Below are 68,773 nucleotides of genomic sequence, written 5' to 3' on the forward strand. Positions count from 1 at the left end.
AACTGTGGGCTATGCGCCGACAGTTCCCTGGGACCCAGGACCGGAAGGGTGAAGGGTGAAGGGCTGCAATTAACCCCAACCCATCAACTCGGAGCCGGGACTGAGACTGCCTCACCCAGAGAGTGTCTAGGGAGGCTGGACCCTGACCCTGAGGCAAGACTGGGGGGTGCCTGGGACCACTCCTGGGAGCACTGGCTTAACAATGCTTTCTGGAAAGACATAGTCAGGAGGCTATGCCCTGAGACATCCGTCCTGATTCTTCAAGAGAGGAGACTCCAGGAAAAGGAAAGAACGGCACTGTTCTTGGGACTTTTGCTAAAGAGCTTCGGTATCAGCAAGAAGAGAGCTGTTCCTCCTTCAGCCCTGCCAGGACATCTGCCCTGGCGGGAAGAGGTGGCCAGCACCAGCAGGAGAGCAAGCACCAATGGGTGTGAGACAGGATGGCCTCGCAGGGGTGCGTTTGGGATCTCTGTGTGATCTCTGTGATCTCTGCCCCAGCCTGGGATGTCCGCCCCTCTGCCAGGAGCCTCCCTCCGACAGTGACACACTCTCCCCCACCACGGTGGTGACCCTGACCTGGAACATGACCGTGACCTTGACAGTGAATGAGTGCCTCCTCTCTTAGGCCCCTCCCCCACCAGAAAAGGGGAATGACATCGCACTGTGCCTCCTGCCAGAAAAGCAGGAGATTTCCGAGCCCCTTATTCAGAGTCTGCATAGCACTGTCCCTTGTGTCCTCTGCCATCCACAGGGCGGGCACTGAGTGAGGGCCTCCGGGTGAGATTGGCTTTAGGGCTGAGATGCAGGGGTGCGGGGTGCAGGAAGGGCTGAAAGTCGGCCCAGGCAGGGGGAGCACCAGGCAGGCTGTTACCAGGTACCCCTCAGGCAGGCTGCCTGGGGCTCCCTGGGAAGAACTGTCACTCTCCATCTATTCAAGTGATCTGAAACTTGGAACAGGCCACAAGGCTCCTCCTCAAGGGCACCAGGCCCTCTGCGTCACCACCCCCCCTACCCCACCCCTGGATCCCACAGGAGGCCCGTTGCTTTGCCCCTTCCTGCCTTATCCCTCCACAACTCCCACTCATCCTTCAGAGCGAGCCTCCTGTATAAGTTCCCGAGCCCCAGGACGACGCACTGTGGCCGGTACTCTTTTACCCAACTGCTCCTTGCTTGTAATTACACATTTGTGTTTGGGATGACTTGATTTCCGAGTTCTCCCCCTACCGCTCAAGTGTGTAAACATTCGCCAGCACATAACGTCGGGGTGGGGGACAGGTGGGGCTATAGTCCCTCAACAGCCATTTATGGGTCCAAGGCCACACGACAAAACTCCCTGTTCTCACGGAGTTTACATTCTAGTAAAAAGAGACAGCCAATAAGTAATAAACCCAGGGGCGCCTGAGTGGCTCAGTCATTAAGCATCTACCTTCCGCTCAGGTCGTGATCCCAGGGTCCTGGGATCGAACTCTGCGTGTTGGACTCTCTGGTCCGCAGGGAGCCTGCTTCTCCCTGTCCCTCTGCCGTTCCCACTGCTTGTGCTCTCTTGCTCTCTCTGTCCAATAAATAAAATCTTTAAAAAAATAAAATAAAGTTAATAAATAGATACCTTAAAAAGCATGTTGGCAAATTAGGAGTAGGGTGGAAAGAAAGAAAAAGTAGAGCAGAGTGGGGTGCCCGGTGAGCGCACGAGGCACAGGATTAAGCAATTAAGCATGGGGGTGGGGGGGTCCGGGGAGGGTGCTCACAGAGAAGGAGCATACCCAGAGCCTTAGAGAAAGGAAGGACTTGGCAGCAGAGGGCTGCTGATCTCTGCCCCATCTTCAGCCCCTGGCCCCATGCTTGGCTCCCCGTCGTCATTCGAGAAATTACTGAGCAAGAGAATAGATGGGTGAATGCATACGCCAGTCTTTGTTTAGCAATGTTTAATGTCCAGCCAAGACACTGTTATCCGGCCCCAGGGGACTGTGGGAGTCCTTAGGTTTGACCCCTCCCCCCAGATCTCTTCCCCTCCCACTGCTCAGCCGTCATGTGATCTTGGCCAGCAGAGTTGCCCTGATGAGTCCAAGAGACTGGTGGTGTAAGGAGTTTCACTCAACCAAGCTTGGGTGGAGTTTTCCAAAAACTCAACACAAGCCCTTTCTTCCACCCCCACTGTGTGCCGCCCGGACCCCTCCCCTGACCCCTTTTCCCTTCTGGCCAAGGTCATGGAGGAGTTTCCCCAGTTTCGTGTCCTCTGTGTAGCGCCTAACATAGGCTCCTTGACCCTCAGAACCGCCCTGGGATGTATGTGTCACCTCCTTTTTAGAAACAAAGAATCAAGTCCTGCAGAAGTGAAGGAATTCGAGCTCAGTGTAGCTGTTGAAATACATCTCGTCCAAAAACTTACCTCTGAAGCGGTGACCAGCTGCTGGTCACAGAAGGGAGAGGATGGAACCTTCCCCTGAAGGGAGATGGAGAGAGGGTCCTGAGGTACCCCCACTCCCCGGGCTGTGGAAGAGGCCACAGGTCCCAGCGTCTCAGCCCCTCCCACCCGGGCCCTCAAGGGCCCGCTCTCCCTCCGCCGGCAGCCTGGCCTCTTCTCATTTCTTAGGTGGGTCCTGCCTCAGGCAGGAAATACCTCTTTTTTTAATTTTAAATTCTAAATTATTAAAGAGGTAATATATGGCCCAGGGTTTTAAGAAACAAACAGCACAAAAGGTTACCTAGTAGAAAGTAAGTCTGCCATCATCTGGGGGCAGGCTGGCTGCGGTGGGTATACAGGTGGGGACATCTCCATTACTCACGTGCACAGATTTCCTCTGATGACCCTGGGATGCCAGCCCGGTCCTCTGGCTGGATGCTGCTGCAAAACCAGCCCTTCCATCTCACCTCCTGCAGAGTCGCTCTCATACAGAATTCTGGGCTGCTTCTGTTACCTGTTTTGTTTATGTCCTTCCAGAGGTAGCCTCTGTCTGCCTGTGTGTGTGTATAATTAGATACATTTCATCCCACAGGGTTTGACACATTGTTCTGCCCCTCGCCTTGCTGTAACTTAGTATCTCTGCTGTAACTTAGTATCTCTGCTAGGTTATTGTTCCTCATAAGAACACACATACTTCCTTCATTCTTTTTTGTCTTTTAAGCGGACTCCATATCCAACGTGGGGCTTGAATTCACAATCCTGAGATCAAGAGTCCCAAGTTCTACTGACTGAGCCATCCAGGGGCCCCTTCATTCTTTTTGATGTACATACATTCTTATGGATGTACATACCTTCTTATGGATGTGCTGAAAGGTATGTACCGAGGGGCTTCTGGGTGGCTCAGTCACTTAGGTGTCCAACTCTTGGTTTGGGCTCAGGTCACCATCTCAGGGTTGTGAGATCAAGCCCCACATTGGGCTCAGTGCTCAGTGTAGAGTCTGCTTGAGATTCACCTTCCCTTTTCCTTCCCACTGCTCCTTCCACTACTTGCATTCTCTCTCTCTTAAAAAAAAAAAAAAGTAAATTTTGGGGCCAACAATCATATTCATTTTCAATTTTTTTAAAAGATTTTATTTATTTATTTGACGGAGAGAGACAGAATGAGAAGAAGCAGGGGGAGTGGCAGAGGAAGAGGGAGACGCAGACTCCACGCTGAGCAAGGAGCCTGATGCAGGGCTCAATCCCAGGACCTTGGGATCATGACCTGGGCAGACACCCAACTGACTGAGCCACCCAGGCACCCCTCAATTTAACAGCTGCTGTCAAACTGTCTTCCAAAATGGTCAGACCAATCAACAGTCCCTCCCTTAGTGAATGAATGCCTCTTACTCCCACCCTGGAGAGGCAAGAAATGCATAGGCCCGCTTCGGAGAGCATTGAGGAGGGAGGACTGGCCTGTCTTATTACCCTCATCATTCACAAGATTGAGGATCAGAGTGGTAAGAGGAAGGACTTTGGGGTCAAACAGTACAAGACTTGAGTCTAGGTTCTATTACTTACCTGCTGTGTGTTTCAGGTAAGTGCCTTAACCCATGGACAACAGTTTGCCAACATATGAAGTAGAAATTAAAAATCAGGGGCACCTGGATGACTCAATTGGTTAAGTGTCCAACTCTTGATTTCAGCTTAGGTCCTGATCTCAGGGTCATGAGGTTGAGCCCCACGTCTGCTGTGCTGGGCATGGAGCCTGCTTAAGACTCTCTCTCCCTCTCCCTCTGCCCTGCCCCCTGCTTGCATGCTCTCTCTATTAAAAAAAAAAAAAAAGTTAAAATTTTAAAAATAAATTAAAAATCATATGAAATTCACAGAGTCATTATAGAGTCAATAATAGGGGCGCCTGGGTGGCTTACTTGGTTAAGCATCTGCCTTTGGCTCAGGTCATGATCCCACAATCCCAGGATCAAGTCCCACTTTGGGCTCCAAGCTCAGTGGGAGTCTCCTTCTCCCCTCCCTCTCCCTCTGCCTGCGGTTCCGCCTGCTTGTGCGTGCGGTCTCTCTCTCTCTGTCAAATAAATATATAAAATCTTTAAAAAGAAAAGAGTCAAGATAAATCAGTTGTGGAGATCTGCTGTACAACAGTGTCTATAGATAATATCACTGCACTACACCTTTAGAAATCTAAGAAGGGAAGTCTCATGTTAAATGCCCTTATCACAATAGAATGAACAGAATTGGTTAATGTAGACCCTTTGACCCCAAGATGGAAAAAAAGTAAAAGAGCCGATAGAAATTCCATATACATAAAGCTTCCTGTATAGCGCCTGGCACACAGTGGGAGCTTAATAAATGAGATTTAACTTTTTTAAAGGTTTTATTTATTTATTCGACAGAGACACAGCGAGAGAGGGAACAGAAGCAGGAGAGTGGGAGAGGGAGGAGCAGGTTTCCCCGCTGAGCAGGGAGCCTGAATGCAGGGCTTGATCCCATGACCCTGGGATCACAACCCGAGCCAAAGGCAGACGCTAAACGACGGAGCCACCCAGGAGCCCTGATAATTAATTTTTGTAGTAGACAGATTTCTGAATCTGAGTGTCCTCTTTGTCCACTAAGGGTTTTGATCTGCATTCGGCTCCTGCAAGCCGCAGAGAAACACTGAACACAGGAGCAGGGAGGGGAATAGGGTCCGTCACAAGGCACCCGGCTAGGAGGGGTCAGGGGAGTCCCGAGAAGCCATGGGGCTGGCACTGGTTCAGGTCTCGAGAAGGTGGTAGCTGATAGGGCAGGCGGTGTGGAGGAAGAAAAACGGACCAGGAGGTCGAGTTAGACTGTGGCATAAGATAATTCAGTTTCTCCTAAAGTGGGGAGGAGTATACAAGATGATCTTCAGGGGATTTTTATACTATTAATTCTTTTTTATTTTATTGTACATTGAAAAATATAACCAACACATTTAACAGATGATTCCACGGGGACTCTTACTTAGGATAATGCTAGAGTAGGCGTTTGAATGTTTAAAAAGTGAGTTGATTTAAATTTAAATTTAAAGATTAAGTAAATCACAGTACATGATGTGTGGGCCTCCGTTAGCCCCCAAATCATCACAGTGATACATTAATGACTGACGTTTTTGAAACACTGACACACAAAGCCAGTGATGGGATTTAGCACAAGTTCTGGAAGCAAACAGCCGGCAGTTCGAGCCCTGCCCTGTTATTTACCCTATAGGCACCAGGGCTAACCGCACCCTACCCTCTGGGGGGTGTTGGATTCCTAATCTGTAAAATGGAGATATGTTAGTTTTTACACAGAGGGTCCTCAGTGAAGATTCAGTGAAACTGCATAAATGACTCACCTAACAGCCTGAAATGCAGTAAACACCTAACAAACAGGGTCACGGTCATTATTAAACACCTAACAAAAGTGATCACTCTGATTATTACAGCGAATATAGGCTAGAGAGTTTTAACTTTATTTTAGAAGCAATAATGGAGGCTTTGTTTTTATAGAATTCATCCTGTTGTGAAAATAATATTTCAACATTAACAAAGAAGATGCTTAAACAAAAAGGAAAACCACTCATCTTCCCAACCTTAAATAATTTTCATTTTTGCATATTCCCTTCCAGACTTTGTCAACATGAATACTTACTGTTCATGGTCGCAATCACAGTGTTCATGCAAATTTCATATCCTGTTTTTTCTCAATAAACATGATGTTATAAACATTTTCCATGTTCCTGCATATTCTCTATAATTATCGTTTTTGTGGCTGCGTAATATTGCATTGACTGGATGAGCCATGGTTTTCTTAACCATCTCCTTGCCTGAAAAAAGGTGGGAGGATAAGGCCAGTGGCATGCCAGGAGCTTTCTTCATCTATTGAACGACGCTCTTAAGATCAGTTCCCAGAAGTGAGATTAATGGGTCAAAAGGTAATAATATTTTTGAGGCTCTTCTTACATTTTACGAGATTGTTTTGCAGAGTTTTGCATGCTGCTTCCAAGGATGTTGGAACACAGACTTCATCCAACCTTGCCAGCACTGGGTGATGGTGTTTATGAATTCTGCTAATTGATTAAGTATAAATCGCTATCCCGAGACTGCCTTCATTTCCATCTCTTTGATCACGAACAGGTTGAACTATTTTTCCGAGTATTTGTTTACGCTGCTTATCCTCTTGGGTGAAGTAGCTGTCCCCATCCTTCACCTGTTTATCTGTTGAAGTCTTAAGGCTTTTCTTATTCATTTGAGTGCTTCGGGATTCAGAGACATGAATCATCGGCTGGCCAGATTTGGCCACGGGAGGCTTCTGAGCAGCAGGTCATAGGATCAAAACTACACCTTGGGGGATTAACATTGAGATTAACTGAGGTGAGTGGGCTGAGAGACAGAGAAATCTGTTAGCAGGCTCCTGCAGAAGCCCAGACTGGGCCATGGTGGTGGGAATAGGCAGTAGGGGTCCATGTCCCCTGTAGTAGGACTTGGGGCTCTCTGCCCTGCCTCCCACTGTGCCCTTCACCCACACGCACTCTCCCTTGCCGATTCAGTGGTTTCAGCCCACAGAATTTAAGGGGAAGGGAATTGTTCTGTCCTGTCCATTCACAATATAAATGAGAAAAGTGCTGCCCGCAGAGAATCACAGAGGGAAGTCATGCCATAAACATCCTTTCTCCTCTGGTATCTCCTGGAGTGAGGGGAGGGGTTGGAGAAATCAGTGCAAGGGTGGAAGCAGGTCATCGTGGGAGCCTTTTAACCCCAAATCTGAATCCCCAGACTCATAGAGTCTTAGGCAACTCATCTACTACCAGGTGGGGCTTCCCACAGCTTCCCAAAGCCCACTCTCTGTCCCAGACTTGCTCCCTCTGCTGGACACCAACTGGACCAACACCACCTTGCGCCATGCTTATTTCCAAGACCAGGGTCTGGTAGGTCAGCACCATCTGCCGAGTGCCTGCACTGAGTCAAGGCAGTGCATGCCAGGTGCATGAAATAAAGTCAAAGAAAGTGTGGACCCTGCGCTCGGCACTTCGCAGTCTAGTGTGGAAGGGAGGCTTTCGTCACCAGGAAGGAAACTCTGGCAGACACAAGGGGACCCAAGTTTCTAACCGACAGGCCTTCAGGGAGCCAAAATTAGGACTGTTGGTCAAGACTGGCGTGGAGCTTTGTGAAACAAGGAAAGGGTCACACAGACTTGGATTCAGAGCTTGGTTCCACAACTTCCTAGTCATGTTGGCTAAGATGAAGTCACATGACATCTCACCATGGCTGCCCCTGAATCTGACATTTGCAATGTTAGATGGAAGCACAGGCCCTATAAGCTGGGAGGCTTCTCCTCACCCCACCGGTCCATGCCAGGCAACTCCTGTCTTTCCACACCAGCATTGTTCCTTTGCAACCTTCAAAGGAAACTGACATTGGAAAAACTAGGTTCAAATTTAGAATGATCTAACTCCACGGAGTTCTATACAGAAACACAGCCACGTTCTCTTGTCGTCCCAAACATAGCTCCATCCCAAACATGGGGCCTCATGTATATCCTACGTGGTGGCACTATCTCACCCACATGTCCAAGCTCCGACCCCCCCTCACAAACAGCTGCCCTTCAGCCATCCCTTGGTTAGGGGTGCCCACACTGGCAAAAAGGTAGAAGGGAGAAGATGCCCCCAGAGGCCCTGGCAGTGGACTAGGGCCATTTGAGAAAGGAGTCCAGAACTCTGGATATCTACAGTATGGTCTAGGAGGGGAATGCAGGCTCCCCGAGGGCATAACCCCTTGGTTGCAGGAACTTCATGCCCCCAAGGAGGGATGCTGGTTGGAGGAGGTTGCTAACAAAAAACACTCTATTTTTTTTTCTTCTTCCAGAACCCTCTAACGCAGGGGACCCAGGGCAAGAAAGATATAAGAGTAATATTACCTCTCTGAGTAATCTCCATCTGTAAAAAGGGGATATTAATAGGCCCTCCCCCATAAAGCTGCTCGGAATGTTAAATGAGCCAATACCCATAAGTTCATGACATGAAATAGTTCACAAATGCCAGTAACCATTATAAATAATATAAATGGACAGAGACCCTAGAAACCAAGCACAGAAGGAGAAAACAAGTTCTGACACCCCTGCCCTTTAAACTACTTTGGTTTCTGTCTTCTTCCCTTTTGGAAAGCAGCCCTGTCCCCTGTCCCCATTAGGGGGGTAGAGTTGGACTTGGACTTCAGTGTGGGAGGGTTCTGGGTGAAAAGTGCAGCCTCTCCTTCTCTGCCACCCCTCCCCCACCACTGCCAGCAGGCCCTGAAAGGCTCAGGGGGCTCTGGAAATCCCTAGAAGTTCTGACCGGCTCCTGGGGCCTCTCATCGCGCCCCCAGAGCTGGGAATGGGGGGGAGCAGCATGGAAAGGAATCTGGTTGAGGGCTGCATTTCCGTAGCCTCTGATTCTAGAGTCACCACGGAGAAGCAAGGACGGCACAAAAACATGGCTCTGCGGGACCTTCAAGAAAGAGGACGGAGTCCCAGCTGCTCCTTTCCGTGGTGGGGGTCCTGACGCCCAGGGAGGAGACAGGTCTGTCCCAGGTTACACAGTGGCCGTGTGGAGGCAGGCTCAGGGGAGAACTGGACTTCTAGTTCAGGCCCAGACAGCACTGACCACACAGGGCAGCCCTGGTCTGTGCCAGGGGAAGGCAGAGATGTGGTCGGAGACACACACACGGGATTACAGGAGGTTACAACTAAAAATCAACTCCCAGACCCAGCTCTGCTTCTCAGTACGCATGCACCCTCGGGTCCCCACTTTGCTGTCTCCGCTAGATGCGACATCTGTTTCTGCAGGCCGCTGTGAGGCTGAAAGAGAAAATCAATAGTAATATTATTAGGGTTTGTTGAGCACAGGGTCAGTACTCTGTTAGGTTCTTTCTCCTTTTATCTCATTGAATCCTCAGATCCCCCCGTGAGTTGGGAACCAGTATTGCCCTCCTCCTATCTTCTGGATGAGAAACCCAGGGCTTAGAACAGCTGAACACCTCTCCCAAGGTCATGGAGCTAGCCAGCCGAGGGAGCTGCAGAGCCAGGGCAGGAACCTGCCGACACCCGCACTCTTGACCACTGAGCCACCCCCACCTCACCTGCTGCCAAGTGTCCTACACGATGACTTTGCCAAGTAGATGTCAAAAAGGGTCAGGGAAATTTCACGGACTCCCTGGGTGGGGTCTCCCAGAGGAAAGAGGAGCCCTGGCGCCACAGTGAGAGTAAGAGTGATGTTAATAAGCGGGAAATCATAGAGGAAGCCACGCCTTGACTAATCTATGCCAATATCCTGTCTCTTCTCCATGACCTCCTTTCCAAAGCCCACTGTTTTCCACACAACGGATCCCTCCCCTTCTCAGGGGAAATCCATCCAGCCCACCAGCCCAGTTCCAAAGAGCCCTGGCTTCCCTTGGGGCTGCCGATCCGCCTATCGCCACCAGAGGGCAGGACAGCTCTGTGGCCAGTACTCTTGAGGACCCAGCAGCCCCAAAGACTGGCCAAGTGTCCAGCCTGGCAGGGATGGACCCAGATGCCCTATGACACAGCCATCCATTACATTTTGCCATCAGCTTACTGGCTGAGATGTCAAAACATCTAACTGCGGAAGAAAAACTCATGTTCACACGTGATGTCTGATTCTCCTGGGGCAAAGATCTTAAAGAACCTCCCTAAGGACAGTAAGAACAATAGTTAACCACCACAGAGAGGGGTCAGAACTTCATTTCCCTAAGCATTTTCTCAAATCTGGAGTGACTGGAGAGTTACTGAAGCCTGAGGAATATGTCCCCACTGTACAGATGAAAAGACTGAAGCAACGGACGGAACAGGGAATGATTTACTTAGGGTCACCTGGAGAACGCTGGTCTTCAGACCCCGGGGAGAGCTGCTTCCAATTCCCTGCCACCCCTGCGGGATGGGGGCAGGGGTTGATGCAGGTATGGATAGGGAGAGGAACAGGGGTCAGCATGCTCTACAGGGAAGACCAAGGCATTGTGGTATTTCCCGTAAAGCATCCACCCACCCTCCCACCACCCACCCCCCATCCATCTATGCATCCATCCACCCAAAAGGGTTCATTGAGCAATTGCTGGGGACACAAAGATGGATGAGAGGAGTTTCCTGCCCTCAAAAAGCTGGCAGTCTAGTAGGGGAAAGTAGTGAGTCAGCAGATAATTATAGGAAACCCCGTGCAAGCCTGTACAATGGGATAGGAGCAGAGGAGTCTGTGACCCTCTGGGGTACACTCAATTTGGAGCTGTCCTCTGGGGCTCCCAAGGCCTCGGATTATTGGCAGGGGCATCCCTTCTCTGCATCTCACCCCCGGATGGGGGATCCCGTCTCAGCTTTGGGAGCTGGCCTGTGTCCGGGGCCCGGGGTCCCCCCCACCACCCCTCTCAGAAGATCGCGGGCCCAGGGAACCGATGACAGCACACCTGAGTCAGCCCGCCGCCCACCCGCCCCTCAGCGTCTGTCTCCGCATCTTGTGATATTTCGCTCCCCGGGAGCCAGCCCCACTGCGCTCCGGAGGCAGCTCGGCAAACAAACCCAGCGACAGATTGTGCCGCGGCTCATTCCGGGGAAGGACGCCAAATCCCACCCTGCTACCCCCAACACTCCCTCCCCGCCGCCCCCTCCAGGCTCTCCTCCCAGGCGCGGGGCCTCGGCAGGGTGGGGTCCCAGTAAACGCTGGGGCCCGTTCCTGCCTTCGAGGGGTGGGAGGGGGGTCCTTCAGGAGCCCCAGGGACGCGGCTCTCCGCTCCGACCTCTCCCGAGCAGGAGAGGCGCGGCAGAGGACATTAGGGGCGGACCGAGCCCTGGAAGGGCAGACGATGCACCAGCAGGGGGCGCCTGAGCGTCAAGGGGCAAGAAGGCCGGGAGCCAGCGGGAGAAATGGGGTGGGGTGGGGTGGGGTGGGGGTGAGGCGGGGAGGGAGACACACACCGGGAAAGAGACAAGAGACGCAGAGATGTAGAGTCCGAGAGGCAGAGAGCCACAGGACGGAACGGAGGCGACAGGGACACGGAGGGACAGTGAGAGAGAGAGACAGGTGCATCAAGATAGGAAATGACAGGGAGAGGCGAGGGGAAGGAGGGGAGGGGGGGGGGAGAACGGGGCGGGAGGTGGAACGGATAGACGGAGACTACAAATATGAATAAGGGTGGGGGAAGAAAGTGAGAGAAATCGAACGAGAGCCAGAGAAGCATGAGCGACCACGAGTGCAGCAGAGAATGAATGGGAAACAGGAACCGGCATTTATACAGCGCCGACTGTCTGCGCGGTGCCGGGATGGACTCAGGCACCGACAGGGCAGGAGGAACCAGAGAGCGAGGCAACGGGGCTAGGGTTTGCTTCTCAGTGCTCCCGGGAGCGGCCGCCCGGGGCTCTCGCGCTTCCTCGGGTGAGGCCGCGCGCAGATGGCCCCGGCCTGGGCTGCACGCGCCGCTCCCGCAGCTCCAGCCCCGCGGGTGCCGCAAGGCCGCGGTCCCCCAGGGCTCTGCGCCTGTCCGGAGCCGCGGCGGCTCTGGGGGCCGGATGCCGGGCGCCCCGGGCTGGGTCTCGGCCGGGGTCACCGTCACCGCCGCCTTTGTAAGGAGACGCTTAGGTCACGAATCGTTTGGTATCGCCTCGAACGCGGCCGCGAGAGGCAGGAGGGACCCCGACGAGATCAGAATGCACCCCTCTTTTGGAGGAAGAAGAAGCTCGAGTGAAATCAACGGTCTCCTCCCCACGCGGGAGATGAGATAGTCCCTTCAGGACACATCACACATACAGATAAAAATGCACACACTCGCGCTCACACCCAAACTTGCACCCGCTCACCAGGGCGTTAAGGGGCACACGCACACACCCGGGCACATATCCCCGTGCCACCATCCCAAATTCACTCGCGCCAAACTCTCGAACACCTCACGGTTCCCACCCGTGCAGACGCGCACGCTGGTGGGCACTCAGCGGCTTACCCATTCCCACACTCGCGTGCCCTCCCCCCTTCCGCGGGCCCATTTAAAAGGTCGCGCGCAAGCACTCTAGAGTCACACCTGCACAAGGGTCCTTGTGCGCGCGTGCACGCTCATAGGCACTCAGCCTTGCACACGCAAACTCTTGCATATTCTATTCTTAGAGTCGCGCACACTCTGGGCTTGGGGTCTGGGAACGGAAGGAAAGGTGGAATCTAGGGGAGAGAAACGGTGGAGGCCCGGACATTGGCGCCGGGGACGCGGCAGGAGGGGGAGGTGACCCGGGAGCCCATCTCCTCCAGGAAAGTTGGGAGGGGGAACTGGCCAAGTCCGCGGAGCTCCCTCACACTACTGCACCGCCTCCCCCACCGCCCCCAGGAGAGGATTTCTCTCGAAGCGTGGCTCCGCGAAGGCGATCGAACAACGTCCTCCGGGTTCCCCAAGGAGGGGAGGGGGCCGGGATGGAGGGGGCTAGAGAGCCGCTCCCGCCTCCTAGTGGCCAGGAGAGGGTTAAGCCGGCTAGCTAGGAAGCGAGGGAGGAGCCAGCGAGTGCGGGAAGGAGTGGGGGTGGTTGGGAAGAGCATCCTCGCTGTCCCCACTCTCCCTCGGCGAGCAGCCGGGGCGCACGGACCGACGGACTGACGGACTCGCGCGCTGCCTGCACTGCTGGGGGGGCGCCGGCACCGGGCGTCGACGGCTAGCTCCAGCCCTCCCAGCCCCGTCGCGCCCCGCCCCGTCCCGTCGGGGCCGATGGCTCCTCCCGAGGCCCGCAGCCCGGGGGGCGCAGGATAGAGCGCCGCGGCCCGGCCACACAGCCTGGGGACTCCCGGGCCCTCCCGGAGACCCGCGGAGTCCCCGCCGTCCGTCCGGCGGGCTCAGGGAGCGAGTGGGAGCGCCCTCCCCCCGCCGCCCCCTCCCCCGAGCGTCGAGACAAGATGCTGCCCGGGCTCGGGCGCCTGCTGCAAGGTAGGGACCCCAGCCCGCTGGTGGGCGGAGGGCAACCAGGGGAGGGGAGCCGGGTGCCCCCTCCCCCAGGGCGCGAGGGTGGGGCCGCTGTGGGGGTGGGGGGTTGCCTGGGGAGGGGGGAGAGGTTAGCCTGGGGCCCCGCCCCCGCGCCCAGGGATGCGGGCTGGAGGAGCGCACCGGGCTCGGAGCCTGCTGGGAGGTGCGGGTAGCTCGTGACCGAGGGGGGGACGCTGGAGCAGGCGGACCCGGCCCGGGCTCCACCTGCTCCGGGGGACGCTGAGGACTCTGGCCGGCTGGGGAAGCGCCGACACAGCAACTCCTCGTGCCCCGTGCCTCAGCACTTTCCAGTCACCTGGGAAGGCAGAGGGTGTTGGTAGGGGGCTGGCTGAGAGGATAGGAGGCTCGGAGGGAAATCCAAACGGCCCTGCCTAGTAAGACAGATGGAGGGCGCTAGAAAGGGGGATAGTTCCATGGACTGAGTGACAGACTAGGGTGTGGACCAGAGATTGGGGGTGGGGTGAGGAAGGGGTCATAGAGAGGGGTGGGGAGCAAGAAGCAGTGGATGATGGAGAAAGTGGCTAGAGGAAGGAGAAAGACAGAGAAGGAAGAAAGTGAAGGTTAGACGGGGAAAAGCATGGAGGGAAACGGGACGCCCGTGAGGACAGACCAGATGCCCAGAGGGGTGGAGAGAAGGTGAGGGAGAGGAACCCAGAATCCGGAAGGCAGGGTGGGTAATGGGATAGAGGAGGGCTGGGGCTCTGGGGACTGGGGAGGAAAGGGCAGTGGGAAGAACGAAGCCTAAAAACCAGAGAGGGACGCGGCTGGCGGATAGAACTGGGGTGTCAGGAGCCAGGAAGGGGGTCAAGGATGAGCGCTAGGGTTGGCGACAGGGAACCGCAGAGGGGAGACAGGCTGGGGCGGATGAGGATGGGAGCTGGGAAGGAAGAGGAGGAGGAGGAAGAGGACAAGATGGGAGAGAGAGGCACCAGGGGGGTGCTGCCCAGGGATGAGACAAAGAGGCTTCTGGTAACCACTTCCACGTGGGAAGCCCTCCATTCCCAAAGCGCCTGCTTGTCACCTCCCTTCTCTCAGGGAGCGGTCGCTGGGCCAGCCTGGGGGGCTCTGAGCTCTGGGCCTTGGGGGCGGCTGTGAGGGGGGAAAGGGTGAGGACATTCGAGTGGGCTGGCAGCCTCCAAGGCTGGGCACCCCGGCTGGCTGCATGCTGCCATTTATATCTCTGGGCCCCGTCGTCGTCGGATCTTGCCACCGCTACCACGGTGGCTGCTTATTTTGGGGTGTTACATTCTGGCAGAGTGAGAAGCTGTTTGCAGCAGCTCTAAACCTCCGTCACCGCACCAGTGCTTCCCCAGGCCCCTGCGTCACCAGTGTCGCCACCACCTCCATTCTGCTCCAGGCTCCCACCTCCTCAGCCCCTGCCCCCTCAGCAGCTGCCTGCCAGGCCCTAGCCCTTCCCCAGCCTTTTGGGTGTGGAGCTGTTGCTGCTCATCTGGGACCCCGTGTCCTTCCTTCAGAGCCAGGGCCCTTGACTCCCCTTCCAGGGAGCACCTTTCCCAGGGGCCCCTCGGCCCAGCAGAGCAGCACCCTGGCACCTGCCCTCCGCCCGGAGTCCACCTGCCTCCTCCCCAAGCTCCTTCTTTCACCAGAGCCTGTGGACTAAAAGGTGGCTCCTGGAGTGAGAACCTTGCTTCTGAGCCTTGGGACTGCAGGCTGATTGTCCAGAGTCCTTGACAATGGTCCTTTGGTGAATGGATACTTTTTGGCTCTGGGCACCTCAGCCTTCCGGGATCGATACCTTATTCTGGCCTCTCTCCACTCCGTCCGTAGGTCAATCCTAGCCACATCTCCTGGACACTGGTCATTCCTTTTTGACTCCCAAACAGGCTGTCCCTTAGAGCAGCCACAAGCTGAAGCCCAGAAGAAAAAAGTTGCCCAGAGTCTGGGTCCCTTCTTTGCTCCTCCATCTCCACAACAGCCTCATGGATGGCCCAGCCCCGTGCACCTGCGTGCACTTTCTGTCTCCCTTTACCTCAAGGGCAGTGATTGTCACACTCAGTGTGGTTTCTGTGGATGATGTGAGGTCTCCCAGAGAAAGGTCAGAGAGTCTCTTCTGACATGGACTGGTCTGGTGCCACCGGATACTAGCTGCACGACCTGAGGCATCTCTATGCTTGAGCTTCCCTCGCCTGGGCTGCAGATTGGAGTCAATAATATTACTCCATGGGCTTACACTCTGTTATACTCTCTGCGGAAGGCCGTGGAGTAAGACAAAGTCTGGCACACAGTAGGTGCTTCGCGACAGAGGGCTTCGGCCCATGCTTGCTCTGCGCTCCCCTGCGGCTCTAGCCATCACCTGCTGACTTTAGAAAAAAGGAAGAGGAGGAAAGAGAGAGGATGGGGTGAGCCAAGAGCTGGGGGGAGGCTGTCACAGGGGCTCTCCTCAGCCTGTAGAAGGAGGAAGCAGCAAAATGAAGGCTTCGAGAAAGATGCTGAAGGCAGACTGTCAGAGATCCGGATCAGGAGGCCTGAGCTGCTTCCTTGGAAACTGACCCTTCCCCTCTCCAGCCCTTAGCGGTTCTGCCTGTGAAATAGGATGGGGGTTTGCCCTTGAAGGCCATGGATGTATCCCCCCACCCTTCCGGCTCCAACACTTTGCATCTTGCCCTGGTCTTTGCCAGGGAGTCACAAGATGGGGGCTGGGAGTGGACATGTGGTCCTCAGGGAGACAGAAAAGACAAGGCCTGGAGGGAAGGAGTGATGGTGAGGAGCCGTGGGCAGCAGGGGGCGGAGAAGGAAAAGGGCACACGCCGGGCAGGGACTAAGGGCGGAGGAGGGAGAGAGTGGCATGGCTCACCAGCCCCCACTGCCTCTGCCCAGCAGCGCTCCAGCCAGGCCTGGGGGCAGAGAAACCCAGAGCCCCCCATCTTCCCCTCCTCCTCGCCTCCAGTGAGAGCCGCAGCCTGAATTATGGATGAGGCTCCTTGGGTTACAGCTGCTTTGCACGGCAGAGAGGGCCAGAAATGGCAACAGAGTCACTGTTACGCAGCAGCTGTCACGGAGGGGCCCCCTGCTCAGGGCCCCTCCTCAAAGAGCCTGTAGGGAACACCATCTCGGACGTGGGGCAGTGGGCCCCGGTGGGCGTAGATGTGGGGACCAGCCAGAGGGGGCGTGGGGAAAGAGGAGAGGAGCCCGCTGCTGTGGGCAAGCAGAGAGCCAAAGAGTTGCAAGTCAACCCCCATAGGCTTGGTCCCCAGGCTGGAAGGGACCCGGGGGCCAGGGAGTGGCCCCAGAATCTGGAGAGCTCCGGAACCACACGTCCTTCCCGCTGTCCCTTCTGGGGTACCAGTCAGCCCTAGAGGCTGGGGCAAAGAGCTCCGTAATCCTCTGGAGGGCTGCTGGCCTTTAGAGCTCACACTCTCGTGAGCTTTGTGGATTAAGGATCAGAAAAGGATTTGACTTCCTCTGGTGTCAAGTCCTCAGAGAAGCAAGCTCAGAGGGTGACTGCTACAGAGAAGTGTCCTGGCCAGGCATCAGGAGAATCCTTTCTGGTCCTTGCCCAATCAATCAGTCACTTTGCTGTTTGACCTTGGGCAAGCTCCTTGCCCTCTCTGAGCCTCATGTCCCTTGCATAGAACAAGAACTGGAAACACATGGAGGACCTTTCCAGCTCTGAAATTTCCCGTTCTAAGGCCCAAACCTCAGGCCTCACGAAACCCACCCAGGGTTCCCTGCTGCACTCCCGCTCCCCACCTCTGCCTGGTTCAGAGGAAGGGGTGAGAGACGTGCCCCTCCACCCCACGTGGCTCTGAGAAAAACTCGGGAGGAGAAAGTAATCGTGAAACGCCGCACGGGGGAGGGGTGAGAAGGGCCGAGAAATGCGGAGGTGGTGTGAAGGAACGGAACAGCAGCCGCTGTGTCACTGAGTTATTACATCACACCCAGCCTACACACGCACGGGGCCGCACTCACACACACGCGGAGGACAGCCGGCACACGCTCGCGCCGCAGGGCACGAGGAGGGGCCCGGTCAGAGCTGGGGCGGCGCCCAGAGCAAGGAGTGGGAATACCACACACACCAGGCAAGGGGTGTCCCCCCCAACAACCCAGGGAGAAGGCACAGCAGGGTATCTGTGCTGTCCATGCCACACTCAGACCGGCGGTGCCATGAGCACCCAGCGGCTCAGCAGCACTCACACCCGTCCCTACAATCATACATTCGTGTATAAGCACACACACACATTCACACACAGCCACCTCTGGAGTGCAAGGACCACTCAGAGCCACAGACCCTCCGTCCTTCCTCTGGAGTCTCTGAAACCCACAGAGCCTCAGGATCTCGGGTCCGGGGTCCAAGGACCTGTCTCCCGCCCCTCCCCCTGCCCTCATGGGGCTAACACATTCCTTGAAGCAGAAGGTTCTCATCAGTGTGTGCCCAGGGAATCACTGCCCGGTTTATGGGGTGTCGGCTTCCCTTTCCCCAGGCAAATTTGCCAGGAGAAAATCCCAGGATTCATCTGGAAATCATGATAAAGGGCAGAGGGCAAGCTAGATCCAGCTCGGAAGCTCATCAGCTGCAGAAGGCCGGGGACAGGGATGGTTGGGGGGGTCCTGCACCCGTACCATAGCGCAGGGATACAGGGGCCTAGCCACAACCCTTTAGCCCCAGGCTCTTGGGGCTCCCTGGGCCTGCTTCTCCATCTGTATCATAAGGAAGCTGAACTATTTCCATCATCCAAAAGTTACTTTGAAAAACATATTATTTTTAAGTGACTTTGATGACTTTGAATGAGGAGAGCCTGTGGTGTGAAATGCAGATTCCCAGGCTGTCACCCCAGAAATTCTGATTCTGCCTGCTTCCCAGGACCACCTGCCTGATTCTGTTGCAGGTGTCTGCTGGCCCAGTTAGAACTGACCCCTGGTCCCCCAGGGCCCTTCCAGCCTGGACAGGCCCTGGTTCTTCCAAGATGAAAGCCGCTGGAAGATGAGGGGCAAGGCTGCAGGCATGGGGGGTTTCGGCAAGGCCGGACACCGGGGCAACCTGAGGGCCATTTTTCACAAGCCTTAGATTCACGAAGATTCTCAATTTAGTTCCAGCCGTTCTCAAATGGGGGCGATTCGCCCCCCAGGGGACATCTGGCAATGTCTGGAGACATTTAGGTTATCATAACCTGGGGGCAGGTGTCGCTCGCACCTAGTGGGCAGAGGATCGGGATGCTGCTAAACATCCTAAATAAGACATCTTACAGGGCTGCCCGGTAGAAGCAAGAACCATCAGGGGCCGACCGTCCGGAGCCGGAGAGCCCTGGCAGTTACATGGGCAAACCTTGCTTTCCACAGTGTCCTCTTGGCATTTCTTTATTTTTTAATAGACCAGGAGCCTCAAAACTCAGCCACGGGTCAGGGCCTCTTGCGTCCCTGAGGGTTGCACTCAGAACCCCTCTCCCCCAGGAGCGCTGCTGCCCTTAGGGGTGTGTGGGCAGGCCCCTGGCTGGCAGGCCTGGCCGCGGGGGGCCGGGGGGGGGCGTTGAGGGAGGGGTTGCCCAGAACCACCCGGCCTCCCTCTCCCACAGGTCCCGCCTCGGCCTGCCTCCTGCTGATGCTCCTGGCCCTGCCCCCAGCGGCCCCCAGCTGCCCCATGCTCTGCACCTGCTACTCGTCCCCGCCCACCGTGAGCTGCCAGGCCAACAACTTCTCCTCTGTGCCGCTGTCCCTGCCGCCCAGCACGCAGCGACTCTTCCTGCAGAACAACCTCATCCGTACGCTGCGGCCCGGCACCTTCGGGCCCAACCTGCTCACCCTGTGGCTTTTCTCCAACAACCTCTCCACCATCTACCCGGGCACCTTCCGCCACCTGCAGGCCCTGGAGGAGCTGGACCTCGGCGACAACCGGCACCTGCGCTCTCTGGAGCCCGACACCTTCCAGGGCCTGGAGCGGCTGCAGTCCCTGCACCTGTACCGCTGCCAGCTCAGCAGCCTGCCCGGCAACATCTTCCGCGGCCTGGTCAGCCTGCAGTACCTCTACCTCCAGGAGAACAGCCTGCTCCACCTCCAGGTGAGCTGGCTCCGGGCATGTCTGCTGGGGCCGCCCTGCCCTCCCCCGGACCCTGGGCTCCTCTGCCCCAGGGCGCAGGGGGACCCCCTTTCTGCCAAAGCTTCTCCAGTTCCCCGCCCCTTTCCTGAGTTTCTGTTCCTCTCACTCTCACTAGGGGCTTTTATTTTCTCTCCTTATATCTTATATCTTATATCTCCTTATATCTTCCAGTCTATGCCTGTTTGGGTCCCTCGCTGCCTCTCTCCCTAACTCTCCAACCCCCCATCTGTCTCCCTCTGCCCGTCCGTCTGTCTGTCTATCCCTTTCTGTCCCTCTCTGCCTCTCTCACTGACTTGCCTCCCCCATCTGTCTTCTTCTGCCTCTTCTGTCTGTCTCCCTTCACACGCCCACTCTGCACACTCCCCCATGTCTGTCTGGGTGTATGTACGCATCTCTGTCCCTCCTTTGCCTTCGGGGGACTCTGCCTTTCCCCAGGCACCCAGCCTGGAGGCCTTGGAGGCTGCCTTTCTCACCCACCCCTACGCCCTCCCACATCACGTCACGGGGAGGAGGAGCAAGAGGGCAGAGCCCTTGTAATTATGCCCCACGGAAGGTTCCACCTCTCTCCAGCTCACTGGGTATTGGGACAAGGGGGGAGTCCTAATCTTCCAGATTCCCCCAAACCTGGCGTCCCTGCGCAAGGGAAGAAGGAAAAGAAAAGGGTGAAGAGCGGTTAAGTAGCTGGAAAATGGATGCTCTGGAAACGGAAGGAATAACAGTAATTGCTATTTATTGTTATTGTCATTGATCTAAATATTGTTTATTGTTGTTGTTATGCTGACTGTTTGACAGCCAGATCCTCCTGTTCTATTTACCCAGGAAGCAATCACACACCCTCCAAACCACTCTGGAAGAAATTCCTCCCTGGGCTACCCAGCCTCTGTCTGGAAGGGGGCAAGGACCTCTAAATTCTTCCCGTCCCCCTGCCCCGTAAGCCTGGAAGGCCCTTGCTCCTCCCCACCCTGGGTCTGGAGCCTGCCTGGTTTCACCAATATGCTGATGTGCACATCAGGTCAGTGCTGATGACGCGGGCAGTAGTAGCCTGACCAGTGTTTGAAGTACCCACTACGCGCGAGGCACTAGGGAGACAGCAGGGAGCTAAACAGACAAAGCTCCTTGCCTTCCGAGATAACATTCTGGGGGGGGGGGGGAGACAAGAAGAAAAATGCAGACCCCGCTGGAGGAGTCTGCCGTGGCCACGATTACTGCCTAAACAATGGTTATCGTAGCAACCACTACTACTTAGGAGGCACACTGTGTGTCTGGCCCTGTGCTAAGGACTATACAGGCATCGACTCTGGTATCATTTACAAGCACGTGGCAAATTTCAACCTTCCTGAGCCACAGTCTTCCCATCTGTAAAACAGGGGCAGCGACAGCCCCCCATCTCCTAGGGGTTTTATAAGCATTCAGTGCATGAATAATTTGTAAAGCACTTAGAATAGTGCTTGGCATGCGGTAAGCACTATGTAAATGCTTGTTAAAATACTATTTTAAAAAGAGAAACAAGCCTCATTTAACATTGGCCTTGGTGAAACAGCCCGTCTTGGACCCGATCCTGGAGATTTGGGTCATCTTCATGGAGGATACTGAGGCCACGAGCGGGTCCCAGAATACTCCCTCCCTTTCCTTTTCCTAAATTTGCCTCGCACCTCAGCGTTTACAAAGTATATGCAGCCCCCTCATCTCACGTCTTCCTCCCTGTTGGAGGTTGTCTCCTTACAGACAAGGAAGCAAGGATGCGGCGGCCCGGGGCCCCAAAGATTTTGTAGACAGCAGGCCTCGACGCATCAGTTCTCTTAAACCACTGTCCGTGTGACTGGGGGTTTCGCGTCTCATGGCGAAAACCGCCTGGTTGTAGGGGACCGTTAGGGGCAGCAGGGACACAGAATGGAAGGAAGTTCCTGGGGCCACACAACCCATTAGTGCCCATGGTGCTGCAGCCTCTGGCGTCTGATGACATTTTAGGAATGTCCGTCCCTCAGACCCCTCCCCCAGGCTCCGTCCAGCAGGGCAGGAAGGACAGCGGCGGTGTGGGCTGAGCTCTGAAAGGACACGCTTTGGAGCCTGCCCAACCGAGGTTCAAACCCTGGCTGCTGTATGTGTTCGGACAAATCACTCGACCTCTCCATCTTCATGTCCTCGTCTGTAAAATGGTGACCAAGGTAGTACCTGACATTTACCTAAGACGCTCTGTGAGGCTGAAAATTTAGCCCAGAGACCCCTGCACACGGGTGGCTATCAGGGTCCTATTCCTGCTCGTAGCTGGACAGTAACTCCTACTGACACTCTGACCTCTTTACCAACACACATTAGTTGTTCAGGAGGATGGATCTGGGGCCAGAGTGCCTGAGTTTGAATCCCTGCTCCGCTGTTTTTCGACTCACTTAACTTGAGGCAAGTTGCCTCCCCATTCTGAACCCCAGTTTCCTTATCTTTAAAATGGGAAAGATAAAAACAAGATCTTCCACAAGGAATGGCTACGAAAAGCCAATGAGTTTGTGTCTATAAAGCACGTAGGTCAGTGCAGAATAAATCGGTCAGGACGACCGGACCTTCCGTCTCTCAGGCCTGGGCTCAAGCAGGGTCTGGGCCACGGAGACCTTGGGTGGGCACGGGAGGGCGGGGGGGTCCTTCTGAAAGGGGAAGTGCTGTCTTGCACCCCGTGGTGTGAATGGTGGGTGGGGGTGGGAGGGGCCCTCAGGGCCTCAGGGGAAGGGAGCATCTCTGCACCAGCCCCTGCCGGGAGGAGAAAGAGCTGCCTCTGCCAGGAGACTGCCTAGGGAAAGAACCAGGCCGGGAGATGGTACCGGCAGGTGAGGGGAGCCCAGAGAGGGGAGCTTTGGAGGGGGCGAGGCGCCACAGCTTTTCAGAAACAGGAAGGTGGAGGTGGGGTAGGGCGGAGTTTCTCATGAACTGTCTGTGGTAGACCAGGCGCCGTACCAGGGGGCGTTCCTTCATCAGCGTATGGAGCGCCAGAGCGCAGTCTCCATGCCAGGTGGCGTTCTGGGTGCCAGGGCTTCAAGAGTGAGCAGGAGCAGCGTCTCTGCCCTCCTAGAGCTTATTTCCTATGACTAGAACCAGGTGACAGAGACACAGTTCTCTCCTTCACTCATGACAGCCCGTATGGTGCATAAGGGCTGTCTTCGCAGGCAGGCAGAGCTGGGTGTGAATCCCAGGCCCACCTCTGGCTTGCCCTGTGGCTCCGGGCGTTCCTTCGCCTCTCTGAGCCTCCACGGACCCATCCATAAAGCGGAGAAAACGACCTGCACTTCAGAGGCGCGTTGTGAGGGTTAAAGTCGATGCTGCCTGAAAAGGGCTCAGCGATGTGTGTGGTTCAGAGCAAGCATCATTTCCTCCACCGCCGAGGACACTGAGCCTCGGTGAGGTCCAGGCAACCGGTGTGAGGTCACCCGGACATTTAGGAGCGCAGCCTAGAACCGGCCTGGGTCTGGCTGACTCCGGAGTTCGCGCCCGCATTCCAGCACATGGAGCTGTTGGACCCTGGGCAAGTCATTTGCCTTCTGGGGTCCTTCATCTCCTGTTCTCCGGAAGGGACACAATAATATTATCAGCCTCGTGGGGCTGGGATGATTCAATTACTATGTGGGGTCTGGGCAGCACAGAGCTTGGCACCCAGCGCCGGCTCTGACGCCGACGATGACGGTGACACCTGGCAGAGATTGGTGAGCCCTGTGAGTGGGGGTGCCTGGCACGGAGCAGACACTCAATACGGCTTTGCTGAATGAATGAGATACACTCCAGGACTCACTTACTCATAAATATCAGATGAGGCTAGATCTTAATGATCAACGCTCTCAAGTCCCTTGCTTCATAGATGAAGAGACCTGAGGCTCAGAGAGGTTGTGGAGCTGCCCAAGGTCACACAGCCCAGCAGCTGGGTGCCAGAGACTGGAGCCGGGAGGGTCGAAGGAGGCAAGGTGAAGAGCAGGATGCTGGATGCTCTGGGGCCTGGAGGGGAGGTGTCGGGGAGGGCAGGGATCCGGCGTTGAGATTCCAAGTGGATGCAGAGAGCTGTGAACCGACCTGCAGGGAAGTGAGGGAAATGTGGTTTTCGAAATGGAAGTGGATGACTTTAGCAGCCGCTCTCAGCCCAGGGCAGGGGGGGGGGGGGGGGGGGGGGGGGGGGGGGGGGCACAGGGTGGGGAGGGTGAGGGCTGTGACAGTCAAGAGCTTATTAATGCACAGAGAATGTTTTAATGGGGAGAGAGGAAGGCCCGCATTTGAGAGCTGCAGCCCAGGAAGTGACCCGGCATCTGGCAACCACCGGGACGAAGGGAGGGGTAAGGACCCCGATGGAGGCTCAGCGAGGGGGAGGGCCAGGACATTCGCAAGAGGGAAGAGGGGGAAGAAGAAGAGTTGAGATCAAGGGATTCTGTCACCATCAAATTGGGGCTGTGGATCAAAGGCGTCTGAATTTCTGGGGTGTCTGGTCTTCGGTCTTCCCTTCCTGACCTCAGGAAGTCCCAAGAGTGCTGGTGACCTCTGCTTCTACCCCCCCCCCCCCACCACCCCTTGTTGATCCTGACCGGGTATCTCTGGGTGTCCTACCTTGGCTGACACTCCATAAAAAAGGAAAACCCTAACAAGGTGTCTGAGTGGAAGGGTTTCAGAGCGTACTCCCTGGGGGCCAGGAAGAGAAGGACAAGCTGGGACAGGCTGAGGCCACAGGCGTGGAGAGAACCACTGCGCCGGACACAGGGTGGGGGCAGCAGGGGGCAGAGAACGCTGGTGTCAGAGACAGTCGAGAGGGTTGAGGGGACGGATCTCAATGTGGCCAAGAGGAGGGTTCTTGGCAGGCTCAGTTCCTGCAGCGGAGAGGGCGGAAGGCAGACGGGAGGGGGCGAGAAAAGCAGGAGCACAGGAAGGTGGAGGCTGTGGGTGTGGGCTGGGAGTCAACGCCCTCCCCCCACCTGCAAGCCTGCCTCCGGGCTCCTAGGTGGGAAGGGCGGGATCATCCCCCAGCCAGGAAAGGGTGGGAAACAGCACCCAGGGGTGTGCAGGCTTCAGTGCCGAGATGCTCTCATCCCTAAGAACCAGGCCTTCTGGGCTTGCTCACCACAGGGGTATCTTCCACAGAGGGGAGGACCTCGGTACGGGGGCTCTGGGCCCCTTTCTGGCAAGCCCTTGGTCTCTCTGGGTCTCAGTGCTCTCCTCTATAAAAAGCGGCTGGACCAGTGGACCCGGAAGCACTATTCGAGTCAGGCTGACCACCACCAAGCTGGTGAGCTGGTTAAGGGACAGAATCCAGCTCCCTGCCCCCAGGAAGCATACCTACACCTGTTCCCACACCCCCATTCATTCTGGATCACCGTCCAGGATCCGTCCAACACTAACAAGGCCTGATTCTGGGACGCCCCAACCCCCGGCAGGCAGGTGGGACAGCCCTTGAAGGGGGCCAGTGATGGAGGGCATCAAACAGCAGGCTTCTTTCCCCTCCCCCCTCCCTCTGGTGGGTGTCGCTGACACCTGGTCCCTTTAATAGACTGTGGAAGTAGAACAGCAGAACTTTTGAGCCCCAGGAAACTCCTCTGTTAGAGGAACAGGATTGGACCTAACTGTAACCAAGACCCTACCGTCACCATAACCGCTTTTTATTGATGGTGGTCTCTGTGCCCACCCAGGCTGTATCCTTCCAGCATGATCCCACGGATCCCTCCCTCGGCCCTCTGCAGCCAGGAGGAGGGCACGCTGGATCGGAAGCCCCGGGCTCTCACTACTGAGCCTGTGGGCTTCACTGGACCGAATCCCAATGTGCCAGGCACTGTGCCCAGCGCCTCACCCATCTGCTTTTTGTGTGGATTGTCTCCCTTAATCCTCAGCACCAACGCAGGAGGACGTACACTCATTCCCATTTTATAGATGAGGAAACCGGCTTAGAGAGATTACTGGCTTGGCCAAGTTAACAACAGCCGCCAACCCACTAATGCCTATCTCATGGAAATCTTGTTCTCAGTCACCTAATACATGTTGCTTCATTTAATCTGCCCACCTTACAGGTGAAGAGACTGAGTCAGAGATACGGAGACTTGCCCAGAGTGGCACAGTCTGGACGGAGAGATCCAGGATTCGAAGTCAGGAAGTCTGGGCATAAGCAAGCCGGGGGTTCTCATTCTCCAGGTGTGGCCCCCTAAGGAACAGCATCAGCACCGCCTGGGAACAGATTGTGTGGCTACACCGCAGACCTGCTCGATCAGAAACTCGGAGTTGAGGGGCTGTGCACAGCACGCCGGGCTCTGCAGGGCATTCAAAGCACTAACGTTTAAGAACTACTGGCCTCAACTACCTTGTTTCCCCCACATTAACTTCTCAACAGGTTAGGGGAGGCAGGATTCGAACCCAGAACCGTCCGAATCAAAAAGTCGAACCCTTTGCGTTCCACCACGATGCTCTCCCTCTTTCCCTTCCTCCCCACGTGCCTCTAAGGACCACTCTCTTCTTCTCTCCCCAACCCCCACCCCAGGATGACCTGTTCGCGGACCTGGCCAACCTGAGCCATCTCTTCCTCCACGGGAACCGCCTGCGGCTGCTCACGGAGCACGTGTTCCGCGGCCTGGGCAGCCTGGACCGGCTGCTGCTGCACGGGAACCGGCTGCAGGGCGTGCACCGCGCGGCCTTCCGCGGCCTCAGCCGCCTCACCATCCTCTACCTGTTCAACAACAGCCTGGCTTCGCTGCCCGGCGAGGCGCTGGCCGACCTGCCGTCGCTCGAGTTCCTGCGGCTCAACGCCAACCCCTGGGCGTGCGACTGCCGCGCGCGGCCGCTCTGGGCCTGGTTCCAGCGCGCGCGCGTGTCCAGCTCCGACGTGACCTGCGCCACCCCCCCGGAGCGCCAGGGCCGCGACCTGCGCACCCTCCGCGAGGCCGACTTCCAGGCGTGCCCGCCCGCGGCGCCCACGCGGCCCGGCAGCCGCGCGCGCGGCAACAGCTCGTCCAACCACCTGTACGGCGTGGCCGAGGCAGGGGCGCCGCCCGCCGACCCCTCCACCCTCTACCGAGACCTGCCCGCCGAAGACCCGCGGGGGCGCCAGGGCGGGGACGCGCCCACGGAGGACGACTACTGGGGGGGCTACGGAGGCGAGGACCAGCGGGGGGAGCAGACGTGCCCGGGCGCGGCCTGCCAGGCGCCCCCGGACTCCCGCGGCCCCGCGCTCTCGGCCGGGCTGCCCACCCCTCTGCTTTGCCTCCTGCTCCTGGCGCCCCACCACCTCTGACTGCGGTGCTGAGACGGAAGAGGCCTGTGTGTCCCCCTCCACCCACCCCCAGCGGCGGCTCGGCCCGCCCCCGGCCCGCCCCCGCTCTCCAACCCCCCACCCACCCACCCACCCCGGGCCTCTGCAGCCTTCCTCTCCCCTCCCGAGGGACGGACCGGCCGCTTCTCCCTGCCTCCGGGGCTGCAGGCTCAGGACTGGGTTGCGCCCGGTGGCTCAGCCCTGTTCTCCCCAACTCCGGCCATTAACTCTTTGCCACCCCAAGGCTGGGGTGGGGCACCCCAGGCAGCCGCCGACCCCTTCTCCCAGCGCCCACCGAGGGGCTTTGTCTGCAGAGCATCGCCCACCAGCAGAGCCTTTGGAAGCTCCCGGGAAGGGAGCCCCGCCTAGGAGCCCTTTGGAGGGATGCCTCAGTTGGGGCCAGGCTAACCCTAGGCCCCCGCTTCTCCTAGCCTCCCTCAACCTCCCGACACTGGAGGAATACTTTTCTCCTAAGTCTACCCGGGACACTTTTTAGGGTGCCTGGAGGGAACTTTCCTCTCCACGGTGGCCCCTGTGTGGTGAAGATCAACAGAAGTTGTTTGGGAAAAAAAAAAAAAATTTATTAAAAAATTCTATTATTTTATCTTCTTCTGTAAGATTTGTTGGCTCAGGACCCCAAAGGTGGGAGGAGGGCTTAGAACCATCAGAGCCATGAGAACTAGCAGGCTCAGGGACAAGAGGGTTAGAGAAAGAGGATACCTCCCAGGCAACCAAAGTGCTTCTTGTTGCCTGGAGTGCTGCTCCCCCACGATGAGAAGCTGAAGACTGAGGAAGAGGAGTGACCCTGGAGTCCCAAGTAGGCCAGGTGAATTCTGACAGCCAAGAGTGGGTGCTGATACCACCTCGCTTCCCATTGGTCGGGGAGAAGCAGCTACAGACCACCCTGAGTTTCCTGGCACCTGAGGAGCTGAGGCTGGAGAAGGCCTGGTTAATGGCTCCCTCCCAGGCCCTGTTCCTTCCGGAAGGAAGAGCATTTTCCATCTTACCCTTCAAGGAGAAATAACCGACATCCAGGGGCACAGCCAACCCAAACATGGCTTTGGACAAATCTGAAAAAGGCACCTCATCCTCAGGGCAACCCAGCCCCACACCACAACAAACACTTGCCCTCTTGGCTGTGTGCCTTTATGCAGTGTACAATCTGCACAGTACACAACAGAGTACACAACAACCCTATAGATCAGTGATCTCTTTTCCTTGGCTCCTGTGAGGTGGAATGGACCAGGTTAGAGAAGCAGCTCTGCAAGCAGGTTAGAGGAGAGACCAAGGTCCTCAGGTGACCAGAGGGACAAGAATCCCAAGTTGGGGTACCCTGCTGGCTTGAAGTAGGATCTGAAGCTTCATCTTTCCAGTATGTGAAAGGGAGGGATAGAGGTCGGGCTAAGGAGGCCTGGGGAAGGAAAGAGCCGGACTAAAGTAGAACTTGAGAGAGAGGTTAGGGGTGAGCCTCATCAGAGCAACTGGGGAGAAGTTTGATGGTTTACATTTAGGATTAAGACTCAGGGGGGGTGGGAATGGAAAGAGAGGGAGCGGGATGCCAGGGCTCAGAGAGCAGGAATGCTGAGATCCTGTGACTCTGGCCAGGCAAGTCAGAAGGATGGCAAGGAGAGAAACAGGAAGGCCTGAGGCAGGGGGACCTTGGACAAGACTAAGGGGTGAGTGGGAGAACAATGAAAACAGCTAGCTAACCAGGAACGGGGGGAGCTGGGGCCTCACAGGAGCCCGTGTCAGGCTGGCTTTGAGGAAGCTAGCCAGCGCGTTAGGGGGGCAAGAGCTCTGCTGGAGGAGGAGCTGCTGGGGACTGGGCAGGGGAGGGAGGATGCTGGGAAATCAGAAGCAGGCTGTCCAGGTCACAGAATTATCGTTGTGAAATATTCATGGGCCTTTGGTCCAGATGCTATTTCAGAACAGCGAAAGCAAGAGGAGTGTGTGAGCCTCAGGAAGAAGCCTACAGCAGTGCCTCTTTCCACCACCCCCACTTCCACCACCACCAGCCCAGACAGACCCACGGACGCCCATCACGTGCACACCCACGCTCACACGCTCTCTCACACACACTTGCACAGTGCAGAGCTATGGAGCACGTGCAGGCCAGCTGACACCCACGGGTCCCACAAACAGGCAGATGTACCCCCAAATGCACGCACGCATAGCCACACAACCCCCGAAGCAGGACCCTGCCCAGAGACCACCTCCAGATATCTTGAGCACACACATCCCCCAGCGTCTTGGGGACAACTCAGGTTTACAGCCCTGAGCTGCACACCCTGACACAGGAGGGGCTTTCAAGGCCATCCTGCGCAATCACCAGTATTCTGATGGGGAAACTGAGGCCCAGAGAGGGGAGGGGCCCCCGCCCTTGAACAAAACAAGGCTCATTCACCTGTCACATTCTGAGAGAGGACCCACATCCTGCATTGTCTGCCAGACCCCCAGGCTCCCTGTGCTTAACTCCTCTCTATCATCTGTCTGCCTGGTTACCCAGTCCCCTCCTGGCCAGACCCATCCCTCCCTTTTCATTCCCTCCACCATCTCCCTGCTCCATCTCCTCATTACCTCATGCCTAGAATAGGGAAGAAAATAGCAGTACCCCGCTCCCTGGTTTTCCTACCTTCAGTCTCTCTCCCTCCCACCCGCTGCCGGTGGTGGCCAGATTCAACCGAGGAAAATTTGCCTTGTGTTTTTCTGTCACTTGGAAACCTACAATACCTCCTTACTGCCTACAGGTTAAAGATGAAATAAATGCCTTAGCCGACCATCAAAGATCCCTCAGAGTTGGTTACCACATGCCTTTCTCGCCTTTTCTCTCATGGCTTCGCCCCAAATCTTCACTGGGGCTAGAATGATTGTATCGTGCTGGCCGTCAGTTATCCTGCACTCGCAACCCACAAACCTACTTTGAAATCTCCTTAAAGTTCCTCGATCTCCCCCAAACGAGGAAGCCTCTCCCCCCTCCTCGGATGACAGACTCCAGACCCCTTCCGCCAAGGCCCAGTCTGCCCCTCTCTGACCTTATCAGTGGGGGTTCTTTGACTGTCCTTCAAAGCAGCGGTAAAGGCTCCGGCTCAGGCTACCTACAGGCAGATGGCTGCCCCCCACTGGCCACCTTGGGAATCACAGCCAGGCTTCAGTCAAAGTAAACTGAGCGTGAGCATCCGTCCAACCGCCTGGGGAGCGGAACCGGAGAAGGACGCCAGATGACCGGGTTTATAAGCCCTTAAGCCTCTAAGGTTCTTACCCTCAGAGTGGCGGGGAGGCCTCTCAGCCCTGCTTTCAGAACTGCTAGCACCCGACTTCAGACCCCTAATCCCTAAGAGAACCCCCCTCCTTTGAGATACAAAGACACGGGGCTTCCGGGACACTGCTGAAGGGACATTCGCCCACCAGGCTCTGAGAGGCCACAAGGTCAGGGACAGTCCAGGTGGCAGACCCAAGGTCCGGCTGGGGTCAGGTTTCTACATGAATTTTTAATGCTTCCAGCCAGACCTGTCAGATGTCCCGAAACCTGAGCATCTCCTTTCATTTCTGTACGCCGTGCGCTTCCCCATCTCCATTGCCCCTGGGGGTGGGGCAGGGAGGACAGGCCTGGGACAGCGACCAGTGGCCTCTGGAGAAATTATTTTGGGGAAGTGGAAGGTGAATGACCTAGTTATTCTTCTACTTACTGTGTGACCTTCAGCAAGTTACTTAACCTCTCTGATTGTCTGTTGTGGGTTTGTTTTTTTGTTTTTTGTTTTTTTTCATTTGTGACCTGAGGACAATAGCACCTGCTTAAATCAACTTGCTGTGGGGAGTAAATACAATGACCCCGTGGAAAGGTGACCTAGTATTTGCTGTTATTACCTTCCCTCAAGTCCAGCTTCCCTCCGCTCCTTCCTTCCAACCCCCAGTTGCCTCTCGCCCCTTTCCTTTGGAGGCGGGAGCTTTGGTTGGTTCTGCCCACTGCCCCCTAAGATCCTTTAGCCTTTCTAAAAACTTCAGCTGAAGAGGGGGCAAGGAATCGAGAAGCTGAGGTCAGGCAGGTGGAGTAAGAGAGGAAGATGGTCCAGCTGAGGTGAAGGGGAGGGAAGCAGGCAGCAGACGGGAGGGGGAAGACCCTACTCAGAGAGAATAGAGCTAGGTGCAGACTCATTTCTTTCTTTTTTTCCCTTTCTCCTTCCTTCCTTTTCTCCTTCCTGGCACCTTCTCCACGCCTGGTGCAACCGTGCCAGAAGCCTGGATGGCCATTCTGAGCAGAGGTGAGGTCAGAAGCACGGAGGCAGGGTTGGCAGGGGGAAGGGTGAGCCTTGGAAGAAAGTTTGCCCACTCTTTCCTGCCCACCAATTCCCTGCCTGTATGTGTGTGTGTGTGTGTGTGTGTGTATATATATATTTTTTTTAAAGGAGGGTCTTTTACATCTGATTTAGGTGGGAAGTTGCTAAAATGCAGATTCCTGAGCCCCTTAGCCCTGCTGAATCAGATCACGGAAGGACCCTGGAGCTTCATTTTAACAAGTGGGGGTTGGTTACTGAACACTTTAAAAGCTGAGAAACATCTCAAAGATGGGGTGGTCAGGGAAGGGGGGCAGAGTAGAGAAAGCAAAGGAAGAAAAGTTAGATTCACCCCCACCCGCAAGGCAGGGACTCTTGGTGAAAGTAACAGGCGACACTCCAGCGCCAAGAGGGTGATGCCGGGGGATAAAGGAGGGAGGAGGCAGAGGGAGGACGCGGAGACCATGGGGATGCGGACACAGCAGAAGTGAGACCCCAGGTTAGCAGCCACTAGCGGAAACAGACGCTTACAATGTGTCCCCCACCCTCGCGGCGATCTGAGACCCCGAACTTCTGGACGCGGGATGCGGACACGCTGGAGGCGTCCTCTCGGTTTCTGGGGCAGGGGGTCAGGGAGGAAGCCGCCCCTGCGGGGACCCGCGGCCCTCCCCGGAGGCCAACGCCCAGACGTCAGGACCACTCACCTATCCCTCCCAGGCCGGAGCCCGCCTCCCCTGCCCTCGGAACTGGGCTCGGGTCCCGCACCCGCGTGACCTTCTCCCTCCCTCCACCCCCCACCCCCCAGTCCCAGCTCATTTGCATAAAGTTCCAATTAACACGTTTTCCCTCAGCTATTTACGATCCCTGAACTCGCTCCCAGCTCGGGAGCCGGCTTCCCGCCGCCCCCTCGCCCCTCGGGGTGCAGCCCCATTAACCCTAGCGCCCCGGGCGGCTCGCGGCGGCCTTGACCCAGCCCGCCCCGCCGGCGCAGGGGGGCGACCTAGGGGCGAGGGGCGCGCCCTGGGGCGGCCGGCTGCGCAGCGGGGGCCGCGGCAGGCCAGAGGCCGGGCTCTCCGGGAGAAAGGCCGACGCTGGCCCCCACTCTTGCAGGAAAGAGATGGGGAGGGGGGCTTCTCCTGGGAGACTCGGGGCGTCGAAATTCCTCGTTCCTCATCCTCCGGCCCCCGCACCCCTCCTCCCCCCCGCCACGTACCCTCTCCCCTCCCCAGCCATCTGTTCCGCTCGGCAGCGCCGCGGCAAACACGGCTCTAGCTCGCTTCCGCCCCTGCCCAGCCCCCTCCCCAAGCTCTCCACCCCTCCCCCGGGAGGCCGAGATTTCTGGAGGCAACTCCCACCCGGTCCGAAGCCCCAGCTGAGCAAGGGGCCACCGTCCAGGGCCCCCTCCCTCGGTCTGAGGGCCGGTGGGGGTGCAGATGACGCTTTTAAGTGTGGGGGTCGGGAAGGCGTGAGCCGTCCAAGGAGGGCAGCACAAGCCAGGGTGGGAGTCTGGGGGTCGAGGCCCAGGTAGGACCGGGTAGCGGGGAGGCTGTGTGTGGAGGGGTGCGTTGGGGGGAGGATTCCCTTTTGGTTCTCCGCCCCCCTCCCCCCCACCTACCCCCCCACCCCCAGCCCATCCCATCTCGTCCCAGACGCAGCCCCGCAGCGCCGCCTGCTGGATACACCCAGCAACCTGTTCTGGTGGGATCCTTCCCTCGAGATCAAACTCCCCCGCCAGATTACTCGGAGGGTCAAGACCCAGGCTGGCCCTCCGGGAACCCACCCAACTCCTTAGTAGGCGCTGTCCAATTCTGGTTTAGTATTTCGCAAAACGGGAACGGTGTTGAAAGCCAGCACTCTGGGCTCAGAGCAGGCCTGGGTCTGCTGTGGGACCTTGTCCAGTCTCCAGACCTCTCTGGACATGTTTCATTTGTGAAATGGGTGGATCAATCTGTTTCATTAATTTCTAAAGAGACTTTAAGACAAAGGGACAGTTTTATCTGTAATTTTGTCTTCAGCACTGACATTTGAGGGTTCTCCAAAGTTGTCTTTGTTTTTTGTTTTTGTTTTTTTTCCTCCAGGGAAAGGGGTTGTGAAGAGGGTCTTTGAGGTCGCTCTCAGCCCTGAGAGGACAGCTGAGCTCACCTGAGAAGCTTGGGATCTTTCTGGCCATGACTGCCCCTGGTAGGCCTGTGGTCAGGACTCAACATTCGGACGCCCTGATGCCAAGCTCAGCTCTACCACCTACCGGCTGGCCTTGTGCCTTAACCTGTCTGGGCTTTCCTCAACCTACAAACCATTGTGAAGATACCAACCTCTTGGGCCATCTTTACGATGAGATGAGATACCTGTGGGGCACAGGCCCTCCTGGCCCATCCCTTCATTCTGTGACTTACTCTCTGGCCTCAAAGGCTTCTGTCCCAGAGACATGAAGAAGTGTAGACCTGTGATAAATAAGGTATATTTTCTTGGCGGGCCCCTTGTTCTCAAACATGGTGTCTTTACCTATGTAATTTTAAAACCTCACTTCAATGTTAAAAATAAGTATGAATATTGGGACGCCTGGGTGGCTCAGTTGGTTAAGCGGCTGCCTTTGGCTCAGGTCATGATCCCAGCGTCCTGGGATCGAGTCCCACATCGGGCTCCTTGCTCAGCAGGGAGCCTGCTTCTCCCTCTGACTCTGCCTGCCACTCTGTCTGCTTGTGCTTGCACTCACTCTACCTCTCTCTCTGACAAATAAATAAATAAAAATAAAATTTAAAAAAAAAGTATGAATATAGTATAAAGTGAAGCTCCAAATTTGCATGAAGTTTTAAGATAAAACAGGAGACTATAAAAAAAGTGTAAATTTCAACAAACCTCCATTATACCCTCGGCATTTTTCTAAAGCATCCTGCCCTGACCCCCTGTTCAGAGAAAGGCAACTTCCTGGACATACCTCAGACCATGGGGAGTGGGGGGGGGCAGGAGCAGAGGGCAGGACATGGACTCCCTCCAGACACCAAGGGCAGGGCATGGTTAAGAGCCAGAAGATGAGCTGACAGCCAGAGGTGGACAGGCTAGCACTTTAGGTGTCCTACTTAATGCCCAGCTGAGCCTGGGTGAGGAAGAGATGGGGGTGTGGGAAAACAACCCCCCCAACCCCCAACAAAGATACAGGCACACACCAGCCAGTCTCTCACTTCCCTTTTTATTTCTCCTCTAAGACCTGCAAAAAGCAGTACCAGGGAGGGAACCCGCCCTCCGGTCCCTGGAAGGGGCTTATCCCCTAACGCCCCATCCAAGATACAGCGAGCACCTCAGATCCCTTTCCTCTAAGGGGAAGGTTGTTTCACATATACACACACACACACACACACACACACACACACACACACATGCTCTGGGCATTGCATAGCTAGAACCCCAGGGGTAGCCTATTTGCCTGTTTGTTGATCCCACAAGCCCCCAGGAGGCACCAGGAGGCACCAGGAGGCAGGCCCAGAGAAAGGGCAGCCCCACATCCTGGTCTCTGCCATTCTGAGAAGGAAAAAGGCCCAATCCTTCTAGCACAGGGGATGTCTTCAGTCAATGGAGCATTGCTTTGGGGAAATTTTTTTTAGTTGTTTTTTTTTTTTCCTTTTAGCAAGTTCCTATAAAAATAGAACTTCTCTTGGTATTTATAAATCCACGGCCCAGCTCTGTGCGTATGTTACAGGTAGAAAAGCCACATGAGGCATTCCCTTTGGTTACTCAGGCCTTGGCTTCCTGTCATCCAGGTCCCTTGGCCTCAAGAGGTCTACGCGGTCACCTCAGAGCTGCCAAGCACCTTCTTTGGGCCCTCCCAGTAGGTGGCATACTCCCTCTGGAGCCGAGCACGGTAGTAGAAGAGGTAGGAAGGTAGCAGGAAGCCCAGGAACGAGAAGAGCAGGAGGCCCAGATTCACCTTGAGGGCAAGGAGAGAGAGACAAGAGTCAAGTGGGTACCCGTTTTCTCTCATCAGCCTCAAGGACCCTCCTCAGCTTCCAACAGAGAGGAGGAGACAGCCATTTTCACTGCAGGTCCTAGGCCAGAATGATAAACATAGCTACTGCTTACTCTGTCTTCAGTCACCCTTTCCCCAATTCCTCGTCTACTGTTCAACCGCTTCGTAAAGAATCAGAGCATGGTCTGAACTTCGCCTAACACCAGGACCCTCACAAGCTGGCGTCCTCTGGGGAAACACTGGGGGGCCCTGGGCTGGTGCCCAATCCAGGGCGCCTTCAGAAATGGGACCTTCTGGGCTGCGGATATTGACGATAGGATCACACTGAGGTTGGTGGGAAGAGGTTTGCTATCGGTTAAAGGAGCTGAGGCATGCGGCTGGGGGACAGAGGGCCCAGGACAGTGGCCCTTGCACGGGCCTCCACACCCCGCGACATGTTGTGTGACTTTGGGCAAATTGCCTTGACTCTCAGTGCCTCGTTAGGGCAAAGATGGTGGAAGCAGAGTACGTGGGGAGCTCAGCACCTCGTGAACACTCCGTAAACCGTGACTGTCCTTTCTTCATTGCTCTGCTGGGAGAAGCGTTATGGGACAGGGGTCCCCACAGGGCAGAGAGAGGACCAGCTTTGCAGAGGCAGACATATGTTCGGTGGAAGTGAAAAGCCCTCCTAACCACACCAAAGGCTGCTGCCCCATCCTGAGGGTGTTTGAGCTGAGAGGGTTTGGAGGAACCCCTTTCCAGAGGTGCTGAGAGAGAGACCATCCATGTCCGGGGTGACACCAGACTGCCTCAGAACTGGGCCACTTCACCTGGCACCTGAAGGAGAGACACTCCTGGGCCCAGGGCAAGAGGCAGGCTGGGGAATCTGTATTTTTCACTCTGTAAGGGGCTGTGATGGGCAGCCAGCTTGGGGACCCCCGATTAGAGACCTTTAGTCGGAGATAGGAGTCAAGGATTCGGCCACACACAAGCCCTCCTCCCAGCCCCCAACTCCTCCAAAGCACCCTGGGAAGGGGCTCCTGCTCCCCCCATGCCACCCCCAGTTCTCACCCAGAAGGGCTCTCCTTTCAAGGGTCCCACCATGGCCATGAAAAGCGGCTGCAGGAGCAGGGCGAACACAGCACTGATGAGGGACTGCAGACCCGTCAGCGTCCCAAAGTGGTTGGAGGGGAACCTGTCCACGAGAGAGAGGCCAGTCAGGAGGGCGGTGCGGCCCTCTCCCGTCCAGCACCCCCACCCCCGGACGCCGGCATCTGCAAGGCAGGCAGGGCAGAATGGAAGGGCCTCTCTGCCCATGCTCTTTGGACTCTGGGGCCACTAAGCGAGAGGTGTGCGGAGACTCTGGGGCCACTAAGCTGGCTTCTCCACCTGCTATCTAGGTGATAACAGCAAGGAATCCCTCCTCTCTGGGACCCACTTCTTCCTCCACTAGTAACCGAGCTAGCACTGACCTCACTGGGCTGTTCATTTATTCTTTTGACAAGTATCCACTGAGCTCCTATGGGCCAGGCACTGACTTAAGGTGCAGGCACATTCACCATCAGACCCAACAAAGATTCCCACCCTTGCAGAGGCGGCTTTCTGGTGGGGCGGGCGGCAGTTGGACAAGGAGCGGGATAAATGCCTAGAGTGTGGGCTGGTGATAAGAGCTAAGGAGAGAAACGGGGCGGAGAAAGCCCTGTCGGGGGCGGGGGGGGGGGTTTCACTGGATGGCCAGCAGAGGCCTCCCTGACAAGAGGACAGCCGAGTAAAGACCTGGGCAAGATGAGACTACTGTGAGCCTTGCTGATATCTGGAGGGAGAATGTTCCAGAAAGAGGGAAGAGCAAGTGCAGACGCCCCAAGTAGGGAACACACTGGGGGTTACTGCGGCAGGGGGGAGCCACAGTGGCTGCAGCAGAGCAAGCGCGTGGGGAAGGGGAAGGAAGAGAGCGGAAGGGTTCCCAGGCGCTGGACCTTGGAGGGCCTGTTCAGCCATAACAAATTCTCTGGCTTTTTCTCAGATCATGGCAGGAAGCCACAGAGTGACAGGAAAAGATTTATGTCCCAACAGGTGTCTCCAGCCGTGTGTTAAAAATAGACTAAGGGAGGAGAGGGCAGGTGCGGGGAGCCCGAAGGGAGCTGCTGCCCTCAGCCAGGGCAGGGGGGGTGGTGAGAGGGATGAGGAGGGGGTTGCCTTTGGGGTTTGTGGATGGGGAGCCAGCAGGACTGCTGGGGACTGGATGCCGAGGGAGGGAAGGTGCAAGCGCGACGTCAAGGCTCTGGCTGGAGCAGGTGAAGGAGATGGGGCTGCCCTCTGCTGACCCGGGTCAGGGGTCCTGCGCCGCGCCTGCCACTGAGGAAGCACCTGATAGTGGCGAGGACTGTGTCACCGCACACACCAGAGTCACTCGGCAGGGCTGCCAGTGGAAACCAGAAGGGCGAGGGGAAAGGCAACGGGGGGGGGGGGGCTGCCCCAAATGGAGCAGGAGAGTTAGAAGGCAGGCAAGACTGCAGTCTGGAAATTTCTACAGGGCTGATGGGAGGAGAGAGAGCGGACCTAACCAAAGAGTCATCAAACCAAGAATCTCGGCTTCCTCTAAGGCAGGACCTCGTGGAACTGGAGCCAGCTGGCGGTGGGGCAAGCTGCCTTTGACAGCGGTGAGGGGGTGGGGGCCCCCCACCAGAGAAGCTTTGAGAGAGTGGCCCCCCAGACAGCCTCCTAGCTCCCCGCCGGCTGTGAGATGTCAGTCAGCACTCCAGGGAAGCGGTGGAGGGGGGCGGGAAGGGGGGCGGCGTCTGGAGCCCTTTGGACTCTGCTCTGGGATTCTCTGGCTACGGGGGAAAAGCTCGGGAAGGCAGCAAAGCGCGGGCTGACTCACACTGCAGCATAGAGGCTGCCACAGGCTGAGTGGTAGAAACCCCGGACCATGGTGTGCAGGACGAAGGTGGCAAACTGAAACCAAAAAGAGGGAGGGGAGAGGTGAAGGGCAGGTGTGGAGGCAGGACGTAGGATGGGTCAGGTGAAGAGGGACCCCGAGCCCCCGACCACCCCGTCCCCAGAAAACAGACCCAGAGGACGAGAACCATGCTTCCTGGAAGGCAGGTGAAACGTCCCTTTGGAGGGGCCCTGGGAGCAGGGAGCACAGAAGCAGGTACCTGGACGTGTAAGCTGTTGATGAGGCAGGTGACGCCAAACCCCACCAGCAGGAAGTTGGTCAGGGTGAAGGCGTTGATGGCATTGGTGAGCTTCTGGATCTTGCGGTAGCGGGGCCTGGCGGGCTTGGCGGCAACCCCATCCCTGAGGAGCACAGGAGGTCGCTGGCGGCTGCCCCCACTCCGCAGCAGCTCCCTCCCTCCCTGGTTCTCCGGCTGGCCTCGCTTCCCTTCCCAACGCTGCCCCTTGTCGCTGCCCCTTGTCGTGGGGGCGGCTAAGGGAGCAGGCCGTGTCTCCAGCCCCGTGTTTCTCTCCAAGTGTGGCTCCCCCCCCCCTACGACTCCAGGATCACCTGCGGTCTTTCTTTAAAATGCAGATTCCAGGCTCCCACCGCCAGAAGTGCAGGAGCGTGGCCTAGGCATCTGCATTTTGACAAATAGCCCAGGTATGTTTCACGCACACTGAAGTCGGAGACACAAGGCTGGGAAGGAAGGTGGAGAACCGGGAGCGCTCACACCACCTCCCACTGGAGAAAAAGCGTCTCTGCCCATCAGCCTGAACAAAAGTAGATGCTCCTCTGGGGACAGCAGCTTGGCCCCTGACTGCCCAGCAAGCCCTGCTCTGGCACAAGCAAGGGCTCAAAGAACTGCCCCAGACCCAGAGGATGAGAACGTCCCAGCAGGCTGGGATGAGGGCAGGCTGCCCTTCTACCCTACATAGATGGCTCTGCCTTCAGGAGGCTGAGTGACAAGGTGGGGGCACCAATGTTGGGGAGGGAAGCCACTGGATTGTTCCTTAGACGTCTTCCATTCCGGGGCTCCTGGGTGGCTCAGTGGGTTGGGCCTCTGCCTTTGGCTCGGGTCATGATCTCAGGGTCCTGGGATAGAGCCCCGCATCAGGCTCTCTGCTCAGTGGGGAGCCTGCTCCCCCCCGCCCCCCCGCCGCCCCTGCCTGCCTCTCTGCCTACTTGTGATCTCTCTGTCAAATAAATAAATAAAATCTTAAAAAAAAAAAAAAAAAGAAGACGACGAAGAAGAAGTCTTCCATTCCTAACCTCTCAGGACAAACACAAAAAGAACATGCAGTCAGAAAACCTAAGTTCAAGACCCAGCAGTGGTCTCCCGCCAACAAGATGGGTCTCAGTGAGCCCCACCTCCTACTAGCCGTACCCTGTGTTGTCCCCTCCCACACCACACCAGTGACTCTGTGTGACTGACAGATGGAAGTGTGACTGACCATGGAAGCGATGGTGCGTATCCTGTGAGATTTCACTGTGACGGACACAGAGGCTGCCATCTTGATCTCCCTCCCTTAGACCCCTGGCTCTGGGGAAAGCCAGCTGCCCTGTGGTAAGTAGCCCTATGGAGAGACCCAGGTAGGGAGGAGCCACACCTTCTGCCAACAGCCACGTGAGTGAGCTCAGTAATGGATTCCCCCATTCCCGTCAACACCCCAAATCTCTGTAGCCTCGGCCAACAGCCGAACTGCAGCCTCCTGGGACCCTGCTATGGTCTGAATGGCTGTGTCCCATTGGAATTCATATGCCAAAAGCCTAATGCCCAACGCGATGGTATTAGGGGGTGGGCCTCTGCGGGGTGATTAGGTCACGAGGGCAGAGCCCTCGTCATGGGATTAGGAGGCCCCACGGAGCTCCCTATTCCTCAGGCCATGAGAGGACACTGGGGCAATTCCGCCACTCAGAAGAGGGCTCTCAGTCAACCACTGGTTCTCTGATCTGAGACTTTCAGCTTCTAGAACTGTGAGAACTAAATTTCTATTGTTTTTAGGCTACCCAAGGTGTGGTGTTTTGTTAGACCGGCCCAAACTGACTCAGACAGACACTGAGACACAACCACCCAACTAAGTCATCCCCAGATTCCTGACTCAGAAACGCTATGAGACAATAAATGTTAGCTGTTTAAAGATGTCCGAGTTCTGGGGTAATCTGTGATATAGCAATCGACATCTGATATACCGACTCTCTCTCTTCCTAGCCACAGAAGGCTTTAGGGTATACCCTTTATAACAGGTTCTAGAACCTGCTACTAGAAGCTGTGTGGTAGGGAAGTTGGGTGGCTCAGTCAGTTAAATGGCTGATTCTTGGTTTCAGCTCAGGTCACCATATTTGGGTCCTGGGATTGAGCCCCGAGTTGGGCTCCATGCTTGAGTCGGCTTGAGATTCTCTCTCTGTCTTTCCCTCTGCTTGGCGCCCCCCCTCAAATAAATAAATAAAATCCTTTTAAAAATGTTTTATTTATTTATTTGAGAGAGTGTCCACACATGGGCTCACAAGTAGGGGGGAGGGGCAGAGGGGGAAGGAGAAGCAGACTCCCCACTGAGCAGGGAGCAGGCTTGATCCCAGGACTCTGAGATCACAATCTGAGCTGAACCCAAGAGTCAGATACTTAACCAACTGGGCCACCCAGGTGCCCCGATAAATAAAATCTTTAAAATAATAAAATAAGTAAAATAAAATAATAAAATAAAAGCTGTGTGATCTTGGGTAAGTTACTTAACCTTTCTGTGTCTCCACGTCCTCACCCGTGAAATGAGGACAACATACCAACCTCAGAGAGCTGTCGCAGGGCTTGACAGGACAGTGCAAGATGCCTCATTCACAGTCAGCACTTGAGATGAGCTACACTCATCACCAAGCCATCAGCTCCCTCCCCCACAGTTTCCTCATTTGTAAAATGGGGAGAGGCTCCTGCTCTCTCAAGGCTCTGGGGAGAATGAAATGAGATGCTGGATGTGAAAGGGCAGAGAAAGCGACAGGCTATGGCCATCCCTGTGCCGGTCACCTGGGGTCTCCAAGGGCAGCGCCCTCACCGGGGGCGTCCACGCAGTCCTTGATACGCCAGTCCATGATGTAGCCGATCAGAGGGCAGGTGAGAAGGCACAACAGCTGCATAGCCCCAAAGATGGAGGAGTAGAACCCCACTGGGCGGGACGGCAAGAAAAGCAGAGTCAGGAGCTCGCACGACAGACGCCGGCAGCCCAGTGGACGCTGTTACCCACTTTGGGTGTAGGAGAGGGGGTGCCAGCCCTGCCTCCCCCTGAGCCCAGGTTTTCGATACCCCAAATGCCCAGAGCTCTGAGGATGGGCCCAGGCTCCCTGTGGAGAGGGCAGTGGGGGGTGCAGGCCCCAATTTTCATCCCCTTACCTGTCTCTGCTGCCCTTTTTCTCAGGATGTCTGTCTCTGATGGGTGGGGGGAGAAGCCAGAGTGAGAGGAGCTCAGCAGGGTGACCCTCCTGTGCCCCAGCCCCCAGCAGGCTCGGCAGCCCCTCACCATGCTCCTGGCCCCCCGTCACCAGGTACTCTAGCATCTTGTTCATGGCGGCCATGTAGAAGATGACCCGCAACTGGGTCATGCCCATGGTGAGGAGGCTCCACAGGAAAATGGGGGAGCAGAGGCTCTGGCGGAACGGGACAGTCTCTGGGGAGACAGCAGAGGGCGCCCGTGAGCCCCCGGAGCTTCCATTTCCCTCTGATTGTCCCCGCAGATGCAGCTCCAGAGGGGGCTCGGACATGCACTAGTGATTCAGGAGGGAGACTGCTTTCTTCAAAAACGACTGCTGAGACTCACTGCCCTCCAGGTACTTGCCCAGTTTGATAATGATCGCAACAGAAGATTTTCACGTGACCTCTGATGTCCTCGCTGGTGTATAATAATAACTCTAGTTGGGGCGCCTGGGTGGCTCAGTGGGTTAAAGCCTCTGCCTTCGGCTCAGGTCATGATCTCAGGGTTCTGGGATCGAGCCCCACATCGGGCTCTCTGCTCAGCAAGGAACCCGCTTCCTCCTCTCTCTCTGCCTGCCTCTCTGCCTACTTGTGATCTGTCTGTCAAATAAATAAATAAAATCTTTAAAAAAATAATAATAACTCTAGCTACTATTTATTAAGCACCTACTATGTGCCACTCCCTCAACACATACCAGCCCATTTACTCAAAGCGTACAAAACCGTCTTTAGTACCTTCTGCTGCTGAGGAAACGGAGGCCCAGAGCTCAGTGACTGGCTCAGACTCACAGGGCTGGAAGCGGCAGGTCGCCGGCCTCCCTCTGTCATGGGAGGCCAGCAGCGGGGGTGACACACTCACACCTGCACACTCCTGTGCCCATAATAGAGCTTCCACATCCGTGGACCATTTATTTATTTATTTTTAAAAGATTTTATTTATTTATTTGATAGACAGAGAACACAGGTAGGCAGAGAGGCAGGCAGAGAGAGAGGGAAGCAGGCTCCCTGCTGAGCAGAAAGCCCGATGCGGGACTTGATCCCAGGACCCTGGGATCACGACCCGAGCCGAAGGCAGAGGCTTTAACCCACTGAGCCACCGAGGCGCCCCTCCGTAGACCATTTAATCCTCACGATTAACTTCCCTGGTCAGTGGGTGTTATTACTGCTGGTTTAAGAGATAAGGAAAGCCAGAGCAGGGTTACAGGATCGACCCAAAAGTCATATGGCCTGCAACTGGGGAGCCAGACTCAAACCCCCATCTCTGGACTCCAAGGTCAGTGCACCTTCCTCTAATCTGGGAGAGGACACCTCAGGAAGTGCCCCAGGCAGGTGGCTGCAGCTCCTCTTCCGGCCAGCAGGGGGAGCCAGCCAGACGTTGGAGGGCCTAGCCAGACTGTGGCCTGGGGGGGTGAGGGGACAGTACCTGAAGCCAGGGGCTCAAAGGGTTGAAGGGAGCCCTGAGGACACCAACTGCCCCACAGGCCGGGAGAGCCTGCCCCCTTCTGGAAGCTTCTCCCTCCCTCCTTCACCCAGGAATCCAGTACCCCTGAGTCTGAACTTCCAGAATTCTCTGAGCTCTGATTGCCCCCATCTGTAAATGGGGAGCATGTTCCACCTACGCCACGGGTGTGGAGAGACCACAAGCAGAGAGAATGAGCGCTTAGGATGAGTGTTCACTAAGCATGAGGACCCACCCTCGTTGTCCCCCAAGACTGGCCTCTTGACCAGACACTCACTCTCAGGAGGGTTCTCCGAGGCACCACGAACATCCTGGGATGAGATGAAGACGTCGGCCCCCTCCTCCAGGCTGGGGGCCTTCTGGCTCAGCCGCTGGCCCACGATGGTCACATGGGTGTAGAAGCGGTCACCTGTCACCTTGTGATCTAAGGCCAACCCGCTGAGCTTGATCTTCTTCCTGCCAGCAGCCAGGCCAGGGCGTATGGGAACCAGCTGCGCAGAGCCCGTCCTCAACAGCCAGCCTCTCACAGTCTGTCCCAGTCGTCCCCAGGGGTGCTGAGCACCCCCTGACCTAGCACTGACTGACAGGCCCACTGTGTCTATCTCTCAGAGCCTGGGGCCAGGGGCCAGCTTGGCACCCTCGTGGTGGGTGGGTAAGTCATTTTCCACTTGGGCTGATGCCATGGAGGCAGAATTAAGAATTCAGACTCCAGAGTCAGAGAGCCTGGTTCCAAGCCTTAGCAAGGAACCCACAAGGACATACCCCAGCCCCCTTCAGTGGTATGACCTTAGGAAAATCACTTTGTTCCCTGAGCCTTCGTTATTAAAGGAGTTAATAACAGAGGCCCCATCATAGGACTGTTGACAATGGTATGAGAGCTATGCACAGTGCCTGGCCAGAAGCACACACAGGATAAACATCAGCTTTTGACTGGCACCCCATGTGCTTCCTTGTGGGGAAGCTGAAAGGGGGTGGGGGAAAGTTGGCATTTAGCTTGCCCCATAAAGGGTGGAGTATTTGAGTCTTTGTATCCCCCTGCTGGGACCACATGGCACACAGCACCTTGGCTGGGGTCCCTCTACTCTGATCCCACCCCAAACTCAGAAAGGATACTAACAGTACCAGTTGCCCTGTTTTGACCACCTTTTACGTGCCATGTCTATTCAAACACTTGTGGGTGGGGAGGATCAAGCCCATTGTACAGATGAGAAAGCAGAGGCCATCAGCAAAGGCAGGTCTCTCTGACACCAAAGCTGAGTCTGTGCACTGCATCACCACTATGCTCGCCAGTCCCCCCCCACCTCTTCCTCCACAGAGAGGGGAGTCCCCCTCCCCACACAGCCCTCCACAGCCACTCACGTGTAGTTGACCTCCTCAGGAGCCGGAAAGGCTTCACCAGGCCAGTTGAGGGCACAGTTCAGAAAAATCAGACAGGCCAGGCCTGACCACGTGAACATGATGACCACAAAGGACACACCAGCGTCGTAGATCAGCTGTGGAAGAAGGGGGCAGACTCACGGGGGTGGCCGCCTGGCCCCACCTCTCCCAGCCCAAGGCAGAGCCCAGGACCCAGTGGCCTGAGACAAGGTTTCTTCTACCCCATTCCTTGTGCCTGATTTGCAGATAAGGAAGCTGAGGCCAGAAGTTAAGAGTCAGACGCAGAAGACCCACCATTCTTTTTCACCCAAGTCCCGTAAACAGGTGTGAAACAATTCCCACACGGAGCTGAAATTGCTGGCCACAAGCATGGAAGCGCTTTGGAATCTCAATTACTATCTTAAAAAGGCACCCAAGTGTACCTATGAGTCGATGCACGTATTGGCTTTCGCACAAAAATGCCATTTCATTTTATGTACAAAAGAGAAAAATTAATGTTCTAGGTTACCCCAGGCCTAACTGTGTTTATCTTGCCCCTTCCTGGCATGGTCCCTGAGGGAAAGACAAACCGAATCTGAGAAGCCTTATCTCTCCTTTCACAGGTGCTCCCAGGTACGACAACTATGTGTGTGGGGTGTGTGTGTGTGTGTGTGTGTGTGCGCGCGCGCGCATGGGCAAAGGCTCTCTGCAAGGCCTCCTCACATCAGGACAAGCAGGTTCTGAATTGATTGGGATTCTGTGCCAACGGGAAAGCCAGGTACACAGAGATGGTGTCCCTCCCCCTATCCTCCATGCCTGGGATGATGGACATCTGCCACCCCCTCAGGCTCCTGCTCAGAGCTCCAGTGCTGTCTTGGAAATGTTTCTGCTCCTCCTCAGCCTGGGGCCTGGAGGCTCTTTCTTCCCTGGGGACAGGACAGAGCTTCAAAGAGAAGGGAGAACCTGCCACCCTCCATGTCTGGTGCTACCTGAGTGACTGATGGCTGCCCCCACCACTCCACTCTCAAACTCCTTCCGGGATGCCAAGCAAGTGCCTTCTAAAATAACACACGTGACTGCCCCAGGCAGAATCTGGAGGGTACGCGATGGCCCAGGTGAAACCACTCCTTGATATCAGAGGAAGAAATGAGGCCCCAAGCTTTCCCCCAAGCTAGAACGCAGGACTTCTGGTTCTAGTTCCACCAGGCAGACCTGTCCAGGCTCCAGCTCCATGTGGACGACGTTCATGACCCCGGACCCAAGGCAACCAGTCCCTCCAGGGCAGGAGAGGGAGACATGGTTGGAAAGGCTGGTTGAGGCCAGGGAGGTGAAGGGCATTGAATGCCTTTGTGAATGGGTTGGACTTGAGTCTGTCAGCGAAGCAGGGCAAGTGTGCGAGCCAGGCCTCCAACTAAGATCATTCTAGAAGTCATGTGAATGACAGACCAGAGAGGGGGATAGTCAAAGGCAGGGAGACCAGCTAGAAAGGCTTGAGCTAGCCTAGGAGAGAGGATGGAGGCTAGGCCCGGTAAAGGAAAGGAGGCAAAGCAGGGATGCCAGACCTGTGCGGCAGCGGCAGCGCCTTGTCCCCAGGTGGTGGGGACTGACCTCCAGCCAGCAAGAACAGGATCCTCAGACATGCCAGCCACTACTCACCCAGTCCCACCCAGTTTTTGTGTCCAGGCAGAAAGAAAACCCAAGTGACCTCACTGCCCCCACCCCAAACAGTTCCAATACCTTGATTCCCGGGAAAGTGATGGCAGAAGAGGCGTAGGAGCCAATCATGAGGGCCATGAATGTGGACCGCAGGTTCCCAAACATGTTGGGCAGCTGAGGGAGGGAAGCAGCACTGGTGAGCTAGGGGACCCTGACAGCCACCCAGGGGGCCCTGTGCCCAGCCCCATGGGGTAAAACCTGAATGCAACCAGCCCTGCAGCCCTCAGCGTGAGCTCCAGGAAAACTAGCTCTGGGAGATGCAACAGAAAAGTCTGAAGGCAAAATTTGATTGGAAACTAGCTAGCACCCTCCCAATGCACTTTAGCATGTGAAATGTTCCCAGACATGCACTCAAAGAAAAAAAAAAATTGTCAATTTTGCTTAACCCCCAGGTTCTCCAAGTTTATGGAACCCTTCTATTGGGCGATGCCTCTTAATAACCCATGCAGTGGCTGTTTAAGAAAAACTGATCAAGTGCAACCCATTTGAAAGATGAGAAAACTGAGGCCCAGAGAGGGTGAGAAATGTACTCAAGTTCACAGAGCTCTTTAATGACTTTCTCCCTGTGCTGGTGATCCTTGCTGTCTCCCAGGTCCCAAGGCTGGGACCATGGCCGGCTCTGGAATTAACCCTCCTGGCCACACCAAAGGCCCCAATCTGCTGAGCCAGGACAAGTCATGGGAGGTGCCAGGGAGGTAAGGGTGGAACTGAAGGTAGGGTAAGGGCAGGCCAGGTCTCCAGGAGAGGTGGCTCTGACGTGCAGAGCAGGCCCAGAATTCCCACCAGGAGAGAACTGATCATATGTTCTGCTCACTGGCCTGAGCAGGCCCTCTGGGGAGGAGAAAGCAAAGTCACTCCGCCCTTTGTGTACACCCCTCCCCTGGCCCCCCCATCCTCCCCAGGCCAACAGATTCCCACAGCTGGGACCGGAGTGAGATGCCATATGGAAATGCAACCCTCTCCACAGAGAGGATAACCCAGGCCAGGAAGGGGACCTGCAATACCTTGGGGAAGGAAGATGGCAAACTCGGAGAACGGAGTCCTCCGCCACCTTCCAAGTGGCTATGAAAACGGGATGGGACCAGGCTGACCCTCACTGGGGCAGAGGTTTCCCTGACACCCGGTATCTGCGAGGCACCCCGCCAAGGACGCGGGATAAAGTGCCAGGGCCAGGGCCAGAGCGCGGCTAGACCCTTGGCGCCCCCGCCCCAGGGTCCCCAGGCGCTGCCTCCGCCCAGCAAGGCGCGCCGGGGGCAGGGCGCGAGGCTGACCGGGCTAACCCGGGCCGAGGGGCTGGGCAGCACTGGACGTCCCGGCTCGGCTCGAGTCTGTCCTGGCAGGCTAGGGCAGAGGCTCGGGGCGGGGCGGGCGCCGGGCCCTGCCATTGGCTGGAGATTACAGCGGCGGGGCAGGGGAGGAGCGGCGGGCGGAGGGCAGCGGGGGGGGGGGGGGGGTACGGGGCGGCGGGCAGCGTTCCCTAGGCCGGCGAGGGCAGGGTCTGAGGTTGGGCACCGCGCAGCGCAGGGCAGGGCAAGGGAGGGAAAGGATTCAGGGCCCGAGCCAAGCTGCACAGCGTGGAGAAGGGGCTGCGCAGAGGGGTGGGGAGGAAGGATCGCTTCCTCCGAGAGAGTTGTGAAATGTCCCAGGCTGGAATTAAAGGCGGCTGCTGGGTGAGGTGAAATTCAGCCAAAAACACCCAGTTTGGCGGTCAGGATGGGTCAGGGATAAACAGCCTGTAGCTGGCCCAGCCAGGAACCCCTCCCCCACCTCACACTCGCAAGCCTTTAACCCTTACACTCGCTCACATCCATAAACAGACGCCCTCAGAGCAACAAGCACAGCAAACACATACGTAAGAGAGCGAATCATGCAAAGAAGCTGTTTCTGTAGGTCCGGCACGGTCAAGCGGCGGTAATTTCACCCGGTTTAACCTCGTACACTCACAAATACCTTCCCCGACACATGCCCTTCCCCATCTAGGGCATCACACAAGACACAACACGGCAAACACACACCCCAGCTGCTCCTTCCCTGTCACTAGCTATCACAACACCCAGTTTTATTTTCTTTCCAGCACTTATGACTACTGACATCATTTGTAAGTTTACTTGTTGGGGGGGGGCATTGCCTGTTCACTCAGCACCCCCCAAACAGAAGTTCCAGTAAGGTGAGGAAGTTGGCAGTCCTGTTTGCGCTGTGGCCCCAGTGCCTAGAACGGAGGCGGCAGACATCGCCTGCTTGGGACACACGCACGGCCCAACACCCACACTCACACACCGTCGAGTCCCCACGTGCACAGCCTCACATCCACCCTTAGCGGCCGCCTACGCGGTTCCACACACACACAAGCATTGGCTCTGCAGCCACCGGCCCCTCCCTCACCCCTCCCCATTCCTCACCTCTAGCCCCAGTACCGCCCCCCCCAACTCCTGGGTACCCTGCTGCCAAGTGGGGCCGGTCACACTCACCGTGAGTGAAGAGAACGTTAGGCAGATGCCACCAAAGCCATTCAGGGACAGCGCCAGGAATATCAGCGGAGACAGAACTGGGAAGGGAAGAGGGCTGGGTGAGGGCATTTGGGGAGCTGTCGGAGGCAAAGGGAGGAGCTGGGAGCAGATGATCCACCCACATACCACCCATTACCTTGTGGTCACCCGAGAGGCCGAACAGCTCACCTCTGGTGTCCTGAGAGGCCACGGCCATGAGGGCGCAGGACGCAGCGAAGCTGGCACTGTGGAGACCCAGGGAAGGGGGAGGAGTTGCCCATGAACACTCTGAGCCTCCCCCGCCCCCCAACACTGCCCCTGAGCGGCAGCCCCTGCCTTCAGTCCCCCACCTGCCGACCAGCCTCACCTGCCCACCAGCCGCGTGGGCCGGGGGCCGAAGCGGTCCATGAGGATCCCCAGCGGCAGGGTGGTGGCGCTCAGCACGAAGGAGCCAATGGTGAAGCCCAGGTTGAGCATCTTTTCCTGGCCGTCACAGCTCAGCCACTTGCGCCGCTCGCCCTGAGTGACGTTGGTGGTGTTCTCGGCTGAGGAGGCAAGGGAGGGCTCAGCACGCGGCAGCGGGAACACCCAGGCGCAGGAGAGAAGGGCCTGGGGTCGGGGCTCCGGAGCTGATGACTTCCTGCCAACCTGGTGACTTTGAGGGTGGCCCAGAGTCCTATCTACTCGGGTGAGGACTCGCCCTCAAGGTAACCTGCCAACTTGGAGTCGTGAGGAGTTAAGAAAAAGGTTAACAATGGGGGAAGGAGGGCGATTTGCTTCACTCAGGGCTCACGGAGTCACAAGGTGGCTGTTCCCCTGCCCCGTTTGTTGCCTCGGTGTCACTGCCAAAGGCACACTCAGGGGGCCCCTGGAGGGCAGACCAACCAGGGTCTGAATTCCCACCGCCATCCCTATGAGCTGGGCAACCTTGAACAAGGCACTTCCTCTCCCTGGGCCACGGAGGAAGCAGAGGGAGCCTAATGCACAGGTTCCTTAGGAGGTTCGGCTGGGGAAGGTGAGCTTGGCACAGGGCCTGGCCCAGAGAAGGTTCTCCTGAAACAGCTGATGAAGGGGTAAGTGGGGGCCGGCCCTCCTGGGGGGGTCATGATGGGGTCAGCCTCTTCTCTAGGTGCTGGGGATCCCACAGTGAATCCAAACAGAAGCTCCCCGCTCTCATGGGGCTTATATTAGATACAAAACAAGTCCACAAATGGACCCTGATTTAAAGAGTGGCAGGTGCTGTTGGGTGCCCGGCTGACTGAGTCAGCAGAGCATGCGACTTGATCTCAGGGCTGTGAGTTCAAACCCCACGCTGGGCGTAGGGCTTACATTAAAAAAAAAAAAAAAGAAAAGGAAAGGAAAGAGAAAGGAAGAAAGAAAGAAAGAAAGAAAGGTAGGTAGGTAAAGAGTGGTGGGTACCATGAAGAGAACAAAACAGGAGACCATGATGATGCCTGAATGCTGAGAGGGGAAGCACCTGCCCTGGGTGGGGACGGTGACTCCCAACTTCAGATATCCGAAGGGCGTGCGGGCGGCAGAGGGGTGAGGCGACCCATGTGTTGACATGAGGAAGAACAGGACGAAGACGTTTCGGATCCTGAGTGCCGGTCAACCAGGAGAGGAGGCACCTCGGGCCGCGGGGAGCTGGCCACAGTACCAGTGCCCGGGCGCTAGGGGAGACTGCTCAGGCCCATGGGAGAAGCAGTGGGGGTGTTCAGACCACACGGCCTTTGGGGTTCAGGTAAGCCCCATAATTTCGTGATGGTCACAATCACTGTTCATGTCTCCACCAGGTTCGTCTGCTCTGCTTTATTCAGTCTCCGTGCACTTCAGGAACTTCTATTGTATGCCAGGTACCGTGTTGGGGCAATGGGTAAAGCAGCAAAAAATGCAAAGATCATTCAGGCGAGAGGCTGCAAACAGGCAACCAGCAGTGGCCCCCACGCCTGTTTGGCTTGGCTTGCAAACTGTAACAGGATGCAGTTTAAAATCGGGAGCTATCCCTGGAAAATCTGGCTTCTCTTTAAGAAGCGAGAAGATCGGGGCACCTGCATGGCTCAGTGGGTTAAGCGTCTGCCTTCTGCTCAGGTCATGACCCCAGGATCCTGGGATCGAGCCCACCATTGCTCTCCCTCCCTGCCTCTTCCTCTGCTCATGCTCTCTCGCGCTCTCTCTCTCTCAAATAAAATCAAGAAAGAAAGAAAGAAGGAAAGGAAGGACCGACCGAATGAACGGAGGGAGGAAGGATGGATCGAGCCAGAAGATCCGGCACTTGCTGAGCGGCGGTCACCCCTTCTCGCCACCGCTGCCCTCTCCAGGCCACCCAAGTCCTCACCTCTCCAGTAGCTCGCAGACATTCGCCATGTTGCACCTGCCGTATTTTATTATTATTAAATTCTGATTATTAATTAGTTATTACAACCTGCCTGACCCCTGCTGGTGTCCGAGTGTGCAGCTGCTGAATCAGACTCCGGCCCCACTCCTCGGTCTTTCACCATCAGACGGCACCTTCCCTTTGTGCTAAGCTCTTTCATACAGTATCTCATCCGATCCTCACAACCTCCCTGCAACTCCCAGCCACGCTGCTTCCTACAGGCAGGCTTCCATTCGGAGTCAAGACATTCTCCAAGGTCAGCACTCTTCCATCCCCAACAGGACCCCCAGTCCTGTAGGCAGCAGCTCCAGGTGCTTCCCAAGCCCGTCCTGGTGCAGGCAAGAGGAGGTGTTCCCCAGTCGTGGAGCGTGCCAGCCCGTGGACAGCTACTAATCAAGGTCAGTTAGTGCATTGCTCTATCTGGTCTCTCAATCAGCCTCTCGTGAGCCTGATTGATAACTAACGTGAGCCAGCTCCTGAGGCCTGATCACTCTGGTAGCTGGATACAGCTGGACTTCTTGGATAAAGCCAGCCCAAGCTGCCAAGACTCCTTGGAACTCTATTCATGTCAATTATAACAGAAGAGGTCATCAAAATCTAACGGCCCCAGGGGGGGCGGGGCGCCTGGGTGGCTCAGTGTGTTAAGCCGCTGCCTTCGGCTCAGGTCATGATCTCAGGGTCCTGGGATCGAGTCCCGCATCGGGCTCTCTGCTCAGCAGGGAGCCTGCTTCCCTTCCTCTCTCTCTGCCTGCCTCTCTGCCTACTTGTGATCTCTCTCTGTCAAATAAATAAATAAAATCTTTAAAAAAAAAAATCTAATGGCCCCAGCTGTATAGGCAAGTAAAGTGAGGCATAGGATGGGACAGGGAAAATGTATAGAGTTAGTGGTAGAGCTGAGGTCTTAGAAAAAAATGTGTTTCCCAAACTGTGGTATGCATAGCATGCCCGGATCCATCCGTCCACTGACAGTCACGTTCACTCAAACACCTGCAGGACTGGGCTCCAGCTTGCTGTCTCGTCTATGGTGGGACTGCTCCAGGAGGTTGGAGATATCTACACTATTCCCATGAGGACCAGGAGACAGGTCGTGGAGTCAGAGCTCGGGCTGAATCCTCACTCTGCTACTTAAGAGCTGTGTGACCTCAAGCAAGTTACTTAGCCTCTCTGAGCTTCAGCTTTCTCTTCTACATAATAAGACTAATAGACCACATAATAGGACTAAAGACCTAACTAGCAAATACTAAAGGCCTGATGAACTTTAGGTATCACTTTATTGTTCTGGCATGTTTTGCTGGCTCTACAGTAGTATGTGTTAAATTGGATTGTCCTTGCCTGAATTCTGAGTAACAGAGCCCTCTTCAACTGTGACACCCTTAGAGGTGGTTCAGCCACTCACCGCAGGGCAAACCTCAAGGGGGAGCAGGAAACACTGAGAAGACAGAGGGTGTAGCCAGGGACCCCAAGGCCAACACTGGTGAACACCTGGATCATGAACCCCACATCTGTTAACTGACATCATTTGGTCCTCATGTCATTGCTCTGTGGCAAGAAGGGTGAGGCACATCCACCCTGTTTTGCAGACTTAGAAGCAGAGATGCAGAGAGAATGACAGGCACATGGCGAATGACGGCAGAGCTGGGTCCAGCACGTAACAACGACCCCCCACATGGAGTCCACACGCTTGCTCTCGTTTCATTTTCACAGCAGTCCCATGGGGTAGGGATGATCGGTCCCATTTTACATATGGGGTAACTGAGATATTCAGAAAGCTAAGTAAACACCTAATATAAGCCAAGAGACACATAGCGTTGGAAGCCTGGCTCTTTCCACACAGGGAATGTGGGGACCCACATTCCTGGTCTGATTCTGTGTTCTTGTGTATGTGGCTTCAGGAAGCAGAAAACAGGGGTGCCAGTCGGACGTCTGCCTTTAGCTCAGGTCCTGATCCCGGGGTCCTGGGATCCGGGCTCCCTGCTCAGTTGGGGAGTCTGCTTCTCCCTTTCCCTCTGCCCCTCCCCCAACTCATGCTCTCTTGTTCTTGTGCTCACTCTGCTCTCAAATAAATGAATAAAATATTTTTTTAATGTTTAAAAGAAGCAGAAAATAAACACTTTTGATAGGGCAGCATAACTGAAGGTACAGTACCCCCAATCAGCCTGACAGCTCAAGGATTTAGGCTAAGTCACTTGAGGGAAGGAGAGCCAGGGGAAGAGAGACGTGCTGAGCCTTGCTTTCCAAGAGTGGACAAATAAGTTCTGAGAAAGAAGGAGGGTTCGGTCTGGTCACCTCTAGTGATCCCAGACAACCAGGCTCAGGCACACACTCACTTCTGGACAGCTCAAAACACCAGATGAAATTACCCCCACATGGACCCAAGATCTAAATGTAAGAGCTGTAACTATAAAAACTCTTAGAAGAAAACACAGGCATAAATCTTTATGACCGTAGGTTAGGCGAGGATTGCTTAGACATGACACCAGAACACAAATGGCAAAGAAAAGGCTGGATTGGACTTCATCAATATTTAAAAACTTTTGTGCTCCCAAAAGAATGTGAGAAAACCATCCACAGGGAGTAAAATTTTATAAATCGCAGATCTCATAAGGGACTTGTATCTAGAATATAAAGAACTCTTACAATTCAATGATTTAAAAAAAAAAAAAAAAAGAGGGGGGTGCCTGGGTGGCTTAGTGGGTTAAGCCCCTGCCGTAGGCTCAGGTCATGATCTTAGGGTCCATCGAGCCCTGCCTAGGGGGTCTCTGCTCAGTGGGGAGCCTACTTCCCCTTCTCTCTCTGCCTGCCTCTCTGCCTACTTGTGATCTCTCTCTCTGTCAAATAATTTAATTTAAAAAAAGCAAATAGGGACGCCTGGGTGGCTCAGTTGGTTAAGCGGCTGCCTTCGGCTCAGGTCACGATCCCAGCATCCTGGGATCGAGTCCCACATCGGGCTCCTTGCTTGGTGGGGAGCCTGCTTCTCCCTCTGCCTCTGCCTGCCACTCTGTCTGCCTGTGCTTTCTCTCGCTTCTCTCTCTATGACAAATAAATAAATAAAATCTTTTAAAAAAATAAAATATTAAAAAAAAAAAAGCAAGTAACTCAACTTAAAAATGTCCAAAGGATCTGAACAGACATTTCTCCAAAGAAGATATACCAAGGGCCAAGAAACACATGAAAAGGGGCACCTGGGTGGCTCAGTGGGTTAAAGCCTCTGCCTTCGGCTCAGGTCAGGATCCCAAGATCGTGGGATCGAGCCCCGCATGGGGCTCTTTGCTCGGTGGGGAGCCTGCTTCCCTTCCTCTCTCTGCCTGCTTGTGATCTCTCTCTGTCTAATAAATAAATAAAGAAAATCTAAAGAAAAAAAAGGAAACACATGAAAAGTTGTTCACCATCATTAGCCATTAGGGAATTGGACATCAAAACCATAAGAAGATAATATTTGTATCTACTAGACTGGTTATAATAAAAAAAAAAACAAGCAATCATCAGTGAGGGCGAGGATGTGGAGAAACTGGAACCCTTCACACCGTCACTGGGAACGGAAAATGGTGCAGCCACTGCAGAAAACTGTCTGGCATTTTCTCAAAATGTTCAACATATAGTTACTACCTGACCTAGCAATTCTACTCCTTTCCTAAGAGGAAGCAACACCTATGCCCACATGGAAATTTGTACCTAAGTGTTTACAGGAGCATTCATAATGGCCAAAAAGTGGAAACAAATGCATATCAGCTCATGAGTACGTAAATAAAATGTGGTTGATCCATACGGTGGAGAAGAAACAGAGTCCTGACACCTGACAACACAGATCAACCCTGAAAGCATCATGCTAGGTGAAAAAAAGTGAGTCACAAAAGACTACATATTATAAGATGCCATTTACATGAAATAGGCAAACAGTTCCTATCATTGGAGGGGTAAAATCAGGCTACTACAGAGTGCTAGACAAGAGAGGGCTGCCCAAAGCCACGCATCGCTGGGAAAGCCAAATGCTTCAACAGAAAAGTTGAAGAGAAGATTTGGGGGCGGGGGGTGGCTGTGTTCTGGTAGCTTGAAGCCCTTGGGTGGAGGTTTACTAAATGGTAACAAGTGCTTTAAAAAAAAAAATTCTATTTTTGTCCAAGGTAAACTAAGGCACTCCTAATGGGTACATGATTGCTTTCTGGGGTAAAGAAAATGTCCTACAATTGATTATGGTGATGGCTGCATAACTTACTAAATTGTATACTTTAGCGGCACCTGCCTAGCTCAGTGGGTTAAGCAGCTGCGTTTGTTCTAGGTCATAATCCCAGGGTCCTGGGATGGAGTCCCATGTTGGGGCTCCTGCTCAGCAGGGAGTCTGCTTCTCCTTCTCGCTCTGCTCCTGCTGTTGTGCTTTCTCTCTCAAATAGATAGAATATTTTTTTTAAACTGTATACTTTCAATGAGTGAATTGGAAGGTATATGACTTAGATCTTAATAAAGCTTTCACATGTGTTTTTAAAAAGCACAGGTGGATTAAAAAAAAAAAAGCACAGGCTGAGGGATGGGCAGCAAAAGGGAAGCAGGAGTTTGGGGGTGATGGAAATATTCTAAATACTGATTGTGGTGGGTGACGGTCCCTGAGGCACACATTTGTCAAGTCTCATCAAAGTGTGTGCTGTAGACTAATCTTTGATAAAGTTGATTCCAAAAAAACCTAAACCAAAATGCCCAAACCAAGCGGGCGGAGTGAGGCAGGAAGGAGCTACAGGATGGGCAGTGGCAAGCATCAAGAGCACGAGGTGACAAAGAGCAGGTCGCCCCCCAGTCTCCAGGGTAAACAACTCAGAGGGGACTTGGTCTCCTCCCCTCCACTCAGGAGCCTTAGAATTCCTACTTCCTCATTAGGGGCCGCTCACAGGAAGCCAAAGGAACTGAAATGGAAAACAGGGTCCCTCCATAATGCCTGGCTTATTAACCTTGTACAGATGACTGATTTGAATATCTGGGGGCTCAAAGTCCTAGAAGAGGAAGGACACAGACCAGTCACGTTTAAGTGCACTTTGTAGGGGCTCCTTTGTCTTGTATAGCCTTCCAGGAGCTCTGGTTTAAAAAAACAAAAACAAAAACAAAAATCCCCCCCCCTAGCTGGGTGCGGCAGCTCTCCTTCTAGGGGTTTCCATCTTACTCTAGCCAGACTTGAGGTGCCAAAGACTTAGGACTCCAGTGGTCAGTCCTAGGGTCTGAATATCCAGCAGGACACCTGGCATTCGGAAAAGACTCCATTAGATAAAGGAGGTAGAGTGAGCAGATCGCCACCCACTCTCTAGGGGAAGTGTGAAGAGGTCAAGAAGTGCGTCAGCCCAGTGCTCCCTCTTTGGCAGCCCTGCTTTCTGTCCCCTTGGCCACCTGTCCTTTTTCAGCTTCCACCTTGCCCAGCTGCTGTCCCTCCCCCAGCGGGCATACCTGTGCACATGATGGAATAGAAGCCCTCCTCCTTGAGCATGATCAGCAGGGAGCCCCAGCCCAGGAGCACAGCGGAGAAGAAGAGGTTCTCCAGCACCGCGGTGCAGGCCATCCACCAGCGCCTCCTGTACGCCTGCTGTAGCGTGGGGGCCATGCCGGCCGCGAGCCTGCACAGGAACACAGCGCTGAGCTGGGGGAACCCCCAGAGGCCCTCGGGAAGGGTCTCGCATCATGGAGCCTCCCGAGACCCCCTCGAGCCAGCCCGGGAAGGCCCCAGGACCCCCGGCTTCCCGGCGGGTGCCGCCAACCTGGCTCTGTGCGCACTGGCAGTGCCAGGGGTTCACGCGGCGCCGGGCTCCCGCCTGGCCACTATCGGAAACAAGGCAGGTCCTGTGCGAGCGCAGCCGATTCCTGGCGCGCTGCCGGGCTCTTTCACCCTGGCCAGAAGCGCGGAGCCCGGCTCCCCGGGCCCAAACCCGCACTCCCGCAAGTCCCCAAAGGTCAGCAAGGGGCAGAGCGCGCTCTGAAGAGCCACCGCTGGCCAGAATCCGGCGGCCTGCGCCAGGAAGGACCCCCCAGAAGCAAGCAGGAGGAGGAAGGGGAAGTCTGGGGCTCGCCTAAGACACCCCCCCCTTCCTGCTGCTCGGCTTAAGACCACTCCTCTGCTCCGGGGCCGGACCCCGCCAGCCCTCCTCCCTCTCCTTTTCCGCACCGGGCGACCCGCGTCCCTGCAGTCTCTCGATCCTAGCCAACAGCTGCCACGTGGATGGGGACCTAGGGCGAGTCGGGGCGCCCCTCACTCACTCGGCGGGGCGCGGGCCACCACGAGGCGCGCATCGGCGCCAGCCAGCGCTCTCGGGCCGGGGAAGGGGGCTCGAGCTCCGGCAGGAAGTCCCGAGGCCGCTGACTTTATAAGGGCAGTGGTGGCGGATGGGCCAGCGGGCCAGCGGCGGGCGGGTGTGTTTACCAGAGGGAGGGAAGGCGCCCGAGCTCCCCCCGCCGCGGCCGCCGCCACCACCGTGGGAGGAGACGGGACCCGGGCGGCGCGGGGGCGGGGAGCGGCAGGGGGAGACGGATACCGCTGAGAGGAGAGGGACGGGGAAGGGCAAGGGGGGAGAGCACGAGGGAGGGGCGGAGGACACCAGCTGCGGCCGCCGGGGCCTCAGTACCCTCATCTGTGCAATGGGGCTCTGGGTTCCCGCGCGCCCGTTCAAACTACGAGACCATTGCTCCAAACTGAGGAAGTGCCGCCGAGCGGGCGGAGAGGAAGAGGGGAGTCGGAGGGGCGGGAGGGAAGGGGAAGGAGGGGCACGCTTGGAGAGACGTCGACAGTGCGCCGCGGGACCCACGGGTTCCGGGAGCAAGTTTTCTTTGTGGAGCCTGCGAGTGTCGGTGAGAGCCGGCCCGGGGGGCTTTCAGCGGACCCGCAGCTAGGGACCCCCTCCCCACGCCCGCTGCTCACCTCTGGTCTGGGGGCAAACGCGCCTCTGGCCGCCGCGGACGCGACGCCTTGGGGAGCGCAGCGCCTTCGGGGCGCGTCCACACTCGGTGTCCGCTGTCCCGCGGGCCCAGCTCCGAACCGCCCGGGTGCTCGGACTTGTCTGCGCTCCCGGGCAGGGCCGCCTCGGAGACTCAGCGCCGCAGTCTGGTGTTCTTGCCGCCTCTGTTCCCTCGGATGAAATCGGGGGGCTGGGAACTCGCCGGGCACCCGGGATCCTTAAGGTGGGGCATAGACCAAGTGGATCCACTGAGTTAAGCGTGGTATTTACACTCGTCCCGGGCTGCGCCCCGAGGTAGGGGCGGGGGCTCCCTTTTCTTCCCCTCCCCCTAGGTCGAGTTTCACGCGCACGTGACTCGCCTCCGGTCCCCAGATACTCTCCCCCCCCGGCACACGCCCCAGCACCTAATATTTCCACCCTCACCCGCACTCCCTCACCCCAATCCTCTCCCCCGGGTCCCCCAGAAGAATTGGGCAGCGCCCTCCGTATCCTTGATCAAAACAGAGAACGACTTAGCTGGAGCAGACTGGCCGCGATGCAAGGGCGGGCTTGGGTGGGGTTTTGAACTGTGCAGTTGGGAGTAGTGTTTTCCAAGAAGCAGAATGACACGGGTTTCCTAGGGGATAGTCAGCTGGAGGTCTGCATCTGGACTTTAAAAGTGCCTGACCTGGGATACCTCAGGCAAGCTGCTTAAACTCTCTGAGCCTGGGTTTCCTCCTCTGTAAATTCAGGTAACAGTACCTAATTATGGAGGCTGGAGGTGAAGGATGGAATTGGGGCTTGTGGTGCAGGGCAAATGCTGAGCGAGCGTGCTCAGTAACACATTGCGGGTTCATTGTTGTTACTGCTATGGCTAATTTTATTATTTCCAAAGCCGTGGCGATGGGATGCTTCCAGACACTTCCGGACCCCTCCCTGAGCCTCAGGTTCCTCCACGATAAGATAGAGGGGAAGTGTGGGTTAATGAGATGAGGCAAAAGCCAGTCAATACAGATGTGAGCTTAACAGAGGGTGTTAAGAGTTGAGTGGTGATACCCACAAAGCTCTGTGGCAGTGTGAGCAACCACCAGCACGACCTCAGACAAGAGAGGATCCCTGAACAGTTAAGTCACCAAGCCAAGAGAGGAATTCACATTGGCTGAGTGGCTACTGAACGCTGGGCACTTGCCAAGCAAAAACTATTAAATCCTCAAAACATCATGGGCTCATCTCCACAGCTTTTCACAAGGAGGGAAGGCTAGCCAGCTGCTGGAACGTGGTGGGTGGAGGCAGGATGCAAAGTCAGATCTGGCTTTTAAGTGTGGCCCGCTCCATTACTCCCGGCCAGGAGAAAGAACACGAGCAAAGGCTCAGCGGGGACAAAGGCACAAGGAGTTTTCTCTGGCAAGAGCACGGAGTCAGGCTCTGATGGTTTCACCTCTTAAAATTCATTACCTGCTCCCAGAAGTTCCAGATCAAGGTCAAACTCCTTAGCTTAACACAAGGTGCCCTCGAATAAGGGTTTTAACCCCAAACAGTCATGGATCCCCTTGAGAACACCATAGGCAATGTTATGAGTCCACTCCCTGTGAAAATGCGTTTGTGACCATGAGCTCACATACATACATCTTCATATTCAAATTTCAGGGTTTTGTGGGTCCCCTCCCTGAGATGGGCTTTAGGGGTCCCTGGGCCTTTATGGCTTTAATGCTTGCCCTTCTTCATCCCCAACACATTTCCACATTGTCCCCTCGTGGACCGTCGGCTCCATGGGGGCGAGGACCTGGTCTGTCTGCTGTGTTCCCTGCTGTATCCCCAGCACCTATAAGAGCCCCTGGCAGCTAAGAGGCCCTCAGCAAGCACCTGTGGAACGAAGTGTAAACCAGCCGGGTTCGTCGTATCTCCTTGCTTTTGCGCATGCTCCTCCTTCTTGTGGGCATGACAGATTCCCCTCTTCATTTTTTTTTTTTTTTTAAAGATTTATTTATCTGACAGAGAGAGACACAGCGAGAGAGGAGAGAGGGAACATAAGTGGACGGAGTGAGAGAAGGAGAGGCAGGCTTCCCGCTGAGCAGGGAGCTCAATGTGGAGCTTGATCCCTGGGCCCTGGGATCATGCCCTGAGCAGAAGGCAGACCCTTAATGACTGAGCCACCCAGGCGCCCCCGACCTTCATATCTACTGCACTCCTCCCTCATGACTCACCTCAAGTTTTACCTTTCTCTGGAAGCTGTCTGGTCTCCTAGGCTGGGTTTGGGGCCCTGCCCACATACTCCCCAAAACACTAGTCTAATCTCCACTGAAGCCCTCACAGTAAACTTGACTCATTGGTTTCATTGCCTGCCTCCTCCCCATGAGCTGCAAATCTCTTGGGGGCCACAACCATGTGGTAGAGATAGGTCTGCCACTATCCTGGCACCAGGCACGGAACGAACCTCTGGTAGACATCTGATGAATACAGGAAAGGGTGGTGGGGCCTGAAGCTGAAAGAGTCAGCTGGGGTTGGTCTGGAGTGACCTCTGCGAGGCCAAGGACTTCCAGGGCTGTGAGATGGCCCAAAGGAGCTCCTGGATTGTCTTGTCTTGTCTCTTTTTTCTTTTCCTTTTAAGGATGGTGATGGACGTGGTTGAGTTTGCCTAATGAGTGTGCTTAATGAAAGGAGAATATATTGGAAAGGACAGAGAACTTAGGACAGTTTAAAGACCTTAAAGCCACTGTAATAGTTCAGATGGGGGGGGAGGGCAAAGACCTAAGATACACTTCTGTATCAGACTTGATAGGATTTCTCAGCCCACTCCCTGCCCCCAAAAGTAATGCCTTCCTAAACTCCATCTCCCTGACCCCCCCCCCCCAATCATATAGGATCTCCTGCTGGTGCAGCCTGCTTCAAGGCTGGGCCGACAGCAGCGTCCGCTGCGGAGTCCTGATCCTGACTCTGAAGAGCTGAAGAGCTGTGCGATTTTGCCCAAGGCATGCACGCTGCTGAGCCTCGCTCTTCTAGTCCGTTAGGTGCTGGAAATAATGGTATACAGTTCACTATGTCAGAACTTATTTCTTCTGTGTAATAAATCATTATTATAAACTTTTGCATGAAGAATGTAAATAAAATGGTGCAGCCGCTTTGGAAAAACAGGCTGGTAGTTCCTCACATAGTTAGCATAGAGCTACCCCATGACCCAGCAAATTCCACTTGTAGGAATATACCCCAGAGAACTGAGAACAGCCATAGACACAGAAATTTGGACACAAGCGTTCACAGCAGCGTTATTCGGAATAGCCATAGAGTGCCAGCACCCAACCATTCATCGGTCGGTGGATAAACAAAATGTGTGTGTGCTCATCTCCAGTGTAACTGTATTTGGTCATAGCAATTCATGCTGTGCCCACATGGGAGAACCCTGTAAACACTGCTCAGTGAAAGAAGCCAGACACAAAAAGCCGCATACTGTGTGACTGCATGTATATGAAATGCCCACAACAGGCAGAGCCACTGAGACAGAAGTGGATTCGTGGTTGCCAGGAACTGGAGGTGGGAAAATGGGAAGTGATGGCTGGTGGGTGTGAAGTTTCTTCTTGGGGCAACGAAAATGTGCAATTAGACAGGGGTGATGGTTGTACGACTCTCTGAATATACTAAAATCCACCGAATTTTACACTAAACTACTTTTAAGATTATGCAAAAAATTTTGTAATTTTTAAAAAGAGAAGGGGGCGCCTGACTGGTTGCATTGGTGCGAGCATGGGACTCTCGATCTTGGGGTTGTGAGTTAGAGCCCCAGTTCAGTGTAGAGATTACATTAAAAAATAAATACAGGGACGCCTGGGTGGCTCAGTTGGTTGGGCAGCTGCCTTCGGCTCAGGTCATGATCCCAGCGTCCTGGGATCAAGTCCCACATCGGGCTCCTTGCTCAGCAGGAAGCCTGCTTCTCCCTCTGCCTCTGCCTGCCATTCTGTGTGCCTGTGCTCGCTCTCTCTCCCTCTCTCTCTCTCTGACAAATAAATAAAATCTTTAAAAAAAAATATTTAAAAATAAATAAATAAATAAATAAATAAATAAATAAAAATCTTTAAAATATTCAATTTGGGATGCCTGGGCAGCTCAGTCAGTTAGGCAACTGCCTTTGGCTCAAATCATGATCCTGGGGGGTCCTGGGATCGAGTCCTGCGTTGGGGTCCCTATTCGGTGGGGAGCCTGCTTTTCCCTCTGCCCGTCCCCCTGCTTATGGGCTGTCTCTCTCATGCTCTCATACTCTCTTAAATAAATAAATGAAATCTTTTAAAAAATAAAATATTTAATTTTATGATATGCGAATTTATATCTCAAACACACACACACCTTCACATGTTTCGGGCACTAGGGATTCGATGGTGAGTAGGATACAGACCTTACCCTCAGAATGCAAAGTCCAGTGGGACAGAGGTATAGAGGAATTGAGTGATTACACAGGTGGTGTAATTGCATCCAAAGGAGGTGCTAAGGAAGAGAGACGGAGGGTGCCAGGCGAACATCTCACTGAGGAGGGGATCTGATCGAGACCAGAGGTCAGCGTGCTTGTAGTCTGATCTGAAGACAGCTTCCCATGTCTGAATCAGTAGGATTTATCAGCCCGCCAAGAGGAGGACACAGTGCACATGGAGGTCCTACGGCAAGAGGATGCCAGAGGCAGTCAGTCTGCTGAATGAGGGACAGAATGGATGAAGCCGCAGAATGAGGGGACTGTGGTGTGAGGATGCAGCTGGAAAGATCCAGCTATGTTGGATCTTCTAAAATAGTCAGAGGGGGGCACCTGGTTGGCTCAGTTGGGAGGTCAAGTGCCACACTTGATCTGGGGGCTCTGAATTTGAACCCCATGTTGGGAAGAGAGATTACTTAAAAAATTTTTTTTTAATCTTTTTAAAATGAGAAGTGCCCAATAATGACCACAAAGGACCTTCCTCTCCCCTAACCCCCTTCTGCTCCGTTGTTGCCTGTGTCAGTAAAAGTGCCACCTGCCACCTGGTCGCTTAAGCCACAAAACTGGAGTTACCCGACTTGCTCCTTGCCTCATCTTCCACATCCAATCTACTAGAGGGCCTATGGACCCTATCGTTAAAGAGGTCTCGTCTTCGTCCACGGTCATCCTGAAGCTGGGTTATCTATCAGCAGCTACACCTGCACTCCCGCACCCTTTCAATCTGGCTTTTTTTTTTTTTTAAGGTTTTATTTTTAAGTCATCTCTACACCCAACATGGGGCTCAAACTCACAGCCCCCAGATCAAGAGCCACATGCTCCACCAACTGAGCCAGCCAGGCGCCCCTCTCAAGCTGGCCTGATTCCACCTGTGCACATGACCCCATGGTCCAGTCAGAATGATCTTCTGGAAACAGGGATTTGATCAGACTCCTCCCCCACAAGCTTCCCATGACCCTTGGGTGAATATACAAACTCCCGACAATGACCCCAAGTTCGTCTGGGCCCCACCTGCAGCCCCAGCCTCCCTTCTGTTCTCTCTCTTCTCTGTGCTTTCACCATGGTGACCTCTCCATGCCCATTAACACCCCATGTTCTCCCATCTCAAGTTTCTCCTGGGCCTGGAACATTCCCCTGCCCGAGTCTACCTAACTAATCCTTCAGATTATGGCTTAATGGTCACTTCCTGGGGGAAGAAGTCTCCCTGCAAGATTCTAGCAATAAATCCCCTTGCTATATGATCTATATGTTTGAGTTTCCTTTTGAGGAGACTCATCAAGATGTGTGTTTTGCCTAAAGGACTGTTTGTGCAGGAGGGCGGGGACCCCTCCTGGCACTTAACACAGAACCTACCACTACCTGCCCCCTGCCGGCCAAATTCCACTCATCCTTCAAATCTCACTTACCTACCCCGTTCTGGGAGACATCCTTCTCTGAGCACCCAGACTTGGGGACACATTCCTCTCTATAGCTCCAGAACATCTCCTGTGGCACTTACCACAACTGCCAAAGCAACTGACGTTAGTATATCTCCCCATTCAATTTTTTAATCTTGTTTCTCTTTGTCCCAACACTTAAAACAATGCTCATCACAAAACTCCCCTCCGGTCAGCCCACAAACATTTTGATGACAATCCCTAAAATTGTATGCAAAACTCTATGTGCATGTACATATTTCTAAAGAACCATCCATGGCGTCTCTTGGAGTTTCATGAGGGGTTTGCGACCTAAAAGCAGTTAAAAACCTCTCCCCAGGAAAGGAAAACGTTCTCTCCTTCAAAACAGCACTGCTAGCCCAGACTTCTACTATGCAGAACTGTCCCCACTAGCATATATGTTCCAAGAGGACAGGGATCTTTATGTTTTGTACAGTGATGCGTCCCAAATGCCTGGAATCAGGGCCTGGCCCATGCTGGGTCAAGGTGTAGAAAAGACCAGAATCTCCAACTACTATAGTAGTTGTAAGATCTGTCCAGGTGTTGGTTAGAGATGGTTACATAACAAATTATCCCGCAACGTAATAGCTTCAAACGACATTCATTATCTTGGTTTCTGTAGGTCAGACTCAGGGTACAGCTCAGAGGGATCCTCTGCTTCCAAGGTGGCTGGCAGAGCTGGGAAGGGTCAGCAGGGGCTGCGGTCATCTGGAGAGGCAGAAGCAATCACGGGGTTGTCTGTGGGACTGAGTTCCTCGCGGGTTCGAGGCTGCCCTCAGTTCCTTCTACACCGGCCCCTTCAAAGGGCCACTCACAAGATGTAAGCTTGCTTCCTCGTGGTAAGCAAGAGGAGAGATACCACTAACAAGATGGCCATTCCTATCTCTTGTACCTTAACCTCGGAAGGGGCATCCTGTCGCCTCTGCTGTGGTGTTTCTTAGAAGCAAGTCTGTAGCTCTAGTGCACACCCGGGGGAAGCAGACTGTACCAAGAATGCCTGGCTGTGGGCAGGACCACCGGGAGCCACCTAGCGCCCGCCTATCCCTCGACATCGACATGTTTTCCCATCTAGCGTCTGGCTCACCTGAAAGCCCAGGGCAGGTTAGGACCAAATGCCTACTGGCCAAGCAGAGGATGAGGAAAGAAATCAGCAGTGGGGTTTCGCTGCTCTTCCTTGGCCACTCCCAAGCAGAAATGGAGGCTGACAGATACTTTAAACTTTCAAAAGAAGTCAAATGCAGGGGCACCGGGGTGGCTCAGTGGTTAAGTGTCTGCCTTTGGCTCGGATCATGATCCCCGGGTCCTGGGATTGAGCCCCACATGGAGCTTCCTGCTTCTCCCTCTTCCATTCCTCCTGCTAGTGTTCCCTCTCTCACTCTTTCACTGTCAAATAAATGAATCTTTAAAAAAAAAAAAAAAAAGTCAAATCCAGATTCTTGAGACATTTCCTGATTTTAAAAATGATAACCAAGCAAAAATACATTAGGATTAGGAGTTTTGGACTCCGATCTGTGGCAGAAAGAGCCTAACCTAATCTGCTACCCGTATGTGTGTCCCACCTCTCCTGTACCCCCTCCAGCTCCCCACAATATTCATGAGAGCCGGGACAGAGCAAATGCACTTTGGATACCTTCTGTGGCTCTTTGCATGGAGCAGCCAATAATAAATATTGTTGAATGAAGTATGAAATTGCCGACGTGTACCTCTTGAGAGAGCATGCCCCCCACCCCCCGAATTCTAGAGCAACAGTTAAAAGTGGGCTCTGCTGTCTGAATAAGCTGGACCCCTGCCTCTGTCCCTTGCCTGCTGCGTGACCTTCAGCAAGTTAACTACCTTTTCAGAGTTCAGCTTCTTCATCTGCTAAGTGAGAATAACCGTAGCCGCCTGCAAGTTGTTACAAGGATTAACCGAAGTGATACACTTCTTAGCACACCAGGCAACTGAACAGCTGTTCTCACGGGCTCCCTGGCACCTCTCCCCTTCACTGGTACCTCCCGCCATCTTCCACTACCCACCCAGCGGGCAGCCGGGAGAGCAGATCTTTCGCTGCCAGGGTTTACATCCTCCAACGCTCTGCTGCTGCCCTCGGCAGGAGAAGATCCAAACTCCTTAACGCAGCTTCTCAAGGCTCTTTTGGAGCTCTGCCTGCCCAGCCCCCAAGGCTTATCTCTCACCACCACCTCCCTTCACACTCGGCACTCCAGGCACACTGAAGCTGTTTCTTGAACGCTCCACACTTTCTGCCACTTCAAAGCCTTTGCAAGTACTATTCCCTCCAGCTGGAACCTCTTCTCTCCGCTCCTACCACCCCTTCTAGATGTTCCCGCTATGCGCTCTCAGAATTTTTGATGTTCCTTGCTAAACCCGCGGGCAGGCACCGCATCTAGCTCTCTCATCCCTCCCCTCTCCCTCTCAGGACGCCTGCACGGAACAGGCAAACGGGCATTTGTGGAATTGCCCGCTGCCAGGCTGCTCCTGCGAGCAGACAGCGCCACCTGTCGACCCACGCTTGCACTTCGGTACTAGAAAGGAGCCTTTGCCTTCTGCCTGCCACTAAAGTCAGTGCACAGGGCTTAAGTTTGCCCAAGGTCTTCTCACACCAAACTCAGCAGTAACAAACAAACACACAAGCTAACATTACCGAGCACTTAATCCGACAGAGGCAGGCACTTTCCTAAGTGTTGCAGTTATGAACACTTTCCATTTTCACACCATTCATTCAAGGAGGTGAGTACCACGATTACCATGTTATGGATGGGGAAACTGAGGCACACGGCAGGTAAATGTCTCACCCATGATCACACAGCTAGAAAATTCCACCACAGGCAGTCTAGCTTGGGCCTGCACCTTTTTTTTTTTCCCCCCAAGATGGTATTTATTTATTTGGCAGAAATCACAAGTAGGCAGAGAGGCAGGCAGAGAGAGAAGTGGAAGCAGGTTCCCTACTGAGCAGAGAGCCTGAAGCGGGGCTTGATCGCAGGACCCTGGGATCATGACCTGAGCCGAAGGCAGAGGCTTTAACCCACTGAGCCACCCAGGCGCCCCCCACCCTTTTTTCTTTTAAACAGAGGGAGAGAGAGGTGAAGGGAGGAGCAGAGGGAGCATCCTAAGCGCACTCCTCCAGAGCCTCCCTCCCCCCCCACCCCCACACATGGTCCAAGGCAGGGCTTGACCTCTTGACCTCACAACCCTAAGATTGTGACCCGAGCTAAAATCAAGAATCAAGAATCAGACGCTCAGCTGAATGAACCACCCGAGTCCCTTGGCCTGCACTTCTAAGCTCCAAACTCAACTGCATCTAGTGCATCCTTTACCCGATGCCCAGTGACCTGGTGAGGTTCTGTCCCCAACACCCACCTCTCTGCTATGAAGGCACTACTGCCACGGTGGCACTGACATCAACCAAAATCCTACCTGGAGGGAGTGAGCCACGCGTTCTGAAAGGCGCACAGCTCTCCAGGACACTCAGGAACTTGGGGCAGTGATCTCCTCAGGGAGACAGGTCTCTTGTGAGACCTCTGACAAGCAGCCAGGGCTCTGGGCCTCCACTGTCTAATAGGGCCCCTTAGCCCAGCTGAGTGGATTAGATCAGACTCTTCACCCCAACTGAGGCGTTTTATCTGCATGCATTACATCCAGAGAAAAAGAATCCCTCCCATGTGTTTTCATCTTGTTTCTCCACGGGCCACAACACCAGCTGAGACTGTCAATACAATGAAACCAAACTGGCAGGACAGAAGAGATTATTCGACCATTTTCCTAGATCTTTGAGCTGTACATCAAATCTGGGGCTGATCCCGCCACACTTGTTTAACCTGCCCATGAGGGTCACAAGCCTCTGTAATCATCAGTGATCTCAGATTCACCAAGGTAACCATGCTTCATCTTCACAGAAACCAGACGAGGACTCTGGGCATGGCCTAATAACAACCTAGTGTTTGCCTCTCTTTTCAGCATTAACGCTCTTGCGAACATCTGTCAAGACATCCGTGTGCACCATTATGGCAGCCCAGGAAGATGGCGGAAAGAGCTGGATGGGATATTGTATGAAGAGTGAGGAGGCAGTCCCTGATTCAGGTGAACGGTGAACGGCAGCATTTTCGCTCAGTCCCCTCCCTGAATCACTCACACCACACATGAAGCTGGCCCCGTCACATGCTTCGATATTGCCACTTAGAACCCAGGCGCTGGCTACTTCCTTCCCAAATCTTCCTTCCCATCTCCTGTGCACTCGCTCCTCTATTCCCTCACATCTGGAAAAATGCCTGCCTGACTCCATTTAAATTTTAGGTTGCTATTTAAACACGTGTATACAGCTCCTATCTACAGAGCACTTCCTAAGTCCCAGTCATTATTCCACATGCTGGACACATATTTAACCATTTAATCCTCGCCCCAGCCCTGTGATTATCCCCATTCCACAGACGAGGAAGCTAAAGCACAGTAAAGTGACATGTTCAGGGTCACACAGAAGCGGCTGCCCTGGGATAGAACCCAGAACATGGCAGCAGCCTATGCTTTGAAACACATGAGACTCCCTCTGCTGGTAGAGGCTGCGGCTGCCGCCTCTGCTCATAAGTGCCAGGCACACTGCTTTACGTGTAGCTGGTGTCAACAAACCTGTTTTAATATATATATACACACACACATACACGTACATAGATAGTCACATCGCAGTGTGACAAATACCCCTCTTCAGCTCTACCATACTCTGGGCTCCTGGAGGCTCTCCCGAGGGAGCCGAGGCCCAGCAGTCTTCATAGCCGACACCCAATAGGGGCACTTTTATTGGACAAGTGGGAAGGGGCAGGGCACACCGTGGGGTGTACACTGTCTGGGGCTTCACACAGGCCCGGAGCTCTGCTGCACCCTCTTCATCAGCTCTTCATCCTGCATAGACAACTCTGTCAGCTTCTTGCCCATCCGCTCGTGGATGTCCAGGTACTTGGAGACACAGCGGTCCAGGCACACAGACTCGCCCTTGGACAGTTCTGCTTCCTTGTAGTGGGGAGGCACGCACTTCCGGTGGCAGGCACTGGTCATTCTGGGCGGGGAGGAAGGGCAAGGTCAGGTCAGCAGCATCCGGAGGCATACCAGGATCTCTCCATCATTCCTGTCCTGCTTTGCTGATTTCATCTCCCAGGAAGGCAGTGTAAAATCCTCAGTTCGCATCTCAACCATATTAAAGTGTCCTTGAGAATGCTCGCCTATCTGAGCCCAGGTTTATTTAAATAGGAACCATTAGTTGAGTACTGGCTATGTTCCAGGCATCATGCTAAGTGCTTG

General features: G+C 55.1%; 3 protein-coding genes across 8 annotated transcripts in view; 1 reads left to right on the forward strand and 2 right to left on the reverse strand.

Moving 5' to 3' along the window:
* The first annotated feature begins 12,932 nt into the window (after positions 1–12,932).
* On the forward strand, positions 12,933–27,270 carry RTN4RL2 (reticulon 4 receptor like 2). The gene is made up of 3 exons (XM_045062710.1): positions 12,933–13,338; positions 18,927–19,408; positions 25,932–27,270. The coding sequence occupies exons 1-3, from the start codon at positions 13,308–13,310 to the stop codon at positions 26,679–26,681; spliced, it is 1,263 nt and encodes a 420-aa protein (XP_044918645.1). The 5' UTR covers positions 12,933–13,307; the 3' UTR covers positions 26,682–27,270.
* Positions 27,271–34,138: 6,868 nt separating this feature from the next.
* On the reverse strand, positions 34,139–58,157 carry SLC43A1 (solute carrier family 43 member 1). 5 transcript variants are annotated; one of them, XM_013048507.2, is made up of 16 exons: positions 58,060–58,157; positions 57,586–57,839; positions 56,124–56,290; positions 48,693–48,870; positions 48,515–48,570; positions 48,308–48,384; positions 45,861–45,953; positions 44,127–44,260; positions 43,045–43,223; positions 41,358–41,504; positions 41,231–41,266; positions 40,868–41,006; positions 38,069–38,210; positions 37,792–37,865; positions 35,982–36,105; positions 34,139–34,892 (listed from the first exon to the last, which is right to left on the reverse strand). In XM_013048507.2, the coding sequence occupies exons 3-16, from the start codon at positions 56,275–56,277 to the stop codon at positions 34,746–34,748; spliced, it is 1,680 nt and encodes a 559-aa protein (XP_012903961.1). In that variant the 5' UTR covers positions 56,278–56,290; positions 57,586–57,839; positions 58,060–58,157; the 3' UTR covers positions 34,139–34,745. The 5 variants fall into 5 exon arrangements, with proteins under 5 accessions (XP_012903961.1, XP_004777640.1, XP_004777641.1 ...); XM_004777583.3 differs by lacking the exon at positions 58,060–58,157 and having other exon boundaries at positions 57,586–57,937; XM_004777584.3 differs by lacking the exons at positions 57,586–57,839; positions 58,060–58,157 and adding an exon at positions 56,928–57,098.
* Positions 58,158–68,093: 9,936 nt separating this feature from the next.
* The window catches only part of TIMM10 (translocase of inner mitochondrial membrane 10), a 2,745-nt gene continuing 2,065 nt past the window's right edge, over positions 68,094–68,773 (reverse strand). For both annotated transcript variants that reach the window (XM_004777580.3, XM_004777581.3), the window contains exon 3: positions 68,094–68,531. In XM_004777580.3, coding sequence (XP_004777637.1) covers positions 68,330–68,531 — 202 coding nt within the window. In that variant the 3' untranslated portion in view covers positions 68,094–68,329. The remainder of the gene's footprint in view (positions 68,532–68,773) is intronic.

This window comes from Mustela putorius, unplaced genomic scaffold (genome assembly GCF_011764305.1).
Source record: "Mustela putorius furo isolate JIRA1106 unplaced genomic scaffold, ASM1176430v1.1 tig00000127_pilon_pilon_pilon, whole genome shotgun sequence".
NCBI lineage: Eukaryota > Metazoa > Chordata > Mammalia > Carnivora > Mustelidae > Mustela > Mustela putorius.

Bases quoted from the DNA above. Each gene is read 5' to 3' on its own strand.
- RTN4RL2 (XM_045062710.1), top strand. From the start codon at position 13,308: ATGCTGCCCGGGCTCGGGCGCCTGCTGCAAG. The intron at 13,339-18,926 runs GTAGGGACCCCA...CCTCTCCCACAG, and splicing joins GCTCGGGCGCCTGCTGCAAG to GTCCCGCCTCGGCCTGCCTC. The intron at 19,409-25,931 runs GTGAGCTGGCTC...CCCCCACCCCAG, and splicing joins ACAGCCTGCTCCACCTCCAG to GATGACCTGTTCGCGGACCT.
- SLC43A1 (XM_013048507.2), bottom strand. From the start codon at position 56,277: ATGGCCCCCACGCTACAGCAGGCGTACAGGAGGCGCTGGTGGATGGCC. The intron at 48,571-48,692 runs GTGAGGCTGGTC...GGGTCTCCACAG, and splicing joins CCCACGCGGCTGGTGGGCAG to TGCCAGCTTCGCTGCGTCCT. The intron at 38,211-40,867 runs GTGACCGGCACA...TGTGCTCCTCAG, and splicing joins GCTGCCCTTGGAGACCCCAG to GGATGGGGTTGCCGCCAAGC.